This window comes from Carassius auratus, chromosome 44, assembly GCF_003368295.1.
Source record: "Carassius auratus strain Wakin chromosome 44, ASM336829v1, whole genome shotgun sequence".
Lineage (NCBI taxonomy): Eukaryota > Metazoa > Chordata > Actinopteri > Cypriniformes > Cyprinidae > Carassius > Carassius auratus.
In genome coordinates this window covers 2,136,225-2,205,490 of record NC_039286.1, presented here as the reverse complement: position 1 = coordinate 2,205,490, position 69,266 = coordinate 2,136,225, and the positions used below count along the sequence as shown (strand labels likewise).

General features: G+C 37.4%; 4 protein-coding genes and 2 non-coding genes across 9 annotated transcripts in view; all 6 read right to left on the bottom strand.

Moving 5' to 3' along the window:
- LOC113062109 (lysosomal-associated transmembrane protein 5) overlaps positions 1–168 on the bottom strand; it is a 5,446-nt gene extending 5,278 nt beyond the window's left edge. The window contains exon 1 of the mRNA XM_026231711.1: positions 10–168. Within this exon, the coding sequence (XP_026087496.1) occupies positions 10–78 (69 nt within the window). The 5' untranslated portion in view covers positions 79–168. The remainder of the gene's footprint in view (positions 1–9) is intronic.
- Positions 169–1,323: 1,155 nt separating this feature from the next.
- LOC113062108 (homeobox protein NOBOX-like) lies at positions 1,324–7,390 on the bottom strand. 2 transcript variants are annotated; one of them, XM_026231709.1, is made up of 9 exons: positions 7,259–7,390; positions 5,565–6,488; positions 4,637–4,743; positions 4,443–4,543; positions 4,254–4,357; positions 3,672–3,855; positions 2,456–2,853; positions 2,079–2,389; positions 1,324–1,405 (listed from the first exon to the last, which is right to left on the bottom strand). In XM_026231709.1, the coding sequence occupies exons 1-8, from the start codon at positions 7,290–7,292 to the stop codon at positions 2,088–2,090; spliced, it is 2,154 nt and encodes a 717-aa protein (XP_026087494.1). In that variant the 5' UTR covers positions 7,293–7,390; the 3' UTR covers positions 1,324–1,405; positions 2,079–2,087. The 2 variants fall into 2 exon arrangements, with proteins under 2 accessions (XP_026087494.1, XP_026087495.1); XM_026231710.1 differs by lacking the exon at positions 7,259–7,390 and adding an exon at positions 6,555–7,250.
- A 3,036-nt stretch (positions 7,391–10,426) lies between these two features.
- On the bottom strand, positions 10,427–37,860 carry LOC113062107 (syndecan-3-like). The gene is made up of 5 exons (XM_026231708.1): positions 37,478–37,860; positions 18,341–18,434; positions 16,122–16,819; positions 14,771–15,002; positions 10,427–12,111 (listed from the first exon to the last, which is right to left on the bottom strand). The coding sequence occupies exons 1-5, from the start codon at positions 37,529–37,531 to the stop codon at positions 11,945–11,947; spliced, it is 1,245 nt and encodes a 414-aa protein (XP_026087493.1). The 5' UTR covers positions 37,532–37,860; the 3' UTR covers positions 10,427–11,944.
- Positions 37,861–40,292: 2,432 nt separating this feature from the next.
- On the bottom strand, positions 40,293–68,709 carry LOC113062102 (pumilio homolog 1-like). 3 transcript variants are annotated; one of them, XM_026231700.1, is made up of 22 exons: positions 68,582–68,709; positions 52,592–52,905; positions 52,441–52,509; positions 52,247–52,352; positions 51,975–52,162; positions 51,623–51,792; positions 50,869–51,115; positions 50,514–50,622; positions 50,316–50,417; positions 49,354–49,496; positions 49,138–49,276; positions 46,292–46,417; positions 45,874–46,164; positions 45,181–45,417; positions 44,820–45,087; positions 44,571–44,700; positions 44,158–44,292; positions 43,354–43,491; positions 42,276–42,401; positions 42,059–42,180; positions 41,773–41,965; positions 40,293–41,675 (listed from the first exon to the last, which is right to left on the bottom strand). In XM_026231700.1, the coding sequence occupies exons 2-22, from the start codon at positions 52,892–52,894 to the stop codon at positions 41,544–41,546; spliced, it is 3,474 nt and encodes a 1,157-aa protein (XP_026087485.1). In that variant the 5' UTR covers positions 52,895–52,905; positions 68,582–68,709; the 3' UTR covers positions 40,293–41,543. The 3 variants fall into 3 exon arrangements, with proteins under 3 accessions (XP_026087485.1, XP_026087486.1, XP_026087487.1); XM_026231701.1 differs by having other exon boundaries at positions 50,514–50,607; XM_026231702.1 differs by having other exon boundaries at positions 50,514–50,607; positions 52,247–52,349.
- LOC113062659 (small nucleolar RNA SNORA5) lies at positions 42,538–42,675 on the bottom strand. Its single transcript, XR_003278570.1, has one exon. It is a non-coding gene; the product is annotated as a small nucleolar RNA SNORA5 (small nucleolar RNA).
- LOC113062660 (small nucleolar RNA SNORA5) lies at positions 43,676–43,813 on the bottom strand. The gene has a single exon (XR_003278571.1). It is a non-coding gene; the product is annotated as a small nucleolar RNA SNORA5 (small nucleolar RNA).
- Positions 68,710–69,266: the final 557 nt, after the last annotated feature.

Below are 69,266 nucleotides of genomic sequence, written 5' to 3'. Positions count from 1 at the left end.
AGCTGTTACCAGATATAAGATGGCAAACGAGAGGGTCGCCGTGGTGACATGGCAGAAGAGGGTACGTGTTCCAGACATCTTTCTCTTCGTCTCTTTCACAATTACACAAACCAGCTGAAACGTTACTGACGAACACACTTAGTATACACATGTAAGTTCCTGTGTGGTGGCCAGGGCTTCCTGTATACTTTCTGAGAACTTGATTATTTTTGTTATCTTATTTTCATGATTTTTATCAGAAGTTCCTCCATTTCAGGCAACACGTTGAATTCCGTAGAAGGATACATTGCATTTTGACGCATCATAAACACAACCCTAAAGATAGATTTGACACTAATAAGATGAAATTAAACCGCAGTAGAACCTTTTTTTAGTTTTTTTATCAAAGCATGTTAATATCTTTGACCCTTACTTTACAAACTAAGTAGCCAAATGTACAAATATATATATATACATACATACATATATATATACACATATATACATACATCAACATACATACACACACACACACACACATATATATACAAATCTATAAATTAATAAATAAGTTAATGATCATTTCATTTATTATTAGCAGTCTTTAATTATACTTTCTGCACACACTATCCTTTTGACATCCTTTACGGTGTAATTAGTCAATCATGAATTCTTCACCTAACAAGCCTGAATTTCCAAGTATTAAAAGGTCAAACTAACAAGCAAACATGCCACAGATGTTTACTTTTATCACACTACATTTCTCACCATATCTGCAAGCAACCAGAGACAGGAAGTGGAAGGGAAGTAGAGCAGGCTCGTGCGTATGTGTTTGAGCTTGTGGTGTAATGATCATGTTTCTGGCATCTTTGTACAAATACATCTTTGAAAAAAATCTGTCCTGCCTTCTCTCAATTCCAATTGAGAGTAGCTGAGTAAAGCGATGGGGAAAGAGAATAAAAATATATTGTGGCAAGTATAAAGAGGCAAGAAGGACTGAATGCAACAATTTTCAAAAAGACCTCAGAAGCGTGTTTTAGTAAGTTAAGGATTGTGCAATGCTCTTGTAAAACAGCGTCCCCTTGTGGCAAATGCTAGTCTCTTCTACAGATGCTCTCAGAGTACTGTACATGCATTCTTTCCCTCAAGCTATGATTAAACTAAAAGGGAAGTCTGAACATAATGGTTTGTCCTGGGCCCTGCGATTCTTGTTTGTGTCATTGACGAACAGGTCTTATACATTACTGGCTGTGGATATGCATTTATCTAGTTAACTAATCCACTAAATCTTGTGAACATACATAACACACACAGTAAATTATCAGTGAAAGAGCATTTTAATAGCTCCTGCACACCACAACAAAAAACTGAAGACAAACATATAAAGAAATTAAAATATTGCTTGCAGATCTTCACAGTCAGTGCCCTGAAATACAACAGACATTGATCAATATTAGGCAACAACACAAGAGACAATATTCAAGCATCAAGACTCATTCAAACCGTATAATAGAATTTTAATCAAATGGACTTTTAGACTGCCACAAAAATATTTGACATTTAGAGTGTCAAAATAAATATAAATATGGAAAATATCTGTACTGTTAGATTTATAAACCTGAAGATAACATTTATGCAATTTTTTTTTAAATAAAAGGATGCAGCGCTGTGTTGTTTTAATACTACTAAGATGTAGTATAATAGTAATATAGTTAATATTAACATTCCAAAAAGTCGTTTTTATCTACCCACCCCCACCTCTATTATTATTTCACGTTTTAGTTATTTTACTTAAACTATTATTCCTTTGGCAATTAGCTGAAATAAGTTTTTAAATTGTGTTTTATTGTAGTTGTTGCTTATTTAATTTACATTTACAAAATGTCTTTTTTAATGGTTTAAGTTTTAGTAAACTCTAATAATCCTGAATCAGCACAAATACAAAAGTTTGTATAACCTGTCAGCTCCCTGACCCCAGGTTGTAAACCCCTGATCTAGTTTTCAAAAATGATAATTACTTATATTGTTCTTGAAGCAATTATAAAATACTATACATATAGACTCTCCATTCACATACCACAATTAAAAACATGCATTACCTGCTGTTGTTAAAAGTTGATTGGTGAGAAATCGCAATGAAAGGTAGGCTCTGCCTCACTGACTCTGATTGGCTGACTGTGGCCAATGTCTTCAGACTCTACTTTGACATTGGGCAGAAGGGGGTCAGGGGTGGGTTTGGGTAGGCTGGGCTGCGGTGGCGCTCCTTCGAGCTGAACGTAGTGCTGCTGGGGCAGGAGCTGAGAGTATTGGCTCTCGTGACCCTGTGATGATAACTGTGACTGAAACACCGCCTGTGTATACTGACCCGACTGACTATACATGTCAGTTGTCCAAGGGTAGGCCTGAAATGCTTCATAGAAACACATAAGTTACTATAAGATGTTTTTGTCCCAAAGATGTAGTGTGGTTGACTTACCATGAACTCCTGACTGAAGCAGCATCTGGTTGCCAGTTTGAGACTGGAGATACGCATGTCCGCTGCTGGTGAATGCAGGCAGAGTGTTGTTGGTGAGGGGCAGATAGGGAGCAGGGCTGCTCTCTGTGGGGTTGGGTGTGAGGTAGGGAGAGGGCGTGAGGTACGACAGCTGGGAGTACTGGGGCAATATTGTGCTGGACTGTTGGGGCATAAGACAACTAGCTGGCTGGGGTAACAATGTGTTTGTTTGCTGAGGCAGGAGACTATTTGTCTGCTGAGTTAATAAAGTGTTAGACTGTTGAGGAAATGTGTTGAGCTGGAAATTGAAAGTGTTGTTCTGTGGAGCAGAAGTCATGTAGTCCAGCTTTACAGAAGTGCCCAAGCCGTCAAAGTCAAACCTGTGAACAGCAAAAACACATTTGAGGAACTATATCATGTGACATTAAAAGATTCGATTTAACATAAAGGTGATATTTCCAACAATCGTGTTCAGTCTTTGATATAAATAACAATAGTAATAATGATAAATCATGCTAATTTAAATTAATACACGTCCATTAATATCATTATTATAATTTATACATACATACACACACATACATATATATATATATATATATATATATATATATATATATATATATATATATATATATATATATATATACACATTTAGATATAATAATACTAATAATGAAACACCCGTCTCAGAATTTGTTGGCAGTCTGAATGTTTTTGATTAATGCAATAATAGCTTGTTCATTTTATGATACAGTTTTACATACAAATACTTTCCCCCAGCAGAATATTCATATTTAGAAGCAAGAACGTCCATGTCAACATAATATAACATTGTTTTGTTGTTATTGTTTTTAACAGCAATATACTATTCAGGTTTTTGTATTATTTCTTATGCCAAACAAGGCTACATTTACTTAAAAACAATAACACTGTAATATTATTACAAATTAAAATTACTTAAAAATTATTTCTGTGATAGCAAAGCAGAACTATCAGCAGTACTCAGTGTCACACGATAATGCAGAAATCTATTTAATGTATAAAAAATAAAATAAACAGTTGCTATGGCCAGTTGTGCAGAATTCTGATAACATTAGGGCCTCCATGTGTGGTACACACCTCCACTTTGCTCTTTGCTGACGTCTAGTGACTTACAAAGGAAATGCAGGGGATGAGTAACCTAGTTTTTACTAACCCTGTGTCGGTCTGCAAACTCAGTGGCGTTGCGTCTGCAGAGCTGGGCTCACTGTGTTCAGGTGTGTCCAGCAGCATGGACACAGTATGAGCAGGGGGGTTGTATGCCGTGATGAGAGGCAAGGAAGCACGCCGTATTGGAGGAGGACTGTGCAAGGGAGGGGGCATGTACTCCAAAAAACCTCCTTGAGACACACAAGGTGCCACATCAACACAAGCTGGACCTCATGCATATAGAAAATATATAATATGCAAAATTCACAAAAAACAGGTGTCCATGTTTGGAATATGTAGGCATTTTTAATAAGCTATTGCTAAATATAATGTAGAAACTTTTAATTTTCTGTAAAGCTGCTTTGCAACCATTTGCATCATGAAAAGCGTTATACAATTAACCTTGAATTTAATTGAAAAAAAATTTTTTCAATTTTTTTCTAGTTAAATTGTTTAATTAAGTGGGTTAAGTCCTGTAGTCCTTAGGTTAACTAAAGTGTTTAATCCGTAATGCATAATTGAATTAAACCGCTAACGCCCTAAAATACAGTTTAATTAAACTGTTTAGGTGTATGTTTGAGTATGTGACCTGGTGGACTAGTGCAGCTGGTCCGGATGGTACTGTAGGGGGGAAGTGTGTTTTTAGGCATGGCATGCTGAGATGTAACAACAGGAGCTGAGAAAATTTGTGACCTGCACACACACACAAATTAATTATATAAGCAATTACATGCATCGCACCACATGTTAGCTGCATTACATCAGTGGGGTCACTTACCTGTTGACCTGGACACAAGGCTGACCCCGACTAGCAGGAGGTTTTTTTGCTGTGGCTTTTGCTGTTTTTCTCCATTTTGCTCGACGGTTCTGAAACCACACCTGATGTGAGGATAGGAGAACAATTATTGACACTTGTATGCATTTAGATTCATTTAATAAGATCCTAAGGAATGGATGCCCATGAACAGTGACCATGATTCTCTGGGGCGTAACACCGATGGCGGCAGCGATCTCCTTTCTCTTGTCTCCATCAGGGTAGTGATCGTCCTGAAACACACGCTCCAGCTCCTCCAACTGATCTATATACATCAATGTTGAAAACAGTTTTTGCTACTTCATTTTTTTTGTGTGTGTGTCTGTGTGTGTGTGTGTAAACTGATACAGTATCATTTAAACATTTAGGGCCACTAAGATTTAAAATAATAATAATACTACTTTTATTCAACAAGGCTGCATTAAATTGATCAAAACAGTAAAGGCGTATTATGTGACAAAAGATTTTTACTTCAAATGCTGTTTTTTTTATTTTCTATTTAGCAAAGAATCCTGACAATGGATCCACTGTTTTCAACACTGATAATAATAATAAAAAAAATTCTTTAATCACCAAACCAGCATATTAAAATGATTTCTGAAGGATCATGTGACACTTAAGAATGGAGTTATGGCTACTGAAAATTCAGCTTTGCCATCATATGAATAAATTTCATTTTAAGATAGAAAACAGTTGTTCTGAATTGTAATAATATTTCGCAATATCATTGTTTCACTATATTTTTCATCAAATAAATGCAGCTTTGGTAAGCAAAAGAGACTTCTTTATAAACACTATATATATATTAAAAGCAAGCATTCTTCTGCGGGACACAGAGGTAGATGTGTCCCACAGAAGAAGATATTTTGTCCAAACAAAGAACGTTTGTAGGGATCCAAAACAACATTGGACCCCATTGACTTACATTGTATAGACGAAAAAACAAACAAAAAAAACAAAAAAACAGACATTTTTCAAAATAAAAATGTGTTTCTGCAGAAGTTATACAGGTTTAAAATTACATGAAAGTAAGCAAATGATGGCAGAATTTTATGAACTATGCCTTTAATATGAATGGTCTCTCACCGGTGCTGTAGAAGGTGCGGGTTTTCTTCTTCGGAGGCATTAGAGGAGCATCCGTACTGACAGAGGGTAAAGCCTGACTGCTGGTTTGTCCACCAACTGAGGCCAGAGGTTTAAGAGGAGCCGCTTTGCTGGCAAAACGGGTGTAGCGGCGAGTGCTGTACACCTGCCGCAGCGTCACCTCCAGCTGTCCGGTGGGTACATTGGTGCTGCTTCCATAGGGCCGTTTACCCAAGCATGGGGCCTCCAGCTGGGCCTGTGGTGGGACGTGAGGTTGAAGTAGAGGCTGGGGCTGAAAGGAGAGTACTGTGGTATTTTGAGGGGGTAATGTGATAGATAATGGTCTGGGTGGGGATATTATAGGGGGTGGCTGGGGCAGATCTGAAGATTTAGGGGGGCATAACAAAAGGTCTTCGTTCATACATCTCTCCACCGACTCATCACACACCATCACCAGGTCTATAGTGCAGTCTGGGCCCATCTGCAAAATACAGTCATCCTCCAGAGGCGGCACCAGCAAGTCGTTTGCCTCTGCATCATCATCATCTGTCTTTGTTTCATAATTTTTTAAACCTAATGTACTTTCCTGCTCATCTTTGCAATATTTTTCATCAGTTTGTACATTATCTACTTTCTTGTTTTCCTCTTCGTCATCCTCTGTGCCCTTTTCGTTTTTTAGTTTGACGTCTTCAGTTTTGATTTCTTCCTCTTGCATCTCCATTTTCCTGTCTTCAGGTTCTTCAGCTGCTGTCCAATTTTCAGTTATTTCCTCTAGTTTCACCTGAGAGTCCATCTCGAACTCTTGTGACTCCTTTTCTTCCACCTCTTTTCCATCACTGTATCTTTCTCTCTCATTATCTTGCTCATTGTTTCCATATCGAAAATACCCTCTCTGCTCATCCTCCTCACACAGAGGAAATGGACTATCTGTAAATATGACATTGTATTAAAAATACAATTATATCATGTCAGAAAAGATTAAGTAATACTAACCAGCAATCTAGCAATGATTGATCTCTTCATCAGTTCAGAACGGATTCTATAAAAAAAGGTGCTTTATTATATGTCTTACGGACTCTCAGACTTTGATTGCAAAGGCTTTTCCCCCATAATATTCTGCCATCATTTACTCAACCTCATGCAGTTCCAAACCTGTATAACTTTTATTCTGTAAACACAAAAGATATTTTAAAGAATATTTGTAACCACGCTGTTTTGGTAACCACTGATGTCCATTTTATGTTACAAAGAAGAAGAAATATCTTCTATGTTCCTCAGAGGAAAGTCTAACGAGTTTGGAACGAGATGAGGCGAGTAAAAAAAAAAAAACTTTTCTATATATATACACTGACGTCTACTTAAATTTGTATCAGTCAGGGCATTTCAGACCTCTTCCAATGTAAAACTATATTCTTGTTATCAGAGAACTTGAAAATGTAAAAAAAAAAAACCGTGTGTGTGTCGGGATTAAAAAATAAATAAATTATTGCCAGAGATTTATCATCCAATTCATGTTATAAACATTACTTAAAGGTGTGAAACGTGACGTTTTCTTCCGCTAATTAGAGAATAAATTGAACCTCCGCCCTGAGTATCAAGCCATTAGACCCGTTATCCGTGAAGAAATGAGACCAATTAGACAATTATCGGTGTCAAAAACAATGAGTCAATCAACTAATTTACAGCAAATCACCCACCGTAATCACTGACAAACAAGGCATCTTCAGCCATCGTGTTGCCCACACGCACAGACCTCTATATTACAGTGATTGAGCTTGAGTGAAAAGCAAACTCTATCCTGAGTATTGATTGATAACCTGCAGACGCTGCTCAGGTTTCATCACGTGACATGCACACGAGGCGTGTTTCCGTCAGGTCCGGTGTCACTGTTGCAATCATGCGCGCTTGGCCTTCAGTAATATTCCTGTAATTTCATTTGAACGGGGTTGTAATTCAGTAACATCTCTCTTCGTGAGCACTGTGGTAGACGTAAATGTTGTATTTTCATTGTTTTATAGATTTAATGAGGAAAAAAAAACGCATGTATAAATATATAGGCCTATATCTCAATCATAATGCCTGATAAAGGCCGTTTGTATACATTTAATTTTTATTTATTTAATTTGTATTTTTTGTTGACTGCAACAACAAAAACCTCATTTTAAATTAATTGTTAACACGTGTGACATTATTATTCTTTGCGAAATTACTTTAAAGGTCAAACATAATTTAATTCTGGAGCACAAATATTTTGCTTTCATATAGGTTTTCTATTAGGTTCAAAGAATAAAATGTTTACAAACAAGCTAAAAAAAAAAATACTAGGTTTGCAGCTAAGGGTATATTCCAGTGTTATTTTAGTATCATTTAAGTACTATTATAGTCTACATAAAGAATTATTTTAGTTCAAGTTAAACTAAATAAAAATGAGAAATCTTGCCTTGTCAGCTAGCCAGCTAGTTTTAGTTAAAAACCCTGTCTCAAAATCACCCCATTTAGCAAGTGTTATTCAGTTATTCTTTCATAAATAAGAGTTTACTTTGCATATTTTTGCACTCTACCTTTGTGGAAAACTCCTGATAGTCTGATCAATTAATAATGTTAAAATTGTGCCTGATATTGCTTTTAGTTCATACTTGACAGTGAATTAACTACGTCAATCACACTGCATTGTAGGATGCAAAAGTACTTAGTATACATACTGCAAATATAGTAATAATAGTTTAGTACTACGTCATTCCAACATAGCCAACTTCAGGCTTCTAACCAAATAAATCACAGCAGCTACAGAGATAACCAATCAGGTTTTATTTAGAATAGAGTGGCATATTAGTGACAGAACTTTGCCTCTTTATACACAAATCAACCAATGAGAAAAAAAAAAATACAATAGAAAAACAAAGAAAAACACAAGTTCTTTAAAAAAATGTGCATGTATAAAACCACGCTGGGCAACCCTCAGACCAGGACCATGCTGGTCTGTGATTGGCACACAGACACAGGAAGGCCCGCCTCATATTTGACTATGAATAGAAAGTGAGAGGTGACAGGTAAAAATGCGTAGAAAAGACAGCAATGCAAACTCAAAGTTCCACTGATGTCCATAACGTTAACACACAGTGACCTCCAGACGTTCCTCAATGGACAGGTGCATGTTTGTTGTTGGGAGGTGGGGGCTTCACCAGGACACGTGAATGTGTTGCTAACAAGATTAGATTGTAGGAGTAGTAGGGTGAAAGCTGTGAATGCTCAAAATATTAAACCTCCGGCAGCTTTTTTATTTATACAAAAAATGTTAAACAATCATCATGTCTTAATACCTGAAATTCACATACTAATTGTAGGCTTGCAACTATATGTTTAGCATGTAAGCAGTTGATTATTATTTTACGTCAATATTCCAATTAGACACTAATGATTGCTAAGGTTTTGAGTATTGATTGTTAAAGCCAGTCTCTTGGACACAACTGAAGACAAATCCTGAACTAATGAGAAGTGTTTTTTTTATTTTTTTTTTATGAATGTTAATTTATTTCACTTTTTAATGACCATTTATATAATTTTTTGACAAAATAATTCAATTAAAACATATGCATTATTATTTTCTCAATAATTATAAATACTAATAATTGCATAGTTTTTGCAGTATATATATATATATATATATATATATATTTTCATTTGAGATTCAGTTGCAAATTAATTGTCATCGTTGTTTTAGTCTACGTCTAAGTCTCAAGCTTAAAATGTTTCATGTTTCTCATTGTTTTATGTAAAAAGTCTTTATTTTACATGTGAACATACGTAGTGTGGTATAATGGCATTGTTGCTATATAGATATCTACTAGATGGTGTACTTGCTCAGTAGAATGAATATTAAATAACAGAAAACAAAGTAAAAATTTGAAAAACAGTAATGTTATATATATATCTGTAACTCGGTCTGTAACTTTTATTCAGTGTCCAGGAGACTGGCCTTTACTATAGTCATTTAATTAAAGATGTGCTGTGATGGGTTGGAAATTAATATGGGTCCTATTCACAAGGCCGAGGCCGTGAGGCTATGTAACATGTTCTGTGTGTTTGTGCAGTCAGTGTCACATAGCAATTTAAGTGCAGGGAGAGCAGAATATGTCCCCACAACGGAAGAACTATCGGGGACCGAAACACATTTAGAGATGCATTAAAACAAGCCATTTTTCAGACATACATACGCACACTGTCAGGACATGATCATACAGAGTACAATATTCAAGCTACAGGTACTGTTGCACAGGTGTGACATTACAATCTTAAGACTGAAATACAAGCAACCCGTATGGGTATCAAGATTTCCCCCACTTGCCTAAAATATTCCATAGAGAACATTGTGGCATCTTGAATGTGCTCTAGTACACACATTCGGTCGAATATTCTTGAGTGTAGATTTGTCACATAAAAAAATGAATCACCATGCATTCTAAACGTATGATTTGTGATATACCAGGAAGCGTTAGTTGATGTCATGTTTCAGTGTTATGGCAGCTTTACCCTCAATGATATGTTTATAAATGCGGGTGGGTAGAAGTCTCTATTACTGTGGATATAAAAAGGAAATTTCGGGGACCGGAGTGCTGATATTGTGCCCAAGCCATCCCAGATTTGATATAGTACATTAACATTTTCAGATATTTAAAATGATATGTGTTTCAGACAAGTTGTCGTCATTTTAGCGGTTTGCTAACATCTTGTGCTACAGCTGCGAGTAACACTGACATCACACCACATGACAGGTCACATACATTCTGAGCATGTCAACCACAGAGTCTGCTGTTGATAGCTTGTTATTGCTAATTCATGCATTTCTAGTCATTTCGTTTTTTATGAATTAAATGTATCCCGACGTATAAATATCAAATAAAACAGGAAAAAGTGACAGTAATTTTGACCATCACTGAAATCGCACTGCTTAAAGGCTTTCAGCTCAGATATCATTACGTTAAACAAGCTATTTTTCTCCCAAACCATTAAGTTTACGTTCACACACCCACAGCAATAATGTCCCACAAGGTCTTCATCAACACATTCCTACAACATCCGTCTTTGAGCATGCCCGTTCATCAGGGGTTGTTGTGTGGCATGTATGCGAGTGGAAATTTCTCCGTTTGCGAGTGAATGTGGCCATGAGACACTAACCTTGTGCTTTCAAAACAAAAACCAGACGCTTGACTAACTACGGTAAAATACTAAACCTGAGCAAAGGTTTCAGCATTTCTCCAGGTTAAACTGACAACAAATTGGATATCGATAGCATATGTCTCTGTGAGTTTAATTTTGACTACAGTAGCATGGTTCAAAGCTTGACAAAAATAAAAAGATGTGTTGATATTTACACCGATAAAACCTTACTGCACAGCTAAATAGATAATATCCTTCACTACGAATATTATGATCACCATTTTCCTTCCATCCAGAGCTGCTGATATACAATTGATTATTACTAATGATTACTAAAATCTTTATACAGAGCAGAGGAGAGGCTAGTCCTATGATTCTATGCATGCGCTCCCTCACAGCAAATCTTTAGTGTTTTTAATGTGCTGTGTACATGTTTCGGGCTCCCTGCTCCCATCGGACGGTCCCGTCGTGTTGACACATGCTCTCTCCAGCAGAGGGAGTCGGGTCGAGTGTGTGCACCTGTGCGTGTGTGTGTGAGTCTAGGCTGGGGTCACAAGGGCACCTTAGACATACAATCGCACACATATGCGCAAGCACACACACTCGCTCTGCTCAAGCTCTGTTTCTAGCACCAGGGAAATGGAAGGCACCACACAACGTTGGATCACTGACCTTGGTGACAGAAGAGGATTTTGAGTACGGACTCCAAATTCCCCCTCTTCTTCTGCCATGCAACTCTTATTTCTGCTCCTTTTTCTCCCTCTCACCTGACTTTCACAATCCCTCCATGACCCCAACTGTGTTCTTTTCCTCTCCATCATTTTTTCATGCTGTTTTTTTTTTTTTATCTCATAATGTTGTGCATTAAACACGTCTGAAACGCAGTGTCTTTACAAAAAAAAGATTCAGGTCATAATTTCATAGAACAACAATCCTAAACATATCAATAATAACATGTTCTTAAAAAAGTTTTTCTTCTCTGTGTTCCCAGCCTCTCTGGCCCCACCCACAACATATTCCATTTTTTCTACATTTATCTTTTTCAGGTTTTCTTTTTTTTTTTTTGGAAAAGAAAGTTCCAAGTCCGTGGAATGAGAGGCACTCTCATGGGGAAACGAGGGAAGAAAGGGAGCTAAGGAAAAGGGGTGATATCAAAAGAAAGGGAAGTGGGGTCAGATAGAGACGGGACAAGGTTGGAGAGATAAAGCAGGTTGTACGTAAGGATGTTAGGCGTAGAATTCTTCCTGCTTGTCTGCTTTCTGGTAGGTGACGGTGGCTTGTCTAGGCTCCTCCAATGTGTAGCTGCCTTCATCTTTCTTTTTCATCCGGTAGACGAGTAACATTACGAGGAATGCTGCAAAGAGTGCTCCGACTACACCTCCGACAATCACCGCTGGAGAAAGAACAAGAGACATTGATTACTTACAGCATTTCAAATTCAAATCATTTTGAAAATTTCAACAACAATAATGTTCTCTCCCACATCCATAAATAAATGTGTAAATGTCTCTGGGTCAATGACAAAAAGAGGGTTCAAGATAAAGAAAATGAATTTCAATTACTTTTTAAAACAAGTCATATCTTTTTATATGGTTTCGAACTAGATTATATAATATATTAAGCTTCACTGTTTATTTTTTCTAAGAAATAATAACAGAATACTATTTATAATTTATACAAATATTTATAAATCAATACAAGTTTAATTTAGAAATTAAAAACACGCTGTATAAACTGCATTTTTAAATGTATTTTTGAATAAATCAATACATATAAAAATAAATTAAATGCCATGATATTTACATTGACATTGACCCCCCTTTCTTTGTAAATCAATCAGAATTTAGGGGATGCAATGCCTACAATAAGCCCAACTACAAATGGAGTCTTCTGAAAGAGAAAAGTTTTCTCTGGCTGATTAAGGCCCCGTCCACACGGAGACGGAGCTTACCCCAATCCGATCTTTTTTTAACTCGTCTCAAGAAATATCCGCGTCCACACGAAACCGCATAATGATGTAGTATACATGCCAGACCAGTATGTGGCGCTGTCATTCTGCCACAGAGATACACTAAATACAGAGAAGAAGACTTGGACTATGCTCATAAACATTGCGCGTGGTACACAAACGAACATGGAACAATACATTTATTAATCAGTGTTAATGTTAGTTAATAAAAAGACAATGAATACGCATACATTTTTTATCGGATAGGTGTTTCGTCCACACGGATCCGGCATTTTCATAAGGTGAAACCGCTATTTTTTGAAACCGGGTCCCAGAGTGAAATTTGAAAACGCCGTCTTTGCGTTTTCGTCTGGACAGCTAATCCGTATATTTTCTGAAATGATGACGTCATCAGCCCACGTCTCCCCCCTAGTCAGACACCTCTACGTCTCGTAACAGCAACAAAAACATGAAAAAACACTGAACAATTGTCTTTTTATTAACTAACATTAACACTGATTAACAAATGTATTGTTCCATGTTCGTTTGTGTACCACGCGCAAGGTTTATGAGCATAGTCCAAGTCTTCTTCTCTGTTTTTAGTGTATCTCTGTGGCAGAATGACAGTGCCACATACTGGTCTGGCATGTATACTACATCATTATGCGGTTTCGTGTGGACGCGGATATTTCTTGAGACGAGGAAAAAAAAGATCGGTTTGGGGTAAGCTACGTCTCTGTGTGGACGGGGCCATAGAGACAGACAAACACAAAACACATTTAATCAAAGGCGGGGGGGGGGGGGGGGGCTGGGGGTTGGAGTCTCTCTAAACTAAACCTGAACTGCGAAAATGCAAATTACAAGCTAAAATCCAACTAATTTCACGCTACAGCCTGTGACTCCTACATCTTTACCTATGACCAGGAAGTCTGCAAATACAAAGGCAAACAGTCCTCCAATCAGAATGGCTGAGAAGAGAGAGAGAGCATATCAGATGACAGAGAGAAACGAGAGGGGAGATGGAGACGGAGAGGCAGCAAAACAAACAAGGAGAAGGTGAATGTAAACAAGGAAAAAAGACCGTCTTCTCCACAGAGAGATAGAGTAAAACCCACAGGAGGCTCTTGCTTGAGATCTTAAGAGCAAAGCTGTTATTAAAGGGATAGTACAGCAAAATAAAAAATACAAATCATTTTTGGTTTAACTGTTCTTTAAACAACTGTTACTCCAAACAAAATACTCCCACTAATAATATTGCTAACAACCAATGACTAGCTTTTGTGAAATGCTATTTTATGCTTGAAACTTTAACAATATTATATATATATATTACGGTTCAAATGTTTGGGGTCAGATGGGGGAATAAGATGTTTTTCTTTTCTTACATGAATACTTTATTCAGCAAGGGTGCATTGAAGTAAAGTGACAGTAAGTGACAGTAAAGACATTTATAATGTTACAAAATATTTATATTTTAAATAAATGATGGCCTTTTGAACTTTCTTTTCATCACAGAATCCTGAAAAATCAAGGTTTCAACAAAAATATTCAACATCACAACTGTTTTCATTGAGAATTCATTGATAAAAGATTGATAATAATAATAAAGTTTATTGTTTGAATACCAAATCAGCATATTGGAATGATTTCTGAAGGATCACGTGAATCTGGAGTAATGGCTGCTGAAACATTCAGCTTTACCATCACATCAATAAAAACATTTTCAAATAGAAATGGTTATTTTAAATTACAATATTTCACAATTTCCTGTTTTTACTGTATACTTTACGGTTTACTACTTTTTTTAATCAAATAAATGCAGCTTGGTGCACAAACTAAATAAATTTCACAAACTTTTGAAAAGTAGTTTAAATGTTAAGCTGTACAATAATGCCATAAAGTAAAACCTGAAGGGTTTTCAGTTCGGTGCGGTCTATAAATCTTATAAGCAGCAGGGAGACAAACAAAACGTACAAAATAAAAGATATACATATAAAAGACAAATAGACAGACAGGTTGAAAAACAGAAGCCAAATAAATAAATAAATAATAGAGAGACTGAAGTGGGTTGTAGAAGTGGTTCTGAATGTCAGGCATCACTCACCTATCAAAACTTCCTTCCTCTCGAGGATGTTCTTCTGTGGAAGTTGAGCGGCTGAGCTTCCAGCAGCATCTACTGTGTTACCAGTCAGATCTGGTTCTCCTGCCACGCCAGTCGCCCCTCTGCCTGTCCCGACCTCATTGCCTTGGCGAACTTCATTCTCGCGGATTTCAAAATCATCAGTTGGACCTGGTCCTGCAACTTCATTATTTACAGTTTCATCTGGTGTTTGTGTCTAAATGAGGAATAAAAAAAGGAAAGAAAAAAATATAACCCTTAACAATTGCACAACAGATAACTTGTAGCAGAAACCGCTGACTGAATTTTTTCTGTAGAAGTTCTTGGTTTTAATATATTCTAAACTTGATTTGTGAGAGTAGAACAAGCAAATACGTCTAAACCATCTGATGAAAGTGTGGTTTTGATGCAATAAACTCATACCAAATAAATGGAATTAATTGACAGATTACATATATGAACAAATAATGCCTCTCATTCTTTGTTCTTTTTTGTCTTGAATGTCCAAAAACCTTTTGGGGCCACTGCATTCACAATGGGAATAAGAGCATACTTACAGAGCAGATGATTCATGCCAAAAACAATAATGGAATTAGGGATGCACATTACCATACTGGTTATTGGCCAAAGTGAGATATATATATATATATAAGTACCCAAACCTGTCAACAATGCATATTTAACTTCACATTTCCATTGTTTTAACATTTAGACTGCCTTTGCCAACATCCAATGCTCACTCAGTCTTTAAACGCTAATAATTTAATAATACTGTAACACTCATAAATAAACGTAATCTTTCTCAAAATAAATATCCATTTTTATATCCGTTTGCACATTTTTAAATATTGTGCTGCCTAAACTCACTTGAAGCATTTAATGATTAATTTTTTTTGTGTTGTATGTTTCATTTTAAGATGAGATCATTCTTAAATTAATTAGGATCATTTTAATAGCTAGGATTTCTTGGTTTTCAATTGCTATGCATCGGCCTGAATTTTCCTATTGATGCATCTCTTGGAATATTATTTATGTGTTAGTTTATATTATTTATCTATGTATTTATTCATTAATTTAAGACATATGGAATAACATTAAATTTGAATATCTTCAATTTATGTAAAGTATGACGCATCCTTACATGGAATACTATTTATTTGTTTGTTTTTATTTTAAGACATATAGATAATAAAAAAAATTATATCTTTCTTTTATTGCAAATAATGACTTTCTTGTCTAAATTGGCCAAAATTTTCAAGTCGGTGCGTTCATAAATATAATATTATTCTTTATTAATTTATATTTTATTTATCTCTACTGAGGAGGACTATCTAACCTGTGTTGTGGTCATCACTGAACGAGTGCTGCTCTCAGTGGGGGCGGCTCTGCTCGGGGTAGTGTGTGGTCTCCGGGGGCGCACCGGGGCAGTGCTCGGAGTGGTCGGGGCAGGACGTGGTCTGGTTGGCTTAGCAGTGGTGGACTCAGCGGTGGTGGGGATGACCTCAGTGGTTGTGATGTCATCTGCTGTTGTCCCCAGTGTGCTGGATAGCTCAAACATGATGGGCTCTGTAGTAAGGTATATATCGTCCTCTTCTTCTGTGGTGACGATGTCCTCCAGGTCACTAGTGGCCACTGTAGTCTCACCCAAAAGGGTGGATGTGTCCACGAACACTACAGGAACATCAGTCAGCCGGGGGGCAACCGTAGCTTTCGATCTCTCTTGTTCCTGTTCTCCATCCTGCTCTTTATTCAAACTTATTCCGACCTCAGATTCCTGTTCTCTTTCCTGTTCCTTCGACCGTGTCATTTTCTCTTCCTCAAACTCCTGCCTCTCCGTCTCCGATATGCTTTCTCCGTCAACATCTTGTCCCAAGCCACTTTCACGTTCTACCTCAGGTGGAGGTGGGCTACTTGGCTCTGCGGCGGGGGAGGCAGAGGGGGCGGGGCCAGTGGAGTGTGTGGTAGAAAGTGGGAGGGTCTCTTCTGTAATGACAGTCACACCTGCTGCAGTAGGTCTAACATCCATATCTGGAACTGGAGGTGTAGAGAAACACGGTGAGACAGGGTGAAGGAGATCGATACTCACAGCCATTCCAGACTGTGTTAATGTGTCATATGATACCTAACAAAAGCGTCTGCAAGGCTTCAAAGCAACCTTTAGATTGGTCAGCCCAGGAATGTGAACATCCCCATGGCAACACATGAATAAAATATCAATAACCTTGGTAAGAAAAAACACATGCACACACACTAGACCCAAAGAACAAAGCAAGCACAAACTCGGCTTGTAAAGCGCACACACAGACAGTCAATTGTTCTTTAACGGCAGACATTCTTATGTCCCAAGGGTTGGTCTTTATTAAAGCTAACTGATTTCAGCTTCTTTTTATTAAATTAAAGCCACATTAATATTGTCTTTACCTTTAACTTTACCATTATTTCTTACTTTTTTATGTTTCAAATGCTTTATGAATAGATTTTGTTTATCCATGACCTTGATGTGTAATCTTAAATTATAAAAGGCCATCATAGCAATAAATATATTTGAAAAACGATTATCTAAATCTAAAATCTCAACAGAGTAAAATAATCCTAAACTACTTTAATGTTAAATTGTTTAATCTATATAATCAAATTTTTCATTTATATTGTATACCTTTTGTACAAATTATTATTTCAAGTTGTGATGTCATTTTTGCCACAAGTTGCAAGTTTAAAGGGGGAAAAATATTTAAATGTTACCCTTTTTACATTAGATTTTTAGATTTTTCAATACATTGCAAAAACTAAACAAAAAGAATATTAAATATTATTTAAAAGTCTACATTTAAGATATATAAAAAGTTTTATCTGTGAAAATCATGTTTATTCCATTTAAAATGTCGTGTACACTTCAGAATTGTATTAAACACAATACAACACTTGAGACTTTGATGGAAATGACATTGTGGTGGAAATTCAACAAAATGAATTTTAACAATCACAGAAGTCTCTCGTGAGATATTTATGTCCCCTGTTCAATAATGTTACCAGCCAAATTAAATAATGTGTGAAAAGCTTGTTTGAAGAGAATTTCATTTCTAAACGACCACAGGGCCAAAAGAGCTCTAAAGAAATACCCAAGCACTAGTGGATATTGGCCACCCACACCCAGATTCCTGCTGATTAAATGATCTTATTTACAGTAATCTGATTACTGAGGATCAGATGATCGCTCACACACACACACGTTCAAATATATGAAGAAGTGCTCTTTATTTACAAGAAAAGAAGGGTGTATTCTACCGTCAGTCTGTGGGCTTCAGTTAGCAGAGGATAAAATAAATGTACGAAGTTGTGGGAGGAATGTGAGACAGAGGGGCTAATAGACAGAGAAAGAGAGAGAGAGAGCAAAGTGAGAAGCAAGAGATGAAGAGGGGGATAATGCGTTGAGTTGTGAGAATTATACCAGCTGGTGAAGGGATTGCAAGCCCTGGCTGGCCGTCTAAACAAGGCAGCTGTGACCTCTTAATGAGTGATTCACACATACACAAACACATCACATATCAAACTCACAGCCAGAGCCGGATCCAGAGTAGTAGTCCTCATCGTCTAAAAGTCCATCTCCAGAACTCTCATCATCACTTGGTCGAGGTTTGCGACGCTGTGCCTTAAAACAAAGAGAAAAATCATTCAGAAACATTTGTGCAAATCTAACACAAGTGGAGTGACTTAACAGTACATTATTTTCAAAAACAATAGCAGGAGCACTGTCAGTGTGTTCATGTGTAAGTGTGAAGGGTCTAGCGTGGGGAGCCGTTTCATCCAGAGGCCTGTTGCTAGGGGCAACACTTGCCTTTAACCCAATTTCTTAAATAGGGATGAAAATTCAGCAGAAAAAGAGCTCTCGACTGTCCTCAGACATGTGTGTCACATAAATGAGAAAACTTTGGTCCTCAAATCCATAAAAACTCTAGTTTTGCAGTTCACATCAAACATTAAACTCTTATAGGCAGTTTCTGGCAACAAATGTCCTTTAAAAATATTGCATGCATGTAGTCAGCAGCCAACGTGCTCAAAGTGACACTTTCAAAAACAAGGTTACGTAACGCCTAACCATTGGTGTAAAAGCACTTTCCCATCTTTTGTATTATTCTTTAGTCTTGTGATGGCTTTCCTTCCCCCCACTCTCACGATTGGCTGGTCTCCATTCCAGCAACACCCCATAAATACTCAGACCTATAAACAGACCCCATGCCCTCCCAGCAATCCCTTATAAACACACACACACACTGGCCCCAAAATGTTGTCAGTCATCAGCATGCACTTAAGCTTGAGAACATCATACATATAGAGACACTGTTGTAACCGTGCCCAGTTCTGTATCTGATCTAATTACATGTTACGCACATAATGTCTATTTATGTGCATTCATGTTTTATGCTGTAAGCATGTGTCATTCACTAATGCACCCAAACAGGGCAGATATGTACATATATATTTAATACATTTTGCATATTTGCTTTGAAATAGATTAAGAAAATTTGATAAAGTTTTACATACTGTTTTTCAGAGCTCTTTACCATATATAATCATTTTTATTTATATGCACATATAACCATACACAGCAATCATTTAAATATATATAAACACATAAACATATTATATTTAATATGCATTTATAACAGCAATCACTTTTTTTAAATGTAGAGTCTCTTACGCTCATATTAATTTGATCCAAAATACAGTAAAGATGTAATACTGTAAAAATAATTACAATGTTTTCTTTTCTTTTGTACCATTCGTCTTTCCTAAATAAAAGTTTTGCTTTCTTTAATGAAAAAAGGAACATTTGATTTTAAAATATGTCAATGTATTAGCAAATGCCAAATATTTTCCTGACCATTTTGAGGCAAACAAACAGTTTGAAACGCATCAAGTTTGTACCAGAAACTGTCTTGATGCTCTCGTATTCAAATACTTTAGGGCATTTAATAACCTATTTATAAAAGTACATTTAAATAACCACAATATTCATGATGCAAAATATTATACTGCCAGCAAAATATAATGAGACTATTGTGACTTTCTAGTGCCAAACACATACTAGCAATCTGAAGCAATTCCAGTTATTATTCTAGCATTTTATCAACTAAACCAGCTCTAATTAGTGCTATGGATTTGTGCTGATCGTTTTTTAAGCACAAAGTGCACGTGAACACCAGGGAATCAGATCCCACTGTGCCTCAATCTGAACTGCTATTAACCACAGGCAATTCACCAAATGCAATCACGTCTAATGCGATTTCCTCTCCAACCTGTACAACACTCAAATACATGCTCCAGATCTCCCTTCCAAATCACATATGTCTCTGCAAAATCTGGTGCTCGACGCAAAGCTACGCCAGTATGCATATTTGGATTGATTGTGTGTTTGTGGATGTCTGTGTTTCCTCCCCTGTAATGGAGGGGTTGGTTTGTGGTGTAATTTGGTCTACGATATGATTAAGGGGTAGAATTGGCTCGCACAGCAACGGTTCTTTCACAAACAGTTTGTGTGTGTGTGTGTGTGTGAGTGTGTGTGTGTAGAGAGGGGGTGTAGGTAAAACCTTTTCAGAGTCAAATGTAAATATAACTTCCATCTGTTTGTTTGGCTCCACATAATGACAAAAATATACAAATAAAATAAGCACAGTAGGGTTACACGATTATGAAATGTCCGTTTTCTTTGATATTGCAACCATGATTTTATATATATATATATATATTAATTGATTCCATTATAATATATATATATATATATATTTCTTTGATTAATTACAATGGAATTATAATGGAATCAATTAATTAAAACTTTTCCTGTAACCAGTAATCATGGCAGCCGTGAACACAATTTTGATTCTTTATTTGTATAATTGTGCAGCTATGATGCATTAAAAATATATTGTGCTCGCTTTCTCTGCCAAATTTGATGTTCTGTACAAGCTTCTTTCCAGAGGAGCAGCTGTGAGGATGATGAGAGATAGAGAGAGTGTGTGTGTGTGTGAGAGAGAGAGAGAGAGAGAAAGAGAGAGAGACAGATCACAGTGTAAGTAAAGTTAAGAGGTGAGTTGGTCACTAGGTGATGACCTCATTAGGAGAATCAAACACACAAATATCTGAATGCACATCTACATATGCCATAACAATAAAAAATATATATATTATAATTACACATTAAATCACCTCCACATATAAAACATCTGACCCTCAAGTTTAAACTTTGTCTCTTGAAATGCATGTTCTATACGTGTATGAAGTGGACAGCTGTTTCTGTGGGACAATCCTTAATCCAACCAGCAAGTGATCCCATAATCCCATGGGATTAGGACCATGTCAGATGCCCATATGGGAAAGACGCTGTGTGGGTCAGTATAAGAGCTCCTCCATTACATTCAAGTATTCAGCATTTCTGATGCGGTGACAAACCTAACCCTGGTTTAATCAACAAACCAAATTATTAGACATTTTACAAAGATAAACTACTAAATTTAAAATCAACAGTAACCCTCTTTACTTCAATAATGTGACATATTTGAAAGTAGAAAAATATTCAATTGGAAACTATTGTAGGGCAGAGCTAGATTACATTAACGTATATGAATATGAATTATGAATAGTATATGAATTACAGTTTTTTTAAGTTAATAAATATGGTTGAAAATACTGTTCTATGCTGTACTATAAAAAAAAAATATTGATGCTCCATGTAAGAGTTTTTTTTACTCAAACATAAAACAGTGGCTTCTGTGTTAGAAATCTGAACTTCGTAATAAACAATTCGCAATATTGGATGAGCAGGTTTTCCAAGTGTGATGTGGGGAAAACTTTCTACTGAGAAGGCGCCATGGAAACACTTTCATGGTATATCATCCGTGTCATGACCGCTCTTCCCACACGACAGCCAGGCTAAAACACCCGGAATCACTGCTGTCTGGGATAACCGGGTAAAAGATGGTTAACTCATGACAGCTTGTGCCTAACATGACTGATGTCACATGAACTCCGATCAAGTGATTCGAGTATGCAGTGTTTGTGAAGTAAAGGATGGCATTGTGTGTGTATTTGTATGTCCATTTGAGTCTGGGTCTCCTTGCAAGCAGATGGGGCTAACTGTGGATCATAATTTGAGTGTTTCTAAGAAACTTTTCATAGGAGCTAAAGAAATGCAGCCAGGGCTAGGGAATGGCTTGCCTTTGTGAGTATGTGGGTGTGCATGTAAGGGCGAGTGTGTGTGGCCAGTCTTTGTGATTATGAACGGTCCTCCCCCCTTCCCAGAACCCCCTACTGTTCTCAGTGTGTCTGTGTTTGAACTTCTGTATGTCCACGGAGATCCTCATTTCCCATATCTTTGGGGACAATCTCAATTTTGCTGCACAAATAAAATGGAGGAGGAGGTACATGGAGCTGAGGGAATAAGAGCGATGGCAGGATCTCTAGAATAGCAGTAGCTGAAACTATTATGGAGAGTTGTTGCTCAGTAACAGCATACCTGACTTGAGTACAGAAGTGGATACGAATCACTGTGGAAATTTGGTCCAGTGTCAAGTATTTAATACCATCTACAGCCACTACAGAATCCCACTTACCAATGAGCATTGGAAAACAACAAATCATATCGGTTTTGTTTTATTTTTTTTCACATAAATGTTAAACTTGATGTCCAGCTAGGATCAGTTAATGGCTCGACATGTTTTAAAGGGGAGTAAAATGAATGGATGGATAAACGTTCAAACACATACACAAACAAGTCAGCAATAGAAATGGTCACGTGGACATCTATACTAACAGAAAAAAAGGGACAAAGCTGTCACAGGGCCGGTACCCTAAACGGTACAAAAGCTAAAAGTTACATAAATAAAGTTTGCACTTTATTTTACAGTACGTGTACTTGCAATGTATTTATCTAAGAAACTTCTGGTAATACAAGGTAACTACATGGGGTAGGGTTAGGTTTAGGGTTCAGGGTTTGTACCTAGTTTTACACAGTTATTGTAATTACTATAATAAGTACATAGTATGTACATGAGGAACAGGACTGTATAAATATTTACATGGTACATATTAGTGCGTAAAGGGTACATACTGTTTTAGTACCTTTAGAAAAGGTACTGCTCAAGTGACGGTTTTGTATCCTTTTTTACCTGAGAGTGTATACACTGGAGATACACACAGCATTGTGTTCCCTGTGTGTACAGGTGTGTACTCTATCTACCAATTTACAGATGAAGTGAAGGAGAGATATTTACTATTCAAACGTTTGGTGTCTTTAACTTATTTTATTCTATTTTATTTATAAACATTATTGAACAAGGGACATAAATATCTCACTAGAGATTTCTGTGATTTTGTTGAAATTAATTTTAACCACAATGTCATTTCCATCACGTCTCAAGTGATGTATTGTGTTTAATACAATTCTGAGTTGGACATGACATTTTAAATGGACTAAAATGGAATAAACAGCTGATTTTATAATGGATAAGACTTTAATGAAGACTTTTAAATAATATTTAATAGTCTTTTTGCATAGTTTTTGCAATTGAAAAATGTGAAGATCAAAAATAGAGTTAAAAATTAAATGAGAAAACTGCAACATTAAAAAAAAAATCCCTTTAAAAGAACAACTTATGGTAAAAAATTACTTGTAATAATAATTTGTGTAAAAAATTGATTATATAAATAAAAAATGTGATTATATAAATGCCTTCTATTAAACAAGTGACAGTCAAGACATTTATAATGTTACAAAATATTTCAAATAAACACTGCCTTTTTTACTTTCTTTTACTATTTATCAAAATAAATGAAGCTTAAGAAAAATATTACCAAACCCAAAATTTTGAATGATATGTATATATTTGTATATCTGTGTGTATACATATGTATAAATGCTCTTGTTTTTGTGACATATCAGGACATAATTCTGTATAATGACATTGGTATGACTCCGGTATTACAAGGAGAGGGTGACTTATGACGACATAACCCATGTCCTCATTTTTCAATACACTTATAAATCATACAGAATTAGTTTTTTTGAGAAAGTAAAAATGCAGTTTGTACAGTATAAAAACCATTACGCCTATAGGATGAACCCACTTTCAAATCCAGTCTTTCAAATCCAGTTGTTACACCACCAAAGATTATGTTACATGGCATTTAGTGACATACAGTACAGTAATTGCAGGGACTATCCTACACAAGTAACTTGAGGTTACAAGTCTTACTTAAGGTCACAGTAATGACAGGGCATCTGTCTGACGCTCCATTTCAGAATCCCTGAGCTTTGGGTTGCCAGCCCACATCATTAACCTCTACTCAGCCATCATGTGATGTGTGCGTCTGTGCATGTGCATAATAAATGAAAGTCACATTTGCTTCAGAATGAGACTCATCTGACCAGAATTCATCTCAGAGTTATCATCAGCCATTAAAAACATCAGGTTAAAGCAGGAATGCAGTTTCCCGTTACACACTCCTTCCTTTTCCACACTAAAAGATAAAAGTGGAGTGTGTGGAATGTGTGGTGTTAAAGGAGTGCAAATAAACAGCGAATGCCATCTCGAAAAAGCAGTGGACTGGTTTTTCTCAACGTTATCTCATCCTCCACATACGGGCCTCCAGACTAAATGGCCTCTGAAACATAACATTCAAATACCATTTATTGCGACAAAACTGTTGTGAATGTGTCGGTAATTAAAACTAAAGAGAAAAACACCTAGGATGATAACTATAATGATAACGACAAAGGATTTTAAAACAATTGCAGAGCTCACACCACAACCATAATAATAATGGCACAGTGGAACGATATCAATGAAATCACTTTCAGAACGATTTTGGATTTTTAAAAGGGAATCTGCTAATTAGAATCGTTCGCTCATGATTTTTGAACATCACATGTCACTCCTCACCATATGAACCTGATTCACCCAAACCAATGTTTTCTGGTCTGATTCGATTTTAAGCAACCATTTTAGCCACAGACTGGAGCTCTGCTGGAGTGACGTCTCTCGCTCTCTCTTTCTGACTAGGTTGTCTCAACTGTCCCATTCTGTGTACCATCCCACAAAGCTCTTTAATTCTCTCTCCTTCTCAGTCTGTTTGTCAGTTTGCTCTACTTCCATCAGGTGATTCTGTTGTAATCTTTCATCCACACCTTTGCAGATTGGCAGCAGTGTAATCTGCTTTCCAGCACATCTGCCCAAACGGACTCGTATCTCACTTAACTCATATCGATCAATATCACTTTCCATGCACAACATGATAAGTGAGAAGATTAGCAGGAAGGAATGGAGAGAGAAATAGATTGACTGAGGCAGCTGATTCCATTCTTCTCCATCTCTCTCGCTTTCACACTCCACCTGTTTTTGCAAATTCATGAAATTACAGGCAGGCAGCTATTTGACACGTTTGCAGCGTGTCTTCATTGACAATTTAGCATGCATCTATTTGTTCCCACTGGAAGGTTTATCTGGGGTTATACTGAAAATCACTGCACAGGAAACACTGTGTGCACTCGCAGCTTGACAGTCACATTGCTCCAAACACAGCTGCTCTTATTACTGATGTCAAAATATAATCATACCTTAGGTGACTGCAATTACTCACAAATAGTGATGATATTCTGAGAGACTCTGACATACATTTTATTCATATAAATTAGATGCAGACACAGCATGAGCATTTATGTGACAAAATGCCGTATAGACTAGAGAGTAAATTTGCCAGTATGTGGCTTTTTTGAGATTATCCACACTACCAAATTTGTAAAAAAAAAGAATTTAATAAGGCGGGCTTGTTAGACTTGGCTTGGATAAAAGAAGTGTAGTACAACAAACTGTACATTATGTTTGTTATTGTAACTCTTTAATGGTTTAGTACACTATACTTTTAATTGCCTCTGTATTTTATTTTCATTCTCTATTTGTTTTATTTTATATATTTATTTATTTTATATTAACTCATTTTTTTATTTTGAGGGGAGTTGATGGATAATTTGTTGATAGTACATACTGTTAATGTTTTTTATGCTTTGCACTAAAAAAGGTAAATATAAAAAAAAAAAAAATAGTTAATAGTTTATTCATAAAGGATGCATTCAATTGATCTAAAGTGATAGTAAATACATTTATAGTGTTATACAATATTTCCGTATTAAATTAACACAGTTCTTTAGAACTTTCTATTAATAAAAAAATCCTGATGAAAAAAAAACAGCACAACTGGGGCCCGTTCTTCGTTCGTTGCTTATTACATCCAAGATGGAATGTCATATTCAAGATGATATCATCGCGCTAACCAGGATCTGGCTAATTCGGTTCTTCACATGCATCTGGGGTTACTGATTAGTATGGGTGGATTGAGTTTTCTGAGATAATTTTTGTATGTTCATGGTTTGGTTTAAAAGGGCCTATGTATCGATATTCTAAACCTCGATCTGCAATGCAGTGATTGGCTGGCGGAAAGACGGCAACATAATGACATCATATAATTAAAAAAGACACCTGACGAAAAACTTGACAAATTTCTGGACTTTTATAATGAAACAGCCAAGCAAACAATGAATGTAATGTGCACTGTTTTTAATTAAATTTTTTAATTTAGATTTATAATATTTGTACAGTAATTACATTTTTATTTAAATGTAGTAATTAACTATTCATTTAATTTTATATTTGGACAGATTTGTTATGTGACAGCATTAATGAAAGTTTCTTAAGGGTCGAAATCATGTTATCTGCATCTCATGCGCTCCATCAAGCCACTCCCATAATAGTCATGACTCAAATTAATGCACGACTCTAGTTCAAACACCATTTATTCGGATCATTTTCAAAAAATTACTGTTATTGTGTCATGAAATGTAATTTTAAAAGTATTTCAGGTGAGAATGTAGTTGTTTAAAACTCAAATCTGTGGTTTATTTATAAAGACAGCGCCTATTTAAAAATGTGTTTCGCCGATCTCGGAGACGTGAGCTCCACACGATCAGCAGAAGCTCAGTGATCATCTAACCGACGAGAAGCAGCCTCACCTCGGACAGACCTTCTAATATGTGCCGCTGGTTCTGATGTCTCTTTAGTGGTTAAACATAAAATATAATTTGTTTTGGGTAAATTTAACAGGTAATCTTTGGTCTGTATTCCAATTAAATGTTATATCTAAATGTAAATGAAAATAAAAAGGCAAATTTATATAATATTTTGTTTCATTGTAATGGCTGCATATACACATATCCCTGAACTTAGTACATTTCTGCAGCTGTTATTATGTTTAAATGAAAACCAAAGGAGGCAGTGGTATTTGATATCCTATTTCGTTTTATTGTCAATATACAGGGAGGAAAATTGCAGTAGCCAAAACGAGCTGACTGAAGTTATGAAGAACGCTGCTGTTAGCAGATTTACCAGATTTGCGTCGTTGCGGACATCACACTCCCGAATCGAATGCACAAAGTCTGAACTACCGAGGATGCACGTCCAAAATCAGCGTACTTTGTATTGAGAAACGCGCGCAGACCTATGTCACCAGTCTATTTGCCTAATCTTCCCGGTACTTTACACCGCGGTGGAAACGCAGCAAGCAACAGGTCTGGGGGGTAAAAAGTTCCTGGTGAAAAAGGTTCCTGGTAAAAATTTCCGGGTAACTTTACGTGGAAACGTGGCATAAGACTCGAATACAATTATAAAGTAATTATTTCATGACGAATAAATGTTTCAGTGAGTAAAACTGGCTGTGTCTGTAGTAGGCTATTATGGACTACACAACATTATTAAATTATCTTTGAATTAATTTATAAAATGATAAAAAATAATAATAATGACTGTCCCTGTATCAGTAGGATATTCTTGTAGCGGTGGTAGCGGACATATTTTGAGTATCAGTTCTGGTTTAAAAGATGTGATCTAATCCTGTTAACATGAAATAAGCCTGCTCCTGAGCAGGTTTAAGCTTACGGACCTGTTGCTGTGACAGCAACTCTGGGATGAGCTTCGAAGAACCAGATGATCCAAGATCATGCCAAATCATCGACAATCAAATCCAGCTAACTGAGCAATGTATGAAGAACAGGCCCCTGTTTTCAACTTTGATAATAATAAGGATTTCTTGAACAAGAAATCAGAATATTAGAATGATTTCTGAAGGATCATATAACTCTGAAGCCTGGAGTGAGGTATGATTGAAATTCAGCTTTGTCATATAAATTACAGTTTTAAATAAAATTAACAATAAAACAGCTATTTTAGAATTTTTACTGTTTGAAACTTTGAAACCTTATAAGAGACCTTATGCAAAAACAAACACAAATCTTACAGACTCAAAAACTGAGTCATCAAAAAAAAGTGGATTTGCATTAAATATCAGATCTGTGCACAAGGTTTCATGTATATGCCTACATCTGCCACTGTGCCATCTTTCGACTTTTATATAACAGTGGTTCCTGTTTCTGTTCCTGTTTCCCATAACACTATTCCTGGCTGGATCAGTTCAGTGTTTTTAATAAGCCCTCTACAATTGAATATGAACACAAGTTAACCCTAAAAAACAAATGTGGCATTGGAATTTTTTTGTGTAATATTGCCGTTTAACACTTCTCCATTTTATTTGTGCTCTATAAAAGAACTTTACTGACTCCTTTATTCCACTGACAGTAAAGCTGTGACAGCCAGAGGACCTTTATTTAGCTTCAGTGTTTGTGGCAATGACAGTGTAGCGCTGATCTTGGCCTAAGCCCTTGACTTGGTGGTGGAGGAGTGAGCGTGAGCCTTGACATCACGTTTGAGTCTGAATCCATCAACTCCATTATATCTGTAGTGAACCTGACATCCAGCAGATTGTTGTTGATGCAAGCCGTGGCCTTCTACTGTCAGAAACTCAGACCTCTGAGACGAGATCAGCCATTAAAGAGGTATTTCACTCAAAAATGGAAATTCTGTCCTTATGGATTTATTTTGTCCAAACAAATAGTAAAGTGCATGTACACAATACTATCAGTGACATGCATTTAGAAAATAGCCAGAAATTTTAAGTCTTTAAAACTTAGAGACTTGCAAAATTAAAGGTAATATACCTTAATTAATGATGAAAATTATATACTTTGTGTTCAATGGGGAAAATGACATATGTCACTCTTCCATTATACATGCATAATGGAGATTTGTATACAATATTAATTTAATTTATAAAAAAGAAGAAATAACACTTTGTTTAAAATGTTTCTTTTTATATCTCCACCATTCATTTGTCTGATATCACAGTTCTTGTGCAGAACTGAAAGATCTGTTATTTACAGGGTCTCTCTCTTAGTCATTCTCCACACTTGACAGAAGTCTGCATTTCATCAGCTGTGTATGTGTCTGTGCCAGATCCCTCTTATCAAATACTCAGAGTCTGGCTGAGCAGTGCAGAATCTCTTCAGCCAACATTCTGACATTTCATCACATTTTTTAAAACAACTTCACAGTCATTCACAGTCACTGGTACATATTATTACGCTTGTTTTTGTCAAAACCTGATACAAAGTATTCTCTCTCCCATCACAAAACAACCTACAATGGTTGTTCAATAAAGTGTGCAATAATGCTATGCATTAAAATCATCTTTTACTGCAAGAATTTGCCATCTTGTGTCATTCAAATATCCCAAAAAGAGTCCTGTGTAAAGCTATTTGGTGATTTTAACATTATAAAATAAAACACTAAATGGGCAAAACTGTAATAAATACTAAATGCGCTTGAATAAAATATTTGTAGTATGCGTCACTGCAATAAAAGTCTAGATAATGTCCTTAGTGTTTCAATCAAGATGAATCACTTCTGACATTTTAGTACAAATCTTTATAACCCAGCTGCTGGAATACATCTTTTGGTAAAGATCTGATCAGAGTAGCAAGCCTGACATTAGATTTGACGAGCCTCTCAAATGCACTTACTGTAGGAAGATGTGTTGGTTCTTGAGCTGAAAAGACGGTGTATTCATTTGCACATCAATGTGCACAAAGCTTTCAGCTCCATCACTCAAACGACTCTTTGAGCTACAAAAATGGACAACTGTTGAGTGATTAAACTTCAGTAGAGGTTATACAGAAGGGGAGGATGACCTTTTGTGCACATCTTTGCGCATGCAGGCTGAGAAACAAAGAAAATGCAAATACATTAAATGGTGCACAGTGTTAAATCCTCAAAGATGTGTGCAGACAGTTTACTTTAAGCGTGTGCTTTCACACACATTTTTGTCTTTTGGCTGCAGGCTCATTTTTTCTTTGGCTCTTATCTGGGAGTTTTTAATTGGTATAAATAAATCTCAAAAATAAAAAGTGTGTGGAGTAATAAATATTTGAAAACTATTATCTCAATGTTTGGTGTCAGATCGGCTATGCAAAGTCTTGCAGAGTCTTATTATATAACATAAATCCACAGGAACTAAAACCCCCTAAAGAATCATTCATTCAGACTTAATTTGATAATTTGGATAAATACTTCAAAGTGGAATTTTTGAACTATTTAAATGAGCTGAATTGCAAGAGTCACAAATACAGATTTATATGTGCATCTCTGCAGTCCACCATGGGGACTGACTACTAAATAATGTAAATTTAGTGTAAGTTTGCGTCCAGTAAGATTTTTGAATGTCATTTATGCTCACCAAAAATCTATTTTATCAAAAGTACAGCTAAACAATAATATTAAAGTAACTGTATTCTGTTTGAATATATTTAAATGTAATTTATTCCTGTGCTGGCAAAGCTGAATTTTCAGCAGCTATTACTCCAGGCTTCAGAAATCATTCTAATATGTTGATTTGGTTCTCAAGAAATATTTCAATTTTGAAAACAGATGTGCTTATACTTTTATGGAGACGGTGATACATTTTTCCAGATTCTTTCAAGTTCAAAAGAACAGCATTTAGTTGAAGTAGGAAATATTTGTAATAAATGTCTTTACCATCAAGTCTGATCAATTTATTCTATCCTTACTTAATAAAAACAGAATTGTTTTTCTTTTGTTTTGTTTTTTTTACTAACCACACATGTGAACAGTATCATGTTTTGGTTTTAAACAAGAGTGGTAAAAGCATTCTGAACTGACTCTCTTAAATTTTCGGGACTCATTTGTCTTGTGTACACTTAGCATTTTTTTCATGGTACCTCACAGACACAAATATAAACTGCGCACTTTCCGAAAGTTTTAACTCCCATCACTGTCTTTCCAGCCAAGCCGCTCATCAGTTTCGTGGTCTGTGCACAACGCAAATCCATGTGCTCTACACACAGTTATAATTTTTTTCAAAAAGCATTTGAAGCTTCTGTCAGTTAATTAAGGTTTAACGGATGAGGTCATGCCTTCACTGGACTCATTTATTAAATGACCTCATTTTAACTGTGAAACACTTTCTGGAATGATGGTCTTTGACTGTGTGAACATATGCATACACATCACACACACACACACACCACATTCTCTTTGCTCACAAATCTTGTATGCGGCTACATATATCATTGTCTGTTGAATAGTAAAAAAATTGAAAGTGATGTCTCTCATCTGTAAGCCGCTTTGGATTAAAAGCAGCTGCTAAATGTAAACGTATACATGTAAACAAACGCTATATTTCTTCACAAAGCCATCTCATTAAATGCACGAATGCGTGCTCTCAAATGAATGAAAGCACTTACTTTAATGCAGTTTGTCATTTGTCTTTATAATAAACTCAAATCTTGTTGATTAATGGCCTTCACATCACATCTGACACACTCTACAAGCGTTATCTAAATATTCCTGGCTCCCAATTAACTCTGGGGCTGTTTTTAACCTTGTATAGACAGCCGTCTGGCGTTCACCCTGCTACTGGAAAGTTAACGACACTCCAGAAGTGCCCAGAGCACATGGCCACGCCCCCATTCTGTCATTAACCCAATTATCCTCGTGGTTCCTCTATCTCCTCGGAAACACGTCACTACCCCAACCCCTTCCCCATGCAAGAGGCCATGAGAACATCCGCAGAACAAACAAACAGACAGAGGAGGAGGAAAAGGAAGGACACATGTGCATAAACACGTTTTCTCCGGGCAAGGGCTGTCCTGTCTGGCTACAATAGCTGTATTCATTTTTATAGAGCGGCTTGGTGAGGCATCTTAAAACTCAGTGTGGTTTTGGAATGCCTCCTACCTTCCAATGCTCTCTAATTTAGGGTCTTATTATAGCATGGCGCACACACACTTATGCGAGCACACATACATTTGGGACAGAAAAGCACTCGTCATTTCTGAAGGGGAAAGACATTCAATCATGCTGCTGGTTCTTGTGAGATACGGATCGCAACTGCCATTTACACATCGAAAACCACACCCGTAAAAAAATACTACACCCCAGCCCATTAGAAACGCACCGATGCCCACACATCCGCCTGTGATATACAGTGTACGTGTCCTTCTAGCCAGCCTCTCTTCCTGTGTGTCTCTCAGGTATGGAGGGATTTCCCCTCCCCCACCAGACTGCTGGAGCCCCATCTTAATTAGCGAGGGAGACCGAGAGAGAGAGAGAAAATGATGAAAACGAGCACGCAAGGAAAGAGAAAAGGGTGAATGACAGAATGAGAGGAGCAAAGGAAAGGGAGAGGCCAGAGATACGGCTGTGACGGAGATGTGCTCTGCCGTTGTCATGGTGACACTGTGGAGAACAGGTAGAGGAACACAGTCTCCTGGGAAAGAGCACCGAGCCCTGATAGTCTCCACCTTTCTGTTTCCACATCTCTCAGCAATTCATCCCTCTTTCTTTTCTCTTTTTGTGGCTATACGAGCTCTGGTCCTAAAATGGGTTTCTACAATACAGCATTATAGCTTGTCGTATTAAATTACAGCATGTTCTGCCTTTTACCTCACAGGTCAAGGTGTGAAAGCAATATTCCAGGTTCGATATAGGTAAACGGAAAGCAAGCATCGCCGACATAATGTTGATTGCCACAAGAAGTAATTTTGATGGGGACTCTCCAAAGGTGTAATGTTTATATTGTAATACATTACTAACACACATAAGTATATATATGAGAAAGGATTTAAAAGCAGAAATGTTAAGTTTATAATTTTACTTACATTACTTCTGTAAAACTTGTGTATTACATGAGCTGTAAACTTAGAAAACGTTAGTTCATTTTAAGGTTTTAGGCATTGCATGGCAAGTAAAAATGGATATAATTTTACACAGAAAAGGTTAGAAAGCATCATTTTTTTCCACACTAAAATTGTTAACAGTCATGTTGTTTACACCCTGTGGCTTTATTGTGGAATCTTTTCTAAGTGTACAGATCAGCCCCAATCACATCCACGCTTTGAGAGCGCCTCACTGTAACCTCACGGATTTCTGCTTTTTTTTTTTTTGTAACCAACACAAACTAAAAACTACTTTTCTTCAGCTGAATCCACAAGTGTTTTTCTAACTGAATTAATGAATGAGACTCAATAATTTGACCCAGATTTCATCTACCCGCATCCGTCATGCATCCTTCAGGTTATCGGGCAGGAGGAGACTGACGGATCTGAGGAGGTCAAAGGGAGGTGAGTGCGATGTGGCTCATTTAGTTTATGTGAAGCAGGTGGGTTTATACGGTGAACCTCCTCGGCTAGCACCTTTAAATTAAATACTTTCACACCATAACACAGTGCCATTTGGTGGACCTGATAATGTTTTCTTTTTTTTCTCTAGTGGTGTCAGCTGGAAGCCTTAAGAAATGCACTTGTTCTATCAACATGGAATTACCACAGTTTTTGTTGTGAGACTGTGGCTAGGACTGAGATTTGCTTGGAGAAATTTAGACCGGCCAGATGGTAAACATTTGGACTGGCCTTAAATAGAAGTGTCTGAGAACATACATCGTCAAATTAGACACAAATTCAACATGTTCAAATTTACATGCAGAACTAGTGCTTGACTCTTTTTTGTGAAGGAAAACAGCCACATGTGAGGCAGTTCACATAGAATGTGTTTTTGCATTATACTGTGAAATGTGGGGAAATGGACTGAAGAAAAAACACAAGGTTTAGAGACGCGGTTATTAAAATGTGAACTACTTTGAACTTGAGTGGTGCATTTTGAAAACGCAGTTTCATGCGTGTCAAGACATGAGATGTTGACACCACAGTCAAACACGTCCGCATACTGCATGTATGTTTACATAGTAAGAGCACAGTTGAACTGAAAAAGTTCTGTGTAAATGACACATATCACATCTTTTTAGCAACTCAATTGAAACAAAGCACATTTACATGTGGAATTATAATCAAGCTACTTTTGGGTTTGGAATTTCCAAACATGTAAACAATGCAGAAGCCAATGGTAGCCTGATTAACATGTTTACATGCTTGATGCAACTAAGCTACAATCAAATTATTAGATTAACAGACCTAGTTAAACATTACAGTCAGACTAAAGTGTTTAAGTTACATTTTATCGCTTGCTTCAGACAAGTTATTGCTTTAGTACCAACTGAAATTTGGAAAAAATAAAATAAAATTCCTGAAGTTTATGTAAACGTATATTACCAAGATTAAAAGAGGTCTCTTTTCTCTCACATGTGTCTCTGTACAAATCTTGTATTACAACTCCTGAAAAGGCCTCAGTATGTCACACTGTGCACAGAAACTGAAAGTGTGCAATTAAAAGTCAGAAACTTTTAAATGAAGTCAAACATTTCTCATTAAATTATTCCAAAACCAAATGATCACTGTCCTGCAACTGGATTTTGGTCGGGTGTGTCACTACTGACTGTTTTTGCTGAATTCCCTGCCTTTTATGTTGAAGGTCAGAGGCCCGCCTCTACAACCCCCTCTGATCATTTCAAACAGGTCGGAAGTTGACTTTCAGACTGTAGGGTCATTATCTCAGCAGGGTTGTTGGTCGCCAGGGCTGTTAACACCCAACTGCCGAGAGACGCAGCCATACACACTGGCATTCGTATTATTCAGCAACTGGAAACCAACTAGTGAGATACTGGCTTTACTGTATGCCAATGAATGATTGTGTCATTTATGACTAATTGTAACACTCCTGAGAAATTCCAATGTTCCTTACATGACTTTCTTCTATGGATCACAAAAAGAGATATTTTGAAAAATGTCTGAGTATTTTTTTTGTCCTTACATTGAAAGTCATTGGGGTCTAATGTTGTTTTGGACTCTTTTGGTTTTTATTGAATTGACAAAATCAGTTTAAATATTCTTTAAAATATCTTCCTTTCTGCCACGCAGCAGAAAATCATACAGGTTTGGAATGACACAAGGCTGATTAAATGATGAGAGAAATTTCATTTTGGGTAAACTATGTTGCATTAACCGAACACCTTGGCTCCAATCCCATATTGGTTTATTCTACCAAGCAATGCTTATCTTCCTCACAGGCTACACAGACTTTGAGCGAGGCATGTCCCAATCAAAACTTTAGCAGAGTGAGAAAGTCAGCAGCAGAAACTTGCTGTGTCAAATTGCTTCACACATTCCTCTCCACTCATTTTCTCTCATTCCCTCCTCCTCATTTCCCTCCCTCTCTATGGTTGTCTTTGTCATTTACAGCACAAAACACTGATTCAGTGCTGAACCCAGGACTCCAACATGATCCTTTAAAACACACACAGCTCCCAGGAGTGGATGGGTCTCCATTAGCTCAATTCCCAGATCTAAATTAAACTCCATTTCTGGCACCAAATGCCAGAAAGTATATGATACCACTCACCTGATCCACATGAGACTTCCGTTTGGAGAGGCCACAACAACTCAACCAATCATGCATTATACTATAAGTGTGTTGATTCGTTTTGAGTGGGCAAGATGGGTATGAAATAAACACCCACTACCAACCAAATTGGGGAGTTTTTTCACAATAACATGTAAACTTGCTCATCAGCCAGCCAACTGTGATTTATAAGACATGTCAGTTTGACAATTGATGAGAAAAGCGGCTGCTTAGGTGCAAAGACACGTTTGAAGAACCACATTAGAATATATCTTGATTAACAGTCAAAACAAACATTTTTAGTGTGACTCTGTATAAACTAGTTTTCCAAAGAATAAAAAAAAAAAAAAAAGTGAATGGGAAGTCAACTGACAAGTTTCAAGGTCACAAGGGCAAAGAATGTAATTTTTAGCCCACTTAAAAGGTCTCTGCATGTTTGATCACACATATGGTGGGTTATTTTTTATCCAGATTGGAAAAATAAAAATGTCCGGTAAAGATGAGCATTCATAAACTACTGTGGGCAAAAAGTTATTTTCGGCAACCATTCATTACCAATGGTCAACTACAAGAAAACATCTACTCCTCAATAGAGTGCAACAGAAGGGTTGCCTAAGATAAATCACATCGTCTCCTTATATATATATATATATATATATATATATATATATATATATATATATATATAAATTCAGCCTCTTTAAATAAAGAAATGTATATTTCTCCTTTTAAAATTGGAATATTAAAGCCAATAAGTACACAGTCTCTGTATCTTGGACTCTTCTTGCATCAAAGTTTGTAATGTTGTATTTCATATTGTAGCTGGTTGGTTTAGATAATGGCAAATAACTCTTAAACAAAAACTTTTAAAAAAATACTTCGGAATCAAGGCCACTGAAAAAAAACATAACCGTAGTAAAGACTGAGTTTTGTTCCAATTTCCTATGGATTTCATCAAAGCATTTCCTCGCACGCACTGCTCAAAGGTAAACACACGTCTTGATGTGAATCCTGTGTTCCGCTTTTTTAATTCTGAGAAGCATATAATTTAAACGATATAAAAGTATATATATATATATATATATATATATATATATATATATATATATATATATATATATAAATTAAATACGGGAATGAATCCGATAGCCTTCTGAATCTGGGTTCCGCTCTCTCGCGCTGCGAAGACCAATGACGCCATCCCCCCGCAGCCCCTCCACACCCCACCTCGGGCGATCTCCGGCCAATATCATCCGCCGATCGGCGACACCGACACTTTCAAAGCTCAGCCAACACCTCCGACTATTACCCGCTACAAACCATTATTATGCAATCCTGCTGTAATTATCGACTATGTCTGGAACCCAGCGTCCACTCTTGACCACAGAGAATGGTACGTGTGTGTAGGGACCACCGACAGGCAAACATGAGGGACAAAGGCGTGCAATTAAACCCTAATTAGATGCGACGCGTTAATTATAGTTTATTTTTCCCATGCGCGCGCGCACACGCACGACCCCAAGCTTCACACCAGCACAATCAGACAACCGGTGCGTCCCTGACCCACAACACAGACACCAGCCACCCCATCCAGACCAAAATGGCCAAACAAGACAAAGGTGCCTAGGAGAAATCCGCACGGTTGTGGCTGGCTCGTAGGTCTCAGTTCGAGTTTTCTCCAGCCCACTTGCAGCGCTCCCCAGTCCGCCAGAGACGCGCTGTCTGCGGTCAGCCGTCAGAATGTGGGTCGCGTCCAAGATTTACAACCGAACAGCACACGGCTACTGTCGCATAATTTATGACCTTACTATTCACACTCTTTCATTAACATTACTGCAAGTAAACACGAACATAATACCGAATGTGAATGTTGGACATGTTGTGAGCGCGTGTGACCGGCGGTAAGTCGCCCTCTCGTAACAATAGATCCCAATAGTGTCATTCTTACCAGTGCAGTCTGCGCCAGCAGCAGCGCGAGCGCCATCCAGCACAGGAGCTTCATGGTGCTCCGAGCGCAGTAAAACACGGGGCTCGCGATCTCGTTTCCGCGCTCCTCTTTAAGATACCAGGTAAGAGTAAACCTTTCGCTCAGTTCACGGTATCCAACTTCAGGGAAGGCGCTTTTGTCGGCACATCCGTCTCGTATCAGCACGGTCAAATCCCCACAAAACCACGCGAAGACCGAGAAGGAAGAGCAGCGCACACGGCCTCTTGTGATTTCCTCCCCTCTGACTTGAGTGGTTGAGACTTGGTGGATATGGAAGCAGAGGGAAGACCAGAACTCCTCTCTCTCTTTCTCTTCTCTTCGCTATGGCGTGTGTGAGAGGAGGACGGGCATTGGGTGGATTTTCCTCGTGAGGATGAGGATGCCCCCTGCAGCCCAGTCAAGCATCGACGTTTTCCCTGCCTCTCCCTTCTGCTTCCCCTATCGCGATTTCCATCAAAGCTTCCCGAGACACTGAACATTTTGTCAGTAGTGGGCATTATTCTGATAATACCACTTACATAACTTCATGATACAGTTTTGAGTCCTAGTGAATATAACGTGACCTTTAATGCCCATTATAATGTGTTGGTGTTTCAATACGTACATAAAATTGTTAGAAGTCAATTATAATAAAAAAATATATAAGTCTAAGGCCTTATGGTGCATAAGAAACAAGTACAAGAATTAAAGTGGCAGTTTTTTGGCTGACCAATATTTGGCTGGGTTTATGAGTATGGGTGAGATGCCTTCAGACTAGCCTACTACATTATTCATGACATAATATCTGTATTTAGAAAATGTCTGATGCACTGAGCTCGGTTTATGGCCCGGTTTCGCAGACGGGGCTTAGCTTAAGCCATGACTAGGCCATAGTTCACAATTAGGATTTCAAAGAAATTTTTATAAACATGCATTAGAAAAAAAACATTACTGGTGTGCATCTTGAGACAAAACAAGGACACTGACATATTTCAAGATCAATCAGTGCAAGTTTCTTTCAGTTGGAACAGTTCAGACTTACATTTTAGACAGGGACTAGACTTAAAGGGTTACCCCACCCCAAAATTTAAATGTTGTCATTAATCACTGTAATATACCGTTACAAACCCGTAAAAGCTTCGTTCATCTTCGGAACACAATTTAAGATATTTTGGATGAAAACTGGGAGGCTTGAGACTGTCCCATTGAATGACAAGTAAGTAACTCTATCAAGGTCCAGGAAAGTATGATGTCGTCAGAGTAGCCATCAGTGGTTCAACCGTAACGTTATGAAGTGACGAAAATACTTTTTGTAAGTGAAGAAAAAAATAACTTTATTCAACAACTCCTTTGTCAAGTGTCCTCTGTGTCTCTCCACATCACTCAAACTGCCTATATGATGATCTGTGTCAGCCGCCCCACAAGGATGCACCGTTTTCTTTCAAATCAAAGCATAAATACACGTAGAAACAGCGCATCCTTGTGGCGCAGCTGAATACAGAAGAGTGTAGGCAGTTTGAGTGATGTGGAGACAGAGGTGACTCTACATCTCTCAATCATAATTATATTGCATTATATGTTTTGCCCTAATAATTAAAACTAGAGCTTTTAGTCAAAAACTAAGCATTTGAAACCATCCTTATAACACATTATTGGGGTAAATAGATTTACAATTTATATTTAAATTAATTTTATGCAAGTAGTCTGCAAACCGTTAAGATCTCATTGATGTACAATGTGTCAGAATTTCATATTACTGGCTGTGGAAATAACAGTAACTGAATCTAATTTGATCTTTTTGCTTATTTTGAGCCCTGAACATATCGAAGGTGCTTTTTCCTCAAGTCTGAACTCCATATTCTCACTGTCATGCTACATAAGCCATAAATGTCAAACGATGCAAATATGATACAAAACATAAAACTCAAATTTTCTGGACTGATTTCTTTCCTATGAATTCATATATCAGAATTTACAGGGTTATTATTCATTGTACCTTTATGATGGCACAAAGATCTATTCTTATCAAACTTGTTTGTGCTGAGCCCCTCCACTGCAAGAACCTTAAGTTCATTTATCTTATGACATCTGAAAAATGCAAGATTTAAAATTGCACAACTGGCAGACGCTTTTATCTAAAGAGATTTGTGGTACATTCAAGGTATGCATTTTGCGATTACATGTTCCCTGGAAAGATGTTACACAAGTTTTACATTTCAAAACCAACAGAATCCTTCGTCTAAGCATATCTGCTACTTTCAACAAGACCGTAGCTTCAGGCAGCATCATTTAGAAACTCCAACTTATCACTACAGGAAAATTAACAAATCGTCCCCTTGGAATTATAAGGTTCTATCTGCGTTCTGAGTAGTTTTGAGATATTGAGCTTTAAAGTTTTTGTGTTCCATAGACTTCTGTAGATAGAACCTTTTTGTTTTTTCAATAAAAAAAATCCCAAAATGTACACAACTTAAAATAAAACATCACATAATGTAAATAAATTGTCACAGAATAAGAATATGTGAATAACTCAATTTCGACAAAAATGTCAGATAGAACCTTACAATTCCAAGGGGATGAAATACATCCTTTGTGGAAGACGCTATTCATGTTTCAGTAATATCACACGTGTTTGATCTTGAACTAAAGCAACAAAAATGCTTCCAAACACAACCTCGGTGTTCAACAAGAGTAGTTTTTTCAAATGATTCCTAAAAAGTATGACACAATAGATTAGAATGATCACAGTGCTAAACACAAAACAAGCACATCACAAAGGAAGAGTCAAAGACCGTTCTGAAATTTTGAAATTTTTTCATTGTTTTGTTTCAAAATAAAGATCACACATTGTTTAGAGACAATCTACAACTGGAGTTACAAAAAATAGTTGCCCAGGCAGAAAGCACACACAGCATCTGTTACCTATACACATTATGGTTACAAGTGTGCCTGCATAAAGAGAATCATAGGAAATATACACAAGGCTGTTTAAATATACACCAGAGTGTTCCAAATCAAAAACCAATGGCCAGTATGTTACAATCACTTACAAGTAGACAAAAGAATGGTAAATCTGTACACACCTCCAACTCTTGACCCAGGGCAGTCCAACGCGTCAAACAAACACACAAACGCGCTTGCTGCTACCTGCCCAGGAGCAAGGGAGGGACTATAAAAGATCTTAAAAAAATGCAAGGGATGAGTGGAGGTGAAAAAGAGGTGGCTGGTGAATGGCTAAAAGCAGAGTGCGCACTTTTCTCTGTTCTTTGTACATCTATGCAGTAATAATTCAAAGGGCTTCAAAACCAACAAAAATCTGATATTACAATTTACAATATATAACAACTCATAAACCACAACCAAAGAGGTGAGAATTTACACTGAAATGCACAAGATTTTCTTTTTTCCATTTTATCATTTTTTTCCCTCCTCATACCAAAAAAGGGCTGTAGAAGCAAGTCCACATTTACATTAGCGAAGGTTTACAAATGTACAATTATACAATCAGAAGTATGTATTCACTACAGGAGAAGATTATAGATACAGATTGGACATCAAAAACCAGAAAAACTACAAAGTTTTATATATATATTTATATATATATGCAAAGGTCTACACCAAGTATGCACTAAATAGTTTATAGAAGCAAGACCAAAAAACGTCTCCCATGCTAAATGTCTGCGTGTTAGCAATAATGTGCGTGTGTGTTATGACAGAATATGCGCATAAGAAAGGTGTCGCGAAGCAATAAATTGTGTTTGCGCAAGCCTACATGATCAAATGTGGGATAAATCAAATATTCTCTCATTTCATACAGGACCAAAAAAGGACCATCATTTAGGTAGTAGAGTGAAAACGGAAAGAAATGCTAAAAGGGAGAGAAAAACAAAAAACAAAGGTCACAACAACCCAGGGATGACTCGGTGACGAGGGGAAGGTTTCGTCCATTCCACCCCAACCTCCCTACATCGTCGGGTGTATACAAACACGCTCACACACACACACACACACACACAGACCGGCATCCTAGATGAGTTATGGGAAGGGTTTACATGATGCCATTAGGGGGAGCACAGAGTGGGCCGAGGTCAACGCCGTTCTTCATGTAGTACTTCTCCAGCTTGGCCAAAATGTGCTTTCCGTACGTGTACTTCCTCAGCGTCGCAATATGGGGTCGGATCTACATAAAACAACCAACAATCATTTTTCGGTCACAATTTATAGGTGCTTTGGCACAAGCATGTAAAGAAATACTGCTAACTGAATAGAAGACGCACCTTGTGCATTACAATCTTGCGTTGTGTTGGCTCAGCCACATCGATCATCTTCTGCACAACGTAGTTGGCGTACTGGTCCTTCATCATGGTGTATAAGGCACTGTGGGGCCCGTCTGCCATACTGCACACCTCATCAATCAGCATCGCCCTCTCGGCACGCAACGAGTGGGTCACGCACTTTTCCACCACGTTACTGCGAATTAAAAAACACAAACACCCGTAAATAAAACACTTCCTCCTGTGCGCCTTTGTGTGGCGGATTATCGCGTCAATGCTTTGTGCGCACCTGGCAAACTTATGCTGGCTGAGCCCCAAAACATTTCCACGGATTTCAGATACAATCTTGCTCTTGTCCTCTGCGCGGCCGTGCTCCAACACGTGCTGAATTACATAATTCCCATACTGATCCTATATGACAAAGGAATAGGAAAAAAAAGGGGTTTCGATGAGAGGGATGGATGAGATCCTGCGTCAGTACAGAAAGACAATGCTTCATAAATCACCTGGACCAGCTGCTCGGTATGTTGATGTATTTCCTCCAGTATTGACAAAGTCTGCTCAGGCAGGCAGTGCTCCAGAATACGCTGGATCACCCGACAACCATATGGGTGTGTAGACAGAGCAAACACCTGCACAACACATACAGTTATTAGTTAAACATACACACATAAGACAAAGGTTTTAAATCCATTTGAAAATAAGTCATTCCAGAACCATGAATGAATGATAAAGCAGTTACAACATAACACATACAGGTTACAAACTGCATGTTAGTAGTCTTTTCTATCCCCAGAACTCATTTTATAGAAGAACATGGGGCCCATAGACTACTTATTTACTATTGCAGCCATTTTGGCCAGTGTGGTCCACTGAAGAGGAAACACTGAATTTGACAAGACTGCATTTATACAAATATTTGACAGGATTATTATAATATATATATATTTTTTATAGGTTTAGTAGTTCAGATTGTTACTTGACTATATTGCTATCCAATATGCTGCAACTTTGGCTCCAACACACAAATAATATTCTCTATATATATATATAGGAAAATTAATACTTATATTCAAACAATATGGATTAAATTGATCAGATGTGACAGTAAATACATTTATAAATGCCTTTTTTTAACTTTCCATTTATCAAAAAGTTCAGAAGAAAAAAAAACTTTAAAAAAATTAAAAGCATACAGCTTTGCCTCAGGATTCACATAAAACTGAAAATACATTTTAAAAATATATTAAAACAAAAGTAACTTTAATTTGTAAAATATTTAATATAATAATTTAATATAATAATAATTTTACAATATTGTGTTTTTTTACTGTATTTTGATCAAATAAATCAGCCTTGAGCAGAAGAGATTTAAAAAACAAACATTTTTCATTAGACATGTACTATAGGTAATTTTTTCTTCATATGTTATACTATGGCTCAGCCTCTCAATAGTGCACTGTATTTCAAAAATCAGGCCCTCCATAAATAAACCACAAATGTTCCCATGGTACACTACACACACACAATTCAGGTCCTTCTATTCAAAAAGATAGCGTTTCCCACGGTTCAATACAGACACACCTGTCCTTTGAAGGCATCAATGATGAACTGGAGAGCATGAGGCTGGACACACTCGATGCATTTCTGCACAACATGATTGCCATTTTGATCCTTCACACACTTCAACACGTGTCCGTCAAGCTCCCGAACCATCTCATTCTGAAAAAGACACAAACAATTTAGATTAACAACCATATGGGTGTGTAGACAGAGCAAACACCTGCACAACACACACAGTTATTAAACATACACACATAAGACAAAGGTTTTAAATACGTTTGAAAATAAGAACCATGAATGAATGATAAAGCAGTTACAACCTAACACATACAGGTTACAAACTGCATGTTAGTAGACTTTTCTATCCCCAGAACTCATTTTATAGAAGAACATGGGGCCCATAGACTACTTATTTACTATTGCAGCCATTTTGGCCAGTGTGGTCCACTGAAGAGGAAACACTGAATTTGACAAGACTGCATTTATACAAATATTTGACAGGATTATTATTTATATATATATATATATATATATATATCTATATATATATCTATATATATATATATATATATATATATATATATCTATATCTATATCTATATCTATATCTATATATCTATATCTATATCTATATCTATATCTATATCTATATATATATATATATATATATATATATATATATATATATATAAAGAGAGAGAGAGAGAGAGAGAGAGAGAGAGTCAAATTGTACACTACTGAAGATTAAATTCATACTAGCTGTGTAACATCACCACATCAATGTGAAGAATTATAAAGTGAGCATGCAGCTCTTCTTAAACTTACAATGACTTGTTGGTCCGAAGGGATAAACTCCAGAGCTTTCTGGATCACTCTGCAGCCGTACATCTGCAGTGCCAGGGATAAAACATGGCCACGGATCCGCTCCGCCAGCGCCAACTTCTGATCGAGACTGCCAAACTAAACACATAAACGGCTTTTAGCAGAAGCCTCTCATCTTAATTGACATCAGGTACACTTAATAATCATAACTGAAGAACTTTATTTTCCTGCTTTGAAACATCCTGTATTGCCTGAAGCGCTATACAAATAAAATGTGACTGGATTTGCACAACTGCAGTACCAAATAAATCCGGTTCAAGTTTGAACCTGCAACCTTCCTGTCCAAATATGTGAAACTGTGCGGTTCATTAGACACGTAAAATGATGCATGTATTAACAAAAGAGCTTCGTATTACCTCAAAGAACTTCTGGATGACATAATTTCCAAACACATCGACCATGAGTTGGTAGGCTGCCTGCAGTATCTCATTGAACACCAACTGACGCTCTGCAGGACTTGCTCTCTCCAGTTTCAGCTGGATGAACCTGCACACAAACCAGATGGGTTTTTAAAACACTTTGAACATTTTATTTGTTACTCCATGTGGTAACATCGGGGTCCTAATCTCCTGGCATCTGTGAGCTGTAGCAAACATCTGCATTACCTGGAGCCATGCTGGTCCTGAGAGAACTCCATGACGTGTCCTGCGATTTCTCTCAGCTGCAGGTTGGGGTAACGGTTGTTTCTGAAGTCCTCAAGCAGACGGCTACGTCCCGATGGCATCACGTCAGACATGCCGTAGCGTAGTCGTGATGACGGGAAGAGCTGGCTGCTGGGACTGAAGAGAGACGAGCCTGTGGTGGCATTGCGGAACTTGGCCTCTGCTCCTGGAGCTGCAGAGATGAAACGCCCACTGCCATTGGTCAGGCCACCTGAGAGGGAGGAGCCAGAAGCGGGCATCCATTAGATTCAATCATTAAATATTTTTAATGGAAAGATCACTGAAATATATGTGTTGAACTCACCAAGGTTAAGACTGCTTGAAGATCCATGAGTTGAGAGCGAGGGTGGCGGGGTGAGTGAGTGGGAGGGGCCTTGGTTTGGAAGAGGCATGCCAACTGGGCCAGGGGAGGAGCTAAAGCTGAGGCCATTGTAGAACCCCCCATGGCCAATAGGGGTGAGGCTACTGGGTGTGCGCTTGTACAGATCAGAGCTACCCGTCAGAGAATCTCGACGGGACCCACTGGAACTGGAATTAGCCACTGCAAAAAAATTAAAAAATACAAACAACATATACTAAAATTAGACTGGAGACAAACATGACAGATAATCTTTCCCACCCATTTTTTATTGCATTAAATGCAAAAATTTGAGCATTAGGAACAAATATAATTTTTGTTACAGATTTTCCAATGGTGCACGGTTCTTTAAAGTTCACTTATTTTCACAATTAGCATTGTACAGGACATTCACAGAAACTACTGAAGTCACATTAAACCACATTTGAAACTCCTGAACAGCTTTGGCGTCACTGCCTATGAAACAACTTTTCAGAAGCAAGTTATTAAATTGTGGAAGTTTTTATATAATATTATGGAACGTGCATTTAAGAAACAGTATTTTATGCTGATGCTGAAAGCAATAGCCCTCCAGCAATATATTATAGTGATTTTTATTTTCAACATAACTGAACTTTATTTAATATTAGATTACAATACCTGCTGTGCCAAAACCCCCGAGTGCTGCTCCAAGTGTGGCTCCCAGAGAAGAAGATGGGTTGGCACTGAATCCAAGTGAGGTGCTTCCTGGCTGGGCAGAGCCTTGTGAAAATAGTGAAGAGCTCTGTGAGGAAGAGCTTGGGGAGCCACCCCCATAAAAAGAGCTTCCTCCCAAAGCCCCGCTCCCTTGCTGCCCATGACCCTGCTGGGAACTCAATGCACGGAACGCACCGCTTGCTCCACCACCAAGACCACCATTAGCCCCACCCGCTGAAGCAGCAGCAGCAGCCACTGTTTAAAGGGAAAATAAAAAAATAAAGAGTAAGAAAAATATATTTAAATCTAAGACTACATTTGGAAAAAGCTTTATGGTGTCTGTTGACTGTGCAACTTTGATTTGTCATTTTCAAAGATGTACCTGCTGATGGGCTGATGATAACCGAGGCAGGGGCCATAAGTCGAACTGGGCCACCACGAGCACCTGTATTCACTACAAGTGCACCCGTCTGGTCATAATATGCAGCTGGAGCTAACATAGGATAACCTGGAATATAACAAACACATCTACATTAGACATCAATCGAACCATGAAAGTTTGATCTGTTAAAGGATGTTTACACAGACTGCGATTCATTACATGTGATAATTCTAATATGCCGATTTTTGTGCTCAGGAAACAGTTCTTGTTATTATCCATGTTGGAATGCATGCTGCTTAATTTTTGCAGAATACATTTTTGCATTCTTGTTTAAAAAAAAAGAATTCTTTCTAAAAAAGAAAATAAAGCAATGGTAGTAGTTAGGGATGTCAAATTTCGATTATTTCCATGATCGATCGTCGTTTAAATTAACGATCAATTAATCGATTAATCGTTAACCATAATACTGCAAAATGCGTCTATTGCAGGCACGCAGTCAGCGGTATGACAGGATGTGCAAAAGCCACACACACACACAAAACGCTTTCTCACTTGAATTAAAGAGGTTTTAGTCTGAATAAAATGCTAGCAGCAGGATTATAAAATGAATAGATGCGATTATGATCATTTGATAAAATGAAGAGAGCGCGCCATACTTTTGAGGTCATTTTACTTTGTTGACAGTTTCCAATCCCACAGGGAGAACGCTGAACGCGCATCTTTAAATGGTTTTGTGGTGCTCGTTGTTGTATTTTAAAGCACAATTGCAATGTTTTCAACTGACATTATTGTATAAAATTATCCGAAATGTGGAGCGCGTGTGACTGCGCTGCACATTAAGTGAACTACATCGGCGCTGCTGCACCAAAACACAGTTGCTCACATTAATTTGATCCTGCTGGATTCTGTCCTAGAAAATGTCCGATTTTTAAAAATCCGGCATACAGCGCATTAGATCGTGACAGTGCATGCGTGCAGACGAGGATGAGCGAGCGCGGCTTTGGCTAGATTTATTTGGAGGTTATTGCTCATGTCTCATTCGGCACAAATCGAAATGTTTCCATATTCGCAATGTATTTGAATGTTAAACTATTATTTATAATGTAAACTAGGCTTGTACTTAACACGCATTCGCATATAGACGGAAAAGATGATCCTCTTCATATGAGCAAAAACGTCCTTGGAACAGCAGAGAGGACCGGTATACTACGGTCTATTTAAACTGACCAGTGTAACCTTTTAATGTTTAGTTGACATTTTATTTTGATAATGAACAGACTGCGATGTAAGTTTGAATCGCTAGAATACGTGTGCAGCAGGCTCCGGGGCGATCGAAACAGCTGAGACATTAAAAAAATATATATATTTTCCGCAGAAGTGTTTACTTTCATTTGTGCACACTCACAATAAAAACAGAAGATTTGTGCTCTTGTAAAATAAAGCAAACAAACAGAATGCGTTGTCATCCTTTTTTTTTTTTTTTTTTTGTGAACTTATGGAGCGCCCACACTTCTGTTTTAAATCCGTTAATCTTAATTAGCCTATTTAAGTCGGATATATTTCGCATTGCCTATTTAAAAAAAAAAAAAAAAAACATGAAAACAAATTGTTATTTTTATGTTGGGCCTATTACTTAGTAGGCTATAAATTTTCCTTAAAGCATCCCATTTTGTCCCAGGGCTTAGAACCTGTGCCCTAGTCAGGTCCATGCAGAAACTTGTGAACGATGCTCGGCGTCACCGTTTAGTGACAGCAGTGAATGCTCCAGGAATGTGTCGGTCACAGCGCCTATTAATCGCTGTTTTGAATCCAGCAATTATTTATTTAGAAATGATAAGATCTGATTATGACAAGTGTGGTATAAAAGCTTTGTTTATTAGAGGAATAATAGGTTAACTGGAAAATGTAAGATCGCGACCATGCTTTTGGACCCCATAGTCTTCATTTACGCGTCTTTGTTCTGGTTTGCCGGTTGGTCACGAATTTCCACAAATTCAGTATATTTAGGCATCGTTTCTTTTCCTAAATCTTCATAGTCTAACCCTCTAATTTCCCAGGTTTATTTTATTATCTTTCGCTTTTAATAACTGTTTTCGCATCTCTTACTGTGGTAAACATGGGAAGGGAAATTAAAGATTTCATGAATTAAGAATTCGTTCGATTTATTAATTTGTTCCCTTATTTCACTTAAATCATGGGTTATTTAGGGAACAAAATTAATGAAACATGGACAATTGCCACATTAATAATTCGTAGGAATGAATTAACAAGTTGTAGGAATGAATAGACTACCTGTCCTGTCACTGTGTCCCGCAGCCCTGCAAAGCGCACGATATAAAACAGTTATCTGATGAAATGATTAGTAACTACATTTCTATTGCATTTAATGTTGAAGAACTTTTATGTTGTTTCTATTTTAATGTACTTTAAAGTTTAAATCACATTAAAAGCTTAATTTGTACATTGTGAATGAATGATGATGCTTTTATATATCGTCACCGTCACTCACAGCCGCTCGCACGTGTTGAGTGCGCATGAGCCGCACGCAGCCCAACATTGAATCGGTTAACCGACCATCGATAGCCTTAATCGATTGCATCTCTTATCGACAATTAATCGATCATCGATTAATCGTTGACATCCCTAGTAGTAGTGTATATTCACAAATAAAGTTCCCTTGCCTATATAGAAGGCACTTTTTAGGCCAATAAACAACAATTTCACAATTCACTGTTATTTCTGGGTTTTCTATGATAACATGGTTAAAATTGATTTGATATGTTGGCTTAAAAAGTAATAGTTTCTGTGTAAACAACATCTTAAAAGATATATTAATGGTCCTTTACCAGGTACACCTGCTGCCAGACCCTGCCCAAATGCCAAGGCGGAATTCACAGCTGCTGCTGCTACAAGCTGCTCTGTCTGCTGACCCTGCTGTCCTTGACTGGGAGTCAGAGGTCGTTGGTTTCCACCTGCACGCATCACCTGGGGCAAACAAAGATCATGGATATAAGCATGTTGTGCATTCCCTACATCAGTGGTCTGGTTGGCTGAACTCTTACCTGTTGTTGGTTCTGCTGGTTCTGCGCTGCTGACTGCTGGTTGGCCGAGTTAGAGGGGTTGGCAGCCTGCTGTTGGAATAGATTGGCAGGATACACGCCCCATGGTGTGACACCATAGTACTGATGGGGCATCACCGCTGGCCCTGAAAGACACAAACACACACGTCATCTCACAGATGAAGGGCTAAAGCACACCGTTTTCGAAGCTGGCTCAGGGGCTTTGATGTACACAGGATGGGGAGCCATTTCCTTTGCCTCTGTACTCTGTTTTAGGAGTATCAAAGCAGGTGTGTGTTTTGAGTGTGTGTGTGTGTCTCAATCCTAGAGCTAAATCTCAAGTCCCTGGAGGACACAGTCCAAACCCTCAGCCATAATGAGCAACACTTCTTCATGAGCATCAACTTCAGACTGTGACTGCTCAGTAGAGAACCTTTTAGCAACAATTCGATCCTGCTACAGAAACGCTGGCGAATGCGGTCTACATTTCTGTACCGTCATCATACAAGTACAAGTCTACAGCACTAAGAGACTCTCAAAGATAATTAATTTGTCTATTTGCATATTGAATATGACATTGGTATACATTTAACATGCATTTATACTACCATTCAAATGTTTGGGGTCAGCAAGGTTTTTATTTTTTTAAGTATTTTTTTTAAATTTGATTGGTCAACTGTAGAAAATTAATTCTGTAATATTCTTAGTGTTTTATTGTTGCTTAGGCTGGTTGTTTTCGATGTTGTAATAACATGTAATTGATTTAGAAATACTTAATCCAAATAATCAGAAAAAAAACGCCAATAGGGTGATACAGACCTCAAAAAGAAGCGGACTGTACATAATACCTTATTTTACTGGACTCATTAACATCCTTCATAATGACATAATCATTCAAGAGATATCTTGAAATACAAACTATACATATTACATATCCTTCTCAAATTTCAGCCATGAGCTCTCACCTAGAGTGGCGGCAGCAGCGAGGCCGGCAGCATATGGATCAGTTCCAGGTGGAGCAGCACTGATGATGTACGGATTCGGTACAAATGCAGCAGGGGCCAAACCTAACACAACCAATAAGAAACCAGTTTTAATAAAACACCTGAAACTTTTGTCCATTAAGTCTGGAGACTCATACCGGTACCTACAGTCAAACTCACCGATGTGTTGTTGTTGAGCTGCGGCGAGGGCGTACTGCTGCTGCTGTGCCGCGGTGAGCTGCTGCATTGCCAGAGCGCTGGGCCTCTGGAACAGCTGCAGTACAAGTTGCTTTTATTAGGCATGAAATGTATATTAAACATTTGCGTTTGTTTACATTCATAAATGCAAGGTTTTGAAAGCACATACAAATGTGAATAATAATTACTTTTTTCAAAGTTAACCTTCACATGTATAGCCTCTGATAGCAATTAACATTACAAATATTTATCAATACACAAGCTTTCATTATTATTATTATTCTACTCTTAATTACAGTCTTGAATGTTGAAAGGGCTAGCAACATCAGATATCTACCTGCTGAGGAGAATTGTAGTCAAACAGGCCGACAGTAGCAGCTGTGGAGTCCAGAGGCAGCTGGCCTCCAGTGTAATCTGCAAACTGTAAAGTCTCCATGGAAACCGATTCCATGGGGTCCATGGTCACATTTTGGGTTTCAACATTTGAGAACTCCTCTGCTGGTTTAGGCCCTGCACCTCCAGGCAGTTCTGGTCCACCCAAATCCACTTCTGGACCAGTCTGAGGGCAGTTACCAGGATTACGACTGGGGAGAAACAAAAGGTTTGACTTCAATACATTTTAGAAATAATTAAAGTATACGTATGGAAAGCAACACAAAGAGAACTTTTACAAGTTTGGGCTCGATGAGATTACTTTTGGATTTTTTTACTTGAGCAAAACAAGCTAATATAATTACAATTTAAAATAATTTGTATTTAATTTTAAAATAAGTTTGTTATTTTAATATATTGATTAGAATTTTTCCTGTAATGGCAAAGCTGAATTTTTCAGCAGCCATTACGTCAGTTTTCAGTGTCACATGATCTTTAAGAAATCATTCAGTCCGTTTAATATAAATTGTGATACATTTTTCAGGATTGTTTAGCAAATATAATATTCAAAAGGGCAGGATTTATTTAAAATTGAAATATTTTGTAAAATTATAAATGTCTTCACTGTCATATCTGATCAATTCAATGCATCCTTTTTGAATAAAAGCATCAATTTCTTTAAAATTACAATAATGCTACTTTTTTTTGATGGTGTATACCTAAAATCCTTAACGTCAACATCAAGTCCATTCTGATTGGGCAGTCCATTGGGGTTATCCAAAACATCCGGCTCTGTCTCCTGAAGTTCCTTCCGCTCAGGGTCAAAGGCTGTTTTGGGTTTTTGCTCCACCCTTTTCTCTGGGTCATCCACCTCTGAATCTCTTGGACCCTAAGAAAAATAGAAAGGGAGATTAAAGTGGAAATAAGGAGTTTAAGAGTTAAAGAAATATTTACACACCCTCATGTTGTTGCAAATCCATAGGAGTTTTTTTATGTTTGGAATAACAAAGGTCATAACTAATTTTCTTAAACAGAATCTTAATAAAGAATGTTTTGATGAAAGAGACTCACAAAGGCTCCTTTGCGCAGACACGAGTCCATTTTCTCAGCAGGAGAGGAGCTAAGAACGTACTCCACCATGGAGACGCCTAATCCACCACTCTCAGAGCGTGGCGACAGCACAGATCCGGCCTCTCCGACGCCATGGAAGCCCTGGCCTGGTCGGCGCTGAACCATGATTGGCTGGGACACTGAGTGATCTAGAGAAAAAAAAAAGGGGACATTAGAAAGAAAAATACTAAATATGTAAAATACAACCATTGCATCTTAAATCACACACATACCAGAGGCTCCCCAAGCACAGTCTCTCCACTGGTCCAGAAAGATTCCTTTTGGTCCATCTTTCCCTGAATCATCGGTTTCCCAAAACTTCTTCCCAGTGAGGAGCTGCTGCAGAGCGGGAACATCAGACAGAAACATTAATACATAAGGGCAAATGAAGCATTAGGCAGAATATGAGAAAAGAAAGGACTCTCACCTCTCCCATAGCTCGGCCCTCCAGTGCAAGTGCCTGGAAGTCATGGTTAAGCTCATCCATGGATCGTACCTGTACAAAAAGAAACACGATTATAATAAGATTTAATTTTATACCAGTAAAAAAAAGTGGTTACCTTGTCACTAAATTATACCTGGTTGTCTGGATGCATGTTGTCACCGGTTGGCCAGCGGTGTTTGCAATTGTTGTAGCCAGGCTGCTCGCCATGTTGCCGTTGGAAGAAGTAATCCACCATGGCGTCATCTTGAGAGCGTCCTGCTCCCTGTGTAGGGGGAGGGGCCTGAGGAGAAGGGCCAGGTTGGGGGGGGTGTCCCGCAGCACTTAGCACCACAGGCATGCTGGGTAATGGCCTGTCAGGGGGAGGCAGTCTCAGATGGGGGCTGAACGAATCCTGCCAGAGCACAGCTTTCCTCTTCAACACACACGCTACGCTCATTCCACCAGAGACTGTAACACAAGATCAAACCAAACACCATTAACCCCAATGGCATCTGGCATTGCTATGCACTTAAAGTAAAGTAAAGTACGGTATTTAGTTACCGTATTACCACACCTGTATATATCAAAGCAGGCAGAGAACGTGAAAGCCCACAAATACTGCCAGAAATATAAATGGCAAATTCAAAACAAGCTTCACTTATTTAAAAGATATCAACCTTACATGGATGTGAATAGTAAATAACAGCACAGCAAATCGGATGGAGATACAGAATCAAATAAAAAGATTCCAGTGAAGACTAACTAAATAAAATCCCTGACCCATGAAAATATAGGACAAAAGAAAACACAAAGTCTGGCCAAAAACACTGCCATGAATAAAGAATAGTATCAAAACATCCTGCAAGAGCGACTTATTCCAACGATCTATGATCCCAGAAAACTTGGCAAAACAAAACTTTTGGCCATGACCGTACATTGCACACACTTGGTGAAGCTCCGTGAGTAAAGTAGAGGTTGTTGTTCTAGTTAATCAAGCAGAGCAGCCCTGTCAAAATGAGTCATTTCATTCTCATTTAAATGTGCATCTGATATCATTGTCACAGAATGACTCTGACATACTGGGAAAGTCAAGAGGAGAAACAAAAGGAGGAATTTCTACTTGAACAAATTTTCCTGAAGAGAAAAGGTCAGTTTGTAGCTTGATAAATATGCTCTTTGAAAAGAGAACATCAATATTTCATCACATTCACAGAATTACAAAGTGTCCAGCAGTATGGGGAAAAAAACTGAAGCATTGTCACAGGGCTCACAAAATGAGGTGACATCAACTATCTTGACTTGTTTTTAAAAGGGGGGGGGGGTTCTCAGCCGATAGGGCAAACGTACCTATGAAGCTCACTTCCACATTTGAGCTCAGATTATAAAAATAAATGTTAAGATGTCTTGCTTTTTAGTTTTAGTCACATTTTAGTCACTTATAAACTTGATAGTTTTAGTCAAGTTTTAGTCAATTTTAGTAAAAAACAAAAAAGTAGTCTTTAACAAATTAATTTAGATTAAAAAGTACTGGAAATGGACTTAGGTTTGACAGATTGTAACGAGTGTTGCAATTCATAAAACGGTTAACCTTAAAAGCTTTGCATAATAAACTAGACTTTCTCATTGATGGAGACGCAGTGCTGCCAAGCGGTACTTCATGGTCGCATTGGGCAGAAACCTTTTATCCACATATTCAAGTTATTTTTCCATGAATTGATGCTCTTCTAAAATTTCAGCACATTGCCTATTTTCACCAGTAATCACAGTTATAAAGGAATGGTTTATAGTTTAAACAGCAAAAAACTTTGAGCTACTACAACATTACACACAGATAAAGTGGTAACAGTGGAATCACTGTTTTACTCCAAAAAAAGCCAGGAATAAAAACATTCTTACTTTGGCAATTGTGGCTTTATTTGAGAAATTGCTAAAGTGCAATGAACAAAGTGCCCAAAATATAAGCTATTGAGGAACACATACTTATGCTCTACAACTTGTGCTTCAACTTGTCTGCCAGTGCAACAACAAGATGCATATTATTTGTAAACACAAACACCATACAAGCCTGTCTAATAAAAGTGACACAAACATTCAGGGATGCAAACACATGTATGGTCAAAAAAGAGAGAGTTATCGAAGCCCTCATCCCGCAGCAAATATCACTATTTTATATTTATATATGGATGTCAAGAGCTAAAAAGTGTATGTATTTATATAGCCTACACTACACACAAATAATATACAATTAAATTATGCTCATTTTAAATGTATTGTGTAGGCGATGTATAAAAATATAGGTTTTTAATAATCTTTCAGTGCCCAAAACCATGATAATATGAAACGCTTCAAAACAGAGTGCACAAAGCACGTATGCACATCGCGGGTGCAGAATGATGTGCTCAAAGCAACATGGAGTCACAGTGTGCTGCGCTGCTCAAGTGCGCATTTAAAAGTACGTGCATCCCCGCCTCGATCTGCAGGCTGCAGCCGGGTGCTTCTCCAAAACAGGCAGAAATGATATGCATTGTGAACGTCAGACTTAATCATTTTCGTTTCGTCTCGTCAACGAAAACTCGAAAACGTCTCGTCATGTTTTAGTCACAGAGCCATTTTTAGCTAGTCATCGTCGCGTTATCGTCATAAAAAAAGGTGCGTCGATGAAATCATTTCGTTGTCGTCATCGTTGACGAAAACAACATTAGTTTGTTACTACATACCTCCTGTAATTTCAAGTCATTCCAATCATTGCACACCGAGATGAGTTTCCATGTGTTCACATTTGACTACTTATTGTAAAATTAAGAGATTAGTGTTTAGACTTTTGCAGATAATAACCAGGGCCCTCATTTATCAACAGTGCATATGCACAAATGTGTGCGTAATGAGTGCGCAAGAACAGTTTTACGCAGAGTGTGGGATCTACCAACTTGTACTTAAACGTAGTAATGTGTGTAAATATAAGCACAACTCTGAGCATGCTTACACAGTGAATCTAGAGCTAGAATGGCGATACTACAAAAAGAAAAGTGCAGCTGCATTTCCTGTGTCTTTTAATTCCAAACACTCAATTTATAGTTTAAGCTAAACATTGGCATAATTGGTGTAAAAAGCAATAAAAGACTGCAAAAAAATAAGGCTTATCCTATTTAGTATTTTGTCTTGCTTCTAGTCAAAATATAAAAAAATTGGAAAATCAAGTTGCATTTACCAGATAAACAAAAAGACATGAGATATTTTGTATTTTATTTAGTTTGGGGGGGGGGGGCGGCGTATATACGAGTGAATTTTGCTTAAAACAAGCAACCCTCTACATTGAGAGTAAATCAAGTAATTTTTCATTCTGGTGACTAAATGTCAAATATTAGCCAATGGCTAACAAACGCTCAGATTTTACTCACCAGTGTGTGAGTTGGAGGCTAAGTAGAAATTTAGCACAGATATATTTTCACTCGCAGAACACTCTCTGAATGAGCGCTATAAAGTTTCACTCTCCTTCAACTGATCTGTGATATTTTTCAGTTTTTATGATTTCAAGGAGGACATTTAACATTCATGTTTTATAGAGAGAGGTGTTGTCAACAAATATGGTTTATTGGAGGAATTTCGGAATGCAAATGACAATGAACGCGAATGAGCATAGTGCTTATAACATGTTGGATTCATCAACAATGATTACTTACTAGTGTCCATAAGAACTGCATACTCACATATAAATATGGATTTTTTTTGCACTTACAAAGATCTTCTAATAAGAGATCCATTTAATAAGAGGGTTCATAATAGGGGTGTCACGATTCTCCAAATCCTCGATTCGATTGCATTTTCGATTCTAAGGTCCCGGTTCGATTCGATTCTCAATTTTTACATTGAGACAGTCATGAAGCTCTGTGTTGCTCTGGATGTCCAGCAATCTGTAGTCAAGGCAACTAAATGTGCGCTGCTCAGACCTTCAATAACTTTCTCTTTTACATTATTGTACATGGAGGGAATCACCGTAGCTGTGAGATGCGTTCTACTTGCGATTTCGTAGCGTGGCTCTAGCACGCTAATTAAATGCCTTAAACCGAGTTTTCCACCACCGAATAAGGTCGCATGTCCGCGGTTATGGATACTCCTACCGCACGCATAATTGCATTTGCACGAGTTGAGTTGCTTGGAAGTTTAATTCCAAATGAAGACGGAAGAGTAGTTTGTGTAGTTGTTGGTTTAACAGATAAATCTATGTTTTTGTGGTGCCTGCGGAGATGCCCTGCCATGTTAGTCCTGCTGCCAGTGAGACAATATGGTACACGCACATAGCACAGCTTGCAAACTGTTGTTTTTTTGTCGACAACGCGAACGTTGTCAACATAACTCACTGGAAATCCAAAATACTTCCATACCAGCGACTTCAGTGAAAGAGGAGGGGATTCGAGTTCTGTCGATGGGTCTCCTGCATCTGCAGTTGCCATGCTATCTTTTGAGTGGCTGTTAGAGGAGGTTGACTCGCAGCACTTCAACACATGTTTTTTTCCGCTTGGCAAGTAACCAGAGGCAACATGGGGGCGTGGCAGCATCGACGATTCCATTTTTTAATTCGAAGTTTGAGACTGTGACTTAATTTCGATCGATTTCTATTTAAAATCGAAATCGTGACACCCCTAGTTCATAATGAGGCTGGTTTATGAGTTCATCCCCATGAATGAAATGTTTTATTGCTTTGTTTTATTTGATTTTTGAATGTGTTAGTTAGTTGAACTTGGACTACTTGCAGTGTGCTTAAATGACACTTCACTATGAACTAATCAAACTGAATGCCTTGTTGCTTGACTTTTTTGTCCGTTTTTTGTGATCAACTGTACATAAAAAAATATATAAAAACATCAATTATTCTTTAAAAAGGTTGTTAAAAATAAACAAGCATTTTTTATAAAACATGATGAGAACTTAATGGGAACGGGGTTTAAATGCTTAAATGGTACAAACAAAGCACAGCCGGACTTTTTGGATTTAATGATGTATCTCTTAATTTAATTGCTTTTAGCATTTTAATTCAAGGTACAAATCATTTAATTTCTGACTGTGTCTAAAGTTCACTCAAAAAAAAACATACAAAAAGAAAAAAGACCCACTGAACTTGGTCCACTGAATTGAAAAAAAAAAAAAAAACATTTTTATCATTATATATCACTGTGCACAATTAAGAAAATGAATGACTGTTAGCATTACTGAATCTTCTGCAATTTATCGTTATGGATTAAATATTCTTTTCATAATGGGAAGGATGCTCAGAAAGTTACCAAAAACTACAATAAATGTTTTCCTCTAAGACACATTGGCCACAATTAATGGTTAACAATTAACACATTGGCCCCTTTTATTCAATACTTTGTGAAACATCCAGTGCCAGTTTAACAGGTCAACATATTTTCCTATAATGCCTAATGAGGTTAGAGAGCACCTCACAAGAGATCAGAGACCATTCCTTCATCCAGAATCACTCCAGACCCTTTAGATTCCCAGCTCCATGTTGGTGCTTCTCCTCTTCAGTTCACTCCTCTCATTTTCTAGGATTCAGGTCAGAGGACTGGAAGGGTCATAGCAGAAGCTTGGTTTTGAGCTCACTGACAAATTTTTTTTTTTTTTGAGGTTTGTGTTTGGGATATTGTACAGTTGGACGATCCAAACATGGCCCATTATAAGATATTTAACAGAGTCAGTCACTTACTGATTTTTTTTATCTGTTGGCATTTGATAGAATCCATGATGCCATGTGTCTAAACAATGTGTCCAGGACCTCCAGCAAAAATATAGGCCCACAACATCAAAAATACAGCAATATATTTCATTGTACACATGGCGTAAATTTTTCCTCTTTGTGTTCACCAAACCCATCTTGAGTGTTTGCTGCTACAAAGCTCATTTTTAGTTTCATCTGGCAATAAAAGCCAGTCCCATTTGAAGTTCCAGTCATGTCTGATAACTGAATATGCTTTAGTTTGTTTTTGGATGAGCTAGGATAATTTTTCTTGTAACCCTCCCAAACAACATGTGGTGATGTAGGTTCTGTTTGACAATTTTTTTCAAGTTTTTCTGAGCCCGAGACTCAACTATTTACAGCAGTTCTCCAGCTGTGATCCTTGGAGAGTCTTTAGCCACTGAACTCTCCTTCTCACCATGAATTAGGACGATATAGACACTAGAGCTGCAACTAATCTAACGATTGTTTTTTTTCGATTAGTCGACTAATCTCACGATTATTTTTATTACAATAAATAATCTAATGTTCTTTTTTTAATTAGCTAATGAATCCTTTGGATAACTTTACAAAAAAATATAAGTACAACTTCTAATATAATATATATATAGCCATAAATTTACAGTAGTCTGAGAAGCCATGAAATGTTCTTTAGCATCACAAACCATAAAATGTACTCAGGGTTCTGCTATGGTTTAGCATGGTTTCCAGAGATCTGGAGCGGATTCGGGGTAGCTCGGTGGTTTGTGACCGTTGTCTCGTGGCACGCTGTCTTTTAAGGGGCCGTTCACATATCACGTTTTTTGCGTGCTCAAGTTTGTTATTTCCAATGTAGGCGCGTGACAAACGCGCTCATAATGGAAGCGACGCGCTCATTTTTTTCAACCGCGTCCGCACTGCATCGAGTTAAAAACATCAACTTTTCAGAATGCCGTAAGCGCAAGAATATCAGACCTGAACCAGGAAGTTGGTCACCAGATCACATGGTAACCAGTTAAACCGTAACACCGGAGAGCGTCAAGATGTTTTCCTCTGAGGTGCTCGGGCATCGCAGTTGTGCTGCCGTGGTACACCATGTCGGTTTTGCAAAGGGAACAAAGGGCCATTTTATTTGTCCTCTGTTTAAAGTATTCCCATATGTTTGATAACATTGGTCTCTGTTTTTGTGATAGAATGCAACTTTCTCCATTCCCTTTATGCCATTACGCGAGATGTAAACAAACAGTGTGACGCGTTGCAGCACTAATAGACACATGTCCTTTTCCAGGCAGATTCATAACATTTTATGTTGATTGGAAATTCTTAATTATTGCCCTGATGGTGGAAAGGGAATTTTTTATTGCTCTAGCTCTTTTCTTAAAGCCACTTCACCAATTTGTGAAGCTCAATTATTTTTTGATGCACATCAGAAATATATTATTTGGTTTTTCTCATTGTGATGAAGGATTTAAGGGAATCTTGGTCCCCCCCCCCCTTTATATTTCTGTGAAACGGGCAGACATGGCTGGATAATTTCATGTTTATGATCACGCTGGATTGCTCAAAATTGTGAATATGAATGGGAATATACTTCAGAGATCATGTTTAACGCTATTGCTATAAATACCTTAACTAACAAGAACATTTCTGGTTTCAGAATTTTTTTTTTGAACAAATAAAGAGCCCACATTAATTTTGCTTCTGTTTTCACATCTAAAACTGAACCAAACTTTTTTTTTTTTTTTTTTAGAGATATGAAGATGCAGGTCACCACAAGCAGCAAATTAATCCCAACAGCAAAATCCTGAGATTGGTGTAATCTCACCCTAAAATAGTGCCAGAGGTGTTGGCAGAACTGGGGGTACATTATGTCACATAGATTGTTCGGGAAATAAGAGAGACTTTTAATAGCTTTTTTAGTAGTATATTACATAATCACTTTTTATAGGTTAGTGGAGAGTCTCAGCTGAAATAATCACTAGGTACTAAAGCTTCCGTACAAATACATGTGATTCAGCATAAAATGGTATGAAGGAAACAGAAGTGCTTGGATGTAGAGTCAAGATAATTAGAATATGCAATACAGAAATAAGTTACTGCAGGTGAGAGCATACTGAGGCAACACAATGTTAAAGCCAACACCTGTAAAAGAGTTTAAGAAAAAACAAACAACATTGTAAAAAAACACTGTCATGTAACCCTGACAACTGTTTGAAAGGACCAGATTTGTTAGCCGCACTGGCACCAGAAGCCGGAAGCTGGCACAGCAACTGCCTTGAAGATCATTAAGATCATCAGTTTTCAAAATGAATCAATCAATTCACAAGCCAACTGTGACTAACACAAGTTTGACCAGCCATTTTTTGAAACAACCCAGATAATGCCAGTTGCCCATGAAAATGCAAAGCAATTTCATTCAGCTCCTATTTTAAAACCACACACAACGTTGTACAATTAAAGATTTGTATTTAACATCAAATGAAATAGAAAAGTGATAGTAACCAGCATCGCTAACATAACGAAAAGAAATACACCTCTTACCCTAAGATATATGCAGCAGGGTTTTAGCTCATCGGTCAGCTCCTTTATAATTTGTCCCTTGGAACCTCAAACGCTGTAATTGCAATGCAGCTAAATTATACACCTGCACAAGATCCCCATTAGGTGTAATCCTGTACACATATGAAGCAATAGCCTGAGAGCAAATCTAGTACACAGGCTGAAACTACTGTATAGACAGACTGAGATAACTGCACACACAGCACTCTAGTAATCCTGAGGGCTCCCTGCATCAGAACAAAATTCATCCAACACCTACTTTAAATGATAAACAAGGTCCAATAAACTAGCATATTAGACATGACTGGTCAAAACTACGAGTCAAATAAATTTGCAATAAAACAAGTAGAAGCCTACAGAGCAAACTACCACAGGACAGCTTCATGAATCACATTTCTTGGTGAACTGGTGGCTAATTAATAGGAATCTGAACAAACTAATTTGTATGTTTTCGTATGATCTGCTTATTATGCGCCACTGATGTTTAGGTTTAGGGGAGAACCTTCATCCTTAGGTTTTTTTCCCCTAAAAATTATGTTTCCTGTAGGGCTGTAGCTATCGAATATTTTAGTAATAGAGTATTCTACCAAAAATTCCATCGATTAATCGAGTAATCGGATAAAATGTGTTTTTAAAGTGCAATTTTAATTATGCAAGAGAAAAGACGACTCCGGTGTCTCTTAAAATGAACAACTAATTTTCCTTTTTTCGAAGTTTTATTTTTTAAATGCATAGAATGCAATGCATACATCAAAAATAAACATTTAATTAAAAATTTGACAAATTCCGTGCCATTCCACGTTAAACTGTAAATTTCGTTTTTATGACTGGATTCCGCGATTCCCTCCGCGTTTTCTGCATCGCGGAAATCATAGGGCTCTAGTTGTGGTATTCCAGCTCTATCTTGCAATGGACACACGCCACGACGTTCTCTTTACGTTTGCCCGTGCCCTCAAATCAAAACACTGCTGACTCCTTGTGTCTCCTTCCACTTTGTGGGTGACGCAAACGCGTTGTCACATTAAAAAAAAATCATTGCGAAAGAACCTGACGTGAGATTTAAAATAAATTAAAAGAGGCTTCGAGGCAGAGGAATTTGCCTCGATCATTTTTTGTAATAGAGTTACTCGAGGAATCGTTTCAGCCCTAGTTTCCAGATGAATCACTTTACACAAATACGTTCAAAATCACCACCTGGTAACAGAGTTATGCTGTACCCATGAGCTCAGGTTGGCTTCATGACTTGATAAGGATCAAGGTCTAAAAGATTTTAGATTAACATTTATAACTGCACCAACTTCTCGACTTCTAAGCCAGCGGTTCTTAACTGGTAGGTTACAATCCAAAATATTGATTCACAAACAGCAGATGAATAAAACTATTGTAAATTTATTTCATCAAATTAAAACATCTTGTTAGGGCAGAACAATAAATAGAAGTGAAAATGATTTCCATATTGTGTTGCTGATGTCAATCAAACTCTACAACATTTTGGCACAAATTCATCCATTACTTGGTAGAAACTAGACAAAGAATTCATACCCACATCAAAAGTTTATGTGATCAGCCCTCATCTTCAAACAACATCAATAAAACTATGCAAAGTAAAAGAAAATATGACTCTGACCATATTAAATGGATTATATTATGTTATACAAGGAATGTAGAAATGTACATCCTTCACTGTAAATTCTAATGCTCAAAGTAATTCATTGTACTGAGTTCTGTTAACTTAAATCATTACAACTAGTTCAAATGAACAGACCTGGATAAGTATTTAGAACTTTCTAGTATTTATGAGTTTGTGAAAATGACACTTTTTCAGTAAGCTGAATAATTCTATTGTTTTAATTAACATGTAATGTCTCTTTAAAGTTACATCAACTTAAAATCTTTCAGCATAGCAATTTTGCATCTGACGTCATCCAAGTACAAGCTGTATGCATTTAATTATTCTTCTCAAGATGGCGGTTCAATCTCATTTCACGCAATCCTCGAACTATAATTTTTTACAAATCCAAGGACCCTGAAGTTAACATTTCTATGAATATCATCTAGGGCTGCACGTTCTCAAGTTTTTCATTAACCGTTAACCGAGGCCCTTAGCGGTTAATACTCGGTTAACCATAGTGTGCCATAGTAACCATAACCATAGTAATTTCCGGACATTGGCCGAAAAAAAAAAAGGAATGTCCGACAAAATTTAATCTCTCCGGTCAAATTGTCCTATTAAAACTGCCTAATAATGCCGCCCATTAACACAATCTGAATTTGAAAATAAGCCTAAAATGTATAAGGCAAAAGGTAACAAGCAGACTCCGCGGCCGCCTCGCTAAGGCTATGATTATGTTTGACACGTACAATATTTGAAAATCGATAATTATTTATTTATTTATTTAAATTACATTTATATCTGAATTTATGTCAACCTATAGACTTTCAAATATCAAAATGTCATGAATTAATATGTATTTGTGTACAAAATGACATATAAACATATTTTCCTATTATACTTTGCCTGGAAACGCTTCCAACAAGGCGTCGGTTCTATTTCTAGCATGCACGCGTCGAGCCACGCCTGAGCCGCGCGTCTCACGCAGGCAGTCGGCAAGCTCTAACCTGTTAACATGGGAACCGAATTAAAAACAGACACGCCACGCAGCTGAGATGCTTTCGCCACGCATCCAGTGTGTCCTGACCGGCCTAATGATGCCCGGGTGTTGGCTGTTGAGATTACAACAACGAGGTTGTACTTGAAGTATATCTAAGCACTGTATTGCAATACTGGCATTTTGCCCCGTCACTCGTATTAGCCAGCTTCATATTAGAAAAATGACTTCTTGTGGACATTACAAATGTCTGGGAGCGCTCTGGCGGTCTCTGGTGGTGCAAAAATGTATTACGACTAAATTCAATGCACGCCATTGACGTCACTTAACCGAGCAAAATGTTTCACTCGGTTACACAATTTTTAACGGTTAACCGGTTAACCATGGACACCCCTAATATCATCTTATTGTTGACACTAGGTCTGGGACAACGCGTTGAGGTCATCTATGATGTCGACGCAAAAAATACGTTGACGCAAAATATGCGCATCGATTCGTCGACCTGTTTTTATTTCTCTAAAAAACGTTTACCTTATGTGCGCTGAATATAAGCGATGGCCGGATCAACATTCTGTCCAACGTTATATAACCAATTCAAGTTTTTCTGCATTGATCTTTTTTTTTTTTGGCGGCTGTCAAAGCCTTATTTGATCGGTGAGTGATGTAAAATAGAATGACTGCTGAGCCTGACAGGGCGCGTACGAGAGAGAGCCCCGGCTGTGCGTACACACTCACAGTCTTCAAACAACACGAGCGCTTCTTGCTGTCTCTCTCCCTTGTGCGTATTAATCAAAATCATTAAACACGATAGAAAAAGGGCTGGACGCCAAAGTTTCACGTGGAGCATTCAGAGATTTTTTTTTCTCCATGACAGGCTGCTGGCTCCCACTGTTAGGCTAATTTTATTTTATTTATTTTTTTGGAAAAGCAGTCTCTGTATTAGCTTAAAGCCCTCAAGTTTACATTGGTTACTGTATTCTTTCAATTGCTCTAAACAAGTATTTTGGGTGACCTTTTTTATTTAATGCTAGACATCAAGTGGTTATTTTCATCTAACAGAAGAAGTTTTTTCAGTAAGCTAGGCCCTATGTGTTCAGTGAGCTTGTTTCAGTAAGCTATGTGTTTTCAAGGCTTCAAGGTTTTATTGAATGCTATCTCTATACAAGTGCAAAGTAATGCATTCTTAGTCTTTTATTTTGTAATTTTAAGAGCAATAAACATATTGCAATGTTAAGGAATTCATGTTTTTTTCATTCAGATATGTAAATCAACATGTATAAATTGTTAGTAGTCAATTAATAGGGAGATAATCGAAATCGAATCGGTCTGGAAAAAATAATCGTTAGATTAATCGATGCATCGAAAAAATAATCGCTAGATTAATCGTTTTAAAAAAAATTGTTTATCCCAGCCCTAGTTGACAGATAAGTTATAAACAGAATGTATTTAGATGCAGGGGAGAGAAAACATGAGCTCCACTTGTTGCCAACTACTGTTAAGGAGATTAGACTTAGTGGGATTGCCAAATATCAACCTTTAATTCGAACCAACTTTAATAGCATAATTTATTTAATTTTGAAAGCAATGGATGTACAATTCAGATTATCACCATAATTCATAAATTCACTTTCTGGCTAAAATAATATACGTAATATTAATTCATTTACAGTTTACATATTTATTTACATATTAAAAGAACAATCTCTGGGCATTTACAGTGTGCTTTGCATAAAATGTTCATTGTTTAATTTGAGCTTCATTTTGCATGACTTGTAAATCAGTGTACTTTAAACTTTTTTACATCCAGCTTCTTATTACGGTTTAAATCGCAAACAGTAAAGGTGTAAATGTTTTTTTCTTTTTTTCAGATTTCAAATAAGATGGACTGGAAGTGCAGGGGCAGTAGAAAGATCCATCATTCCCATTATACCAATATTTTACTTCATATTGTATCTCTTGCTTAATATATCACACGATGTGGGTTAGTTTTACAAAACTCTCTTTTGTCTGAAACTTGTTATAGATGAGAACTTGCCCCACAAACTTTAAGCACGACTAGACCACCAGCAAGACCAAGACTGGCGAGACAGCAGTTGCCCTGGCTAATCTTTCGAAAGTCCATTACAGATGGGAATGTAGTGTGTCATATTTGGGAACATATGTAAACTGTGTTTTTTTCAAATTAATGTTCACAGGAACTGCATGATTTCAACTGCTAAAGTGCTAAAATCAGAGCTCTTTTCTTGCTGTGCAGCAAAGACTTGCAATTCTTTAAGAAATCCTCGGTTAGTCTCTTCATACATTTTTTTTACATTGAGACCTGTTCCATTGCAAAGATGGGTGTTGAGGGGCTAATCTGTTATTTAAATGTCACTTTTTTTATTATAACATTAATATTATTATTACTAATGAATCACGTTATATTACACGTTATATACACGTTATATCTTCCTGATTATTCTTTTTTAGCTAGATGATTCCAAAGGACAGATTGAGGATGCAAGTACAAGCTGAATGCATTTAATTATTCTTCTCAAAATGGCGGTTCAATCTCATTTCACGCAATGCTCGAAGTATAATTTTTTACAAATCCAAGGACCCTGAAGTTAATGTTTTTATGAATATAATCTTTTATTATTACTAGTGAATCATGTTATATTGTTATACATGTTCTAACATTGTTATTTTTCCTGAATATTATTTTTTAGCTTGAAAATTGCAGCTCTTAAGGTATTTAAACAGTTGGTCATTAAAACTGCAAATCTCTCCAAAAATTATTTTGTTTTGATTGTTATAAAATAAATTTCCAAAATGTTATTACATGTGTTATATGTTTGTTTGTAAGTGCCGTTACTAGGGCTGTGTGATTAATCGAAATCTTCATAAAATCACGATTTCTAAATCACTTTATAGCACAATTTTCCGCACCCCCTGCACATTATCTAGCACATGAGCATAGCGAGATTTGTGAGTGCTCGGGACACATCTTGAGCGAGAGGAGAGACACGTTTTTAATTGCGCACTCTCCCTCCAGGTGAGAGCAGCGTGTATCTAAGCCCACCCATCTAGTTTTGTGCGAGAGCAAAGGAAATCCGTGTGCGAATGGAGAAATTTGTGGTTGTACATTATTTTAATGTGCTTTCGCACTACAATGAGCTCTCGACATTTGTCATTAAAATAACGCCATACTTCAGAGAGTGATGCCAATGGATGAAAAAAAAAAAAAAAAAAATCCTGTATCCAATTTTATGTATAGACCTTTTGTCACACCTTTACTTAGTGATTATTTTGACTTATGTCTGTTTTAGAGACATGTTACAACTTTTTGATAAAGCTTTAATTGGTTTTCTTTTGAAATCGTTTCAAATTCACACTGAATGCATTTATGACTGTAAATCACATCTGTGTGTGTCATAATCATGATTAAAATCGAAATCGCTAAATTTCTCAAAGAATCGCAATATGTTTTTTTTGGTCCATATCGCACAGCCCTAGCTGATACATTTTAAAATATTTATAAAATGTATACATTCAGACTTAAAAAAAAAAAAGACTCATTTGAAAACTCAAAAATAAGTTAATTAGCTATGTTTTATGTTAATTGAAATCAAAATGTAAAGTTAGGTTACTCAGTACTTCAAACAGGGAGTATTTAACATGCATGAGTATAACAAACACAAAGCCTAATAGTTTTGTTTACTTAAAATCAGAGGCTTTTTTTTTTAATTGATGGAACTGATTATCTCAACTTTTTGGGGTTTACATGGTAAAGAAAAAACCATTGATCTGGGCTTTAAAACACCTGCATTTGGAAAAAACAAATTCAACTCCCACACTTATGACTTAATGGAAAAGAAGTAAAATCCCATTATGAGAGCGACAGAAATCCCCCAAGTGCAGGGTCAGACTGAAACTCCCCTTCACATTCATCACACTATTAGCCTCTCTATTGAACTTAACATCCATCTTTCTCTGACACTCATCCCAGGTATAGAGTGCAACAGACAGTCTGCTGAAGTCAAAATCTCATTAATTTTCTTCATAAGGTAATTGATTTTTAACAGCAACTTCCAAACCATAAAGGCAGACCTACTGTGAGATATGAGGTTGCTATTCAATGGGATATGATTAGTTACAGCCATTACCCTGCATTTTCACATCTTATTTCATAAATAAATCACACACACAAAAAAGAAATCCTGTTCCTATTACCATGAAGCACTGCGAAATATGTAGACAGCCTCTCTACACTTTCAAGTTACTTAAATATCTCTATCGATAAGATGCATATTTTGCATTTAATGGTTCTATATAGAAACCACATTTTTTACAACTAATTTAGTGGTTTTATATTTCTCCATTTTTTTTTATTAGACTTCATGCTTCATGGCATTGGGATGGGATTATGGTTCTTCCCTCAGTAAGTGTCTTTTTGTTTATTCAAATAACTTGGTTGTTTTGCTTAAAATCAAAAGTTATGTTGTGACATAATGGCTGTCTCATCAAACTATCTACACAGACGTGTGAAGACGCATGTGACGTCTAAAAAAGTTTTTAGACCCAGCCATTGTCTCGTTGATTACAAGCACTTCTTCGCCTGTAGCCTGATCAGGTTCGCCATTACATGACCCAAGCGCCAGAGACACCCGGAAACAAGCGCTCCTGAGCTCGAACACCTCCCGGAAGTGGGCCTAGATACCGTAACTGTTGCCTATGATCAAAGCATGTGTATGCATGACGATAACACAAACAGGTAACAAAAGAAGAGCGCCTTTGTCCACTAGCAAACCACAGGAGGAGGTGGAGAGCGTTCGCTGTCACTAACGGCGACTATGAACCCGTTGACATCAGACGCTCGTCAAACAGACGCGGTTAGATGAATTGTCGGGCATTAATTCACGACATGGGAATGGGTGAGGGGCGGAACTGTCTGGCAAGGCTTAGATGAAACGTTTTAATGACTGTTACACGGTGAAACCAATACAAACGGGTTATGTGACCGCACGGACCGGTGCCCCTGACTCCGCGGGCCGGCTCTGCGTTATTCTACAGGTCCTCGTCCCGTTAACAAAAGGCCCGGGCCGTCTGGACAGGAAGAGCACCACAGCAGGAGGAAGACCGGGGAGAGGAGGGGGAGCTACAGCCTTATAACAAAGCCCACAAAATCACTCGCTACGCCTCATAACGCCGACATATAAACAAACAATTAGCTAAAACGGTTCTGTATGAAGAGTCGGTTTCAGAACCGAGGGTTACTCACAGGTGGAGGATGCGGATGGTGACGGATTTCAGCCCCGGTTTGCAGCAGCTCCCTAGCTTTTCACACCGACAACATGGCGGCCCGATCCAAGCAGATGCGCGCGGGGCATTATGGGTAGAATGAAAAGGAGCGCGTGCGGTTCATTGCGCCAAGAGGGGAGTGTCGTCCTTTGTTGTGCTCGAGACTGATAAAACAATGTACAGATTTACAGGCGTTCACAGAGTTTGACATACATCCCAACACAGTGAGCCAATGCCGCCTTTTGAAAGTACAGTACTGATTTTTTGTTTTAATATCTGTTATTTTGGACACGACTTAACCCATTTATTCTCAGTTTCACATGTGAGCACGTTTTTAGTCCAAAAATCTTACCTGGTTTGATATTTTTCTTCTTCCTGGTTATTAATTGTCCATTTTTATACAATGATATACAGTATTAAGCTATGTTCATAATATTATTTTTTATCAAATATGATAGTAATGGAAACAAATTGTTTTGTTTAATAAAATATTCAGAAGTCTACAATTTTCTAATTTTATTGTAAATTAAACATGATTCGGAATGCGACCACTGACATGTTTACTTTGTATTATAATCTCACTATTTATTATTAATAAATACTTTCTTTTTGCCTCTACAAAGTTGCCAAAACCATAGGGTTGAAAAATGCTCAACATTACAAAT

Excerpts from the sequence above, each read along its gene's own strand:
- LOC113062102 (XM_026231700.1), bottom strand. The coding sequence starts at position 52,894 with ATGAGCGTAGCGTGTGTGTTGAAGAGGAAAGCTGTGCTCTGGCAGGAT. Across the intron at positions 46,165-46,291 it reads TATCATCAGCCCATCAGCAG|TGGCTGCTGCTGCTGCTTCA; the intron begins GTACATCTTTGA and ends CCCTTTAAACAG. Across the intron at positions 45,088-45,180 it reads TTCAAGCAGTCTTAACCTTG|GTGGCCTGACCAATGGCAGT; the intron begins GTGAGTTCAACA and ends CCTCCCTCTCAG.
- LOC113062107 (XM_026231708.1), bottom strand. The coding sequence starts at position 37,531 with ATGAAGCTCCTGTGCTGGATGGCGCTCGCGCTGCTGCTGGCGCAGACT. Across the intron at positions 18,435-37,477 it reads TGCTGGCGCAGACTGCACTG|GCACAGCGTCGCAAACCTCG; the intron begins GTAAGAATGACA and ends CTTTGTTTTAAG. Across the intron at positions 12,112-14,770 it reads GAGGAAGGAAGTTTTGATAG|CGGTGATTGTCGGAGGTGTA; the intron begins GTGAGTGATGCC and ends TTCTTTCTCCAG.
- LOC113062108 (XM_026231709.1), bottom strand. The coding sequence starts at position 7,292 with ATGGCTGAAGATGCCTTGTTTGTCAGTGATTACG. Across the intron at positions 4,544-4,636 it reads TTACGCCCCAGAGAATCATG|GTGTGGTTTCAGAACCGTCG; the intron begins GTCACTGTTCAT and ends TCCTCACATCAG. Across the intron at positions 4,358-4,442 it reads CCTTGTGTCCAGGTCAACAG|GTCACAAATTTTCTCAGCTC; the intron begins GTAAGTGACCCC and ends GTGTGTGTGCAG.